This window comes from Elaeis guineensis, chromosome 8 (genome assembly GCF_000442705.2).
Source record: "Elaeis guineensis isolate ETL-2024a chromosome 8, EG11, whole genome shotgun sequence".
In the NCBI taxonomy this organism is placed as follows: Eukaryota; Viridiplantae; Streptophyta; class Magnoliopsida; order Arecales; family Arecaceae; genus Elaeis; species Elaeis guineensis.
This window is the reverse complement of record NC_026000.2, coordinates 2580685-2650129: the sequence shown is the minus strand read 5'-3', so window position 1 is coordinate 2650129 and position 69445 is coordinate 2580685. Positions and strand designations below refer to the sequence as shown.

Here is a 69445-nt window from a genome sequence, read left to right as displayed (position 1 = left end):
TGTTATGGCATATTGTATGGGTATGACATATCTAATTTGATTACAGTGTAAATCGGGATTGAATCGGTGAAATCAACATATAATGATTAAATGAAAAAGAGATATGGTTTGGACTAGTCTTGTCATATAGAATAGTCGTCAGGAGCTTATGCCTAAGACAGCCGGTCAGGAGCTTATGCCTGGGACAGCCAGCCAGGAGCTTATGCCTGGGACAGCCCTATTGGCTTATATGTGGATCAGTCGGTTAGGAGTTTATGTCTGGGACAGCCCGCCAGGAGCTTATGCTTGGGACAGCCTTAAGAGGCTTATGAGTGAAATTTTGATCGGATGAAAATTGAGGCATAGTGTTAGTTAGTCCAAAGCCAGAAAAAAAAAGATTAAAGATTATGTAATAATGAAAGAGAAAAGAAAGACAAGATATGAAACAATCGTTGAACAAAAGTATTTCACCCGTTAATATATGATGATGCATCTCTTTTGACAAGACAGATAATTTATAGATGTTTGCATTATTCGGATATTGAACATGGGATTTTATGTTTTATTGCTCATTCTTATTTTCAGATTATATTATTATACCAGTGTGATATGAAAATTCTTACTGGACTGTAAAGCTCACACCCCTTCATCTTTCTTTTTCTTCTCAAAGATACAGGATGCTCATAATTAGCTATGGTTTAGATTTACGGGTGAGCAAATGAATAGATAGAATGTCATGATATCTGATCAGAGGATTGAAAGAATTTCAATTGTAATTATGCAAGTTTTACAAGTTATTATTGAAATTAGATATTATGAATGTTGAGGTTGTAAGGAATTATTTTTGGCCTTACATATTCTTTAGGGCATGCTCTAAGGAGTGTGCGGCCATCACGTATCCGAACCAGCTGTTGGGTTCGGAATGTGACATCAAGAAATACCCTCTTTCAAAGGTTGGAGTACATTTTTTATCTTGTCTTGTCTGCTTTGTTTCTAAGGTTGAGCACGGGTTGGATTCGGTTGAATTGAGAGAAAAATTTTATCTGATCGAATTCAATTGAATTGAAAAAAAATCAATCCACTGTCGATTATTTATCATATATAGATCTTTTTAAAACCGAAGTGAACGGTTTGTAACGGATTCGGATAGGTTATGTCAGTTTGGATTTCAATATTGACCTAATATTGATTTTAAATCCAATATTGGTTTACTTAAGTTTATTTATTTATTTATTAATTTAATATAAAAAAATTAAATCTTATAAGTTATAAATTTTGGACTTATTTTGAATCTGTACAAATAAAATAGAAAAAAAAATTATTTATTTGAAAATAACTACGTCTGAAAGTATTTATTTTAGAATTGTTTCAAATTGACGTGCTTCCATTAACAATTCAACATTTATATTTTTATGAATTTAAGTAGGTAATACGATATTTTTTAAAAATAAAGTGTTGAAGTCTAAAAGATGTTGCCTCAAAATGAAATGAGTTTATGAAATACTATATTGGTTGGGTTCAATTTCATATATTTAAAAATATAAAAATTAAATTTAATTGTAAATAATTAATTTATTATAAATTTTAATTTAATTTTATTCAATTTATATCTTTCAATCAATTAAAATCGAATCGGATTAGATGCGTTTGTTCGAATTTCGATTATTAGCTCATCATTCTATTGAACGACAACCAGCTCTTTGTGCATGCAGCTTGTTTTTGAGCGAGTCCTTCGACCCGTTTTGTTCCGACACTGCCGAGAATCATAAATCATCTGGCAGCCTAGCGTGTCCGGTGATAGGGTTGCAGGCGTCAATGTAATAATGCTTGTTATTTTTCGCTCAGTCGAAGGAATTGAACCCCATGAGCGTCCTTACACTTGTAATAAAAATTAGCTACCACTGGTTGGCAGTCCAGGAATATAATATTCATGTTCAACCTTTTATTTCCCTCCAATTTTTTTTCTAAAAATTGACCTTAGGTTGCTTGTAGTCGTAGATGGATTGTTACCGGGGATTGGTTATAGCGTACTAGATTTTAGAATGTGTTTGGTAGCGGAATAAGTGAGGGATATCCTCTCGTCTCCTCCACTTATTTTGCTCAGCCGCGATTGATGGAATAGTCTTTTTATTGCCTCCATACCATTTTAGGAGACATCCGTCCTACTCGCGTAATTAGCATATTGCTCATGTTCAATTTGCCGAATTGGATGGAAATTTATTTGGTACAATTACTGTATCGCTTTTCCAATTGCTTTCTTGTTTCTATTCACTTTCTATATACACGCAAAAAAAAAAAAAAAAAAAAAAAAATCCAAAGACAATTTTATCCTCACGATAAAACTCAATTACCGGCATTTATCTCCAATACCACTACCTTTGGCACTTATCTCTCACGTGGCGTTTGTGCATTACCTATAAAATTACAGAGAGAATGTGATTATAAAGAGAATGTGATTAGCTATAAAATTACAGAAAATTTTATATTGTAATATTTGGTATGTGCAATAATGTTATTATAAAATTATAGAGAATCCTATGTTGCAGTGTTTGGTGTATAATTTAGATTACATAGAATATAAACTAATTTTTTTAAAATACCCCATCTTTACTTATTGATTATGGTCTATTTTTTAGAAGGACAACTTAATTTTGAGACTAATCAATTTTTGTGACATCATCCATTATGTTTTCTTTTCTATTTTCATCAATTGAGACTATCCATAATTTATTTTGATTTATTTTGATGGGAGTATTTTGGTCCTGAAGTTATCTTATTGCAAGATTGCAGGATCGTAAGATTACGTGTAATTGCATAGTCATCTCCTTTTAGGTAATCAGATTACCTCTTTTTGAGGTAATGCTGCATTATATGTAATATAGCATTATCTGTGAATGTAACGAAACAAATAGTGTAATCTGATTATTTGTTGCAAAATTACATGTAATCCTGTTACGATTATATGCTACCAAATGCCTCCCCTAATGAATTGCGAAAAAGCTTCTACCCTATAGCATAATCCCGTTCCTTCTAAAGTACCTGAATAACCTTTTTATTATTTTCTCAAATTTATTCCACGATCAAACATAACCTCAAAATCATCTCACTAGATAGGAGCATTAATAACCTGTTGACAATTGGTTAATTGAACGACAAAGAAATTATAAGCGAAATTTTTTGTGCATCGTGCATGGTGCAGAAAATTATGCACTGTGCGTGGTGATTAGATCACGTACAGAGTTAGAGAGATGGTGGAAAAAAAAAAAAAAGGTCGGATCCATGCGTAATCCAATCACTATACGTGGTGCACAAAGAATTGCTCAAATTATAATGGTAATGAGATGGGCCGAGCTAGAACATTCAAAACCTTGATCTATGCCGAACCCGGTCCAACATTAGGTCAATACCTCTTGATCCATACCCATCATTGGTTTTTTTGCATTCCTAATCTAATATATTTTATAAGACTTGAATCTTCAATGGACCTAATGTAACCTGTCAATTCTAGTTCTTATTGGTCAATGTCAATAATGAATTAAATAACTAGCACCAACAAAAGGATTAATCATTTAGGAAATGCTTCTTTATGAACCAATATAACCCAAATTATTTCAACCAAAATAGAACTATACTCTTATGACTTGAATCGAGTCATAGGTCTAATGCAAATCCAATCCATTTTTTGTTTGAGTCAAAAATTTGATCCATATCCTACTCTAACTAAAAATCTGTTGATTCAAACTCAATCAAATAGGATTGGGTCAGGGTAGGTTCCTAGTTGGGTTAGTTTTTGCTACCCCAGGAAAAATGGGGAAGGGCTGGTATTAGTTCATTAAATTTAAATTTTGTACTTTTGTTGCTAAACTCGTTGGGCCTTCCCACCTTTCTTCTTTAAAAAAAGAGAAAGAAAAGGAAAGAAGAACGATTGTGATACTATCAACTGTATAAATTCTGTTGGGGGATACCCACCGACCGACCGATCGACTGACGGACGATCGATCGTCGGTCGGGGCGACCGACTCCGACGGACGACTTCGACTGGCCGACGGCCCGACCGACGACTGATGGCCCGACTGACTTCTGCCCAACCGACCGATTGACGGTCGGGGCGACCGACTGACGCCACTACGGCCATTCAACGGTCCATCGCCGACTGGGGATATGTCGGGCGTATCCATCCCGACCGATTGAACCCAGAGATCTGATGGCCGACTCACATGAAACTCGCTGACCGACGGAGGAACCCGACGCCACTCTGCTGGCCACCGACCTAGGGTCGGCCGACTCCATCGCCGTACAGCCGCCAGACCTTGTCAGCTCTGACACGGACATGCGGCACGTTACCTAGGGGCATTGTCCCGCCGAGGGCCGTCAACCCTGGTGATTAGACGGCTACGGCGACATGACATTTTCACGGCGGCTCTGACAGCCACAGTGAGTTGACAGTTCCTCACTTGTCCGCGCCATTAATGACGGCGCCATACCGTGCTCCACTATATATACCGGGGAAGGCAACAGTGCAAGGGATCGATCCGCCCGTCTCTCCCAAACGCAGGCTCGCTCCTCTCCCTCTCTCTCCCTCTCAGAGCTCTCTGTCTGCATTTCACTGTTGCCCAGTCACCTCTCTGACTTGACCGTCGGAGGGTCCCCGCCGGAGCCGCCTCCGGTCAGTGCGGACTTCCTTTTGCAGGTGCACGCTTCCCGGCGATCGGCGACGAGGCGATTGGCCGCAACAGATTGGCGCGCCAGGTAGGGGACAGCATGACAAAGACAAGAGCTCAACGATCGAGAGTCACTGGGTCGGCAAGGCGCTCTTCCCGCCGGGAAGAGGCCTCCCCGCCACCACCGGCGGCGGAGCCTAGCTCTCCGCGCCCTGCAGTGACCACGGAGGCCCAGATTGCGGCCATCGTACGGCAGATGACCGTACTACCGACGCAGTCAAAAGCCTCCAAGCCAACCGGCGGCCTGTCCTATGCCTTCCAGGAGCAGCCGCCGACGACCGCGCCGATCTCTGTCGCCTCCATGCGAGCGCCCCCAACAGCACTCCCGCGGAGAAGAGGAGGAACGATCATCGCGGACGACCGACCGGTCCGCGGGCCCTCTCCTTCCTTGCTGGAAACGGGCAAGGAAGGAGAAACGGCCGCGCACACCGTCGGCCTCACTCTCAGAATCTTCCGGAGACTCCACTCCTGGGTCTCCCAGCATCGACGAGCGGACGACTACGAGCGACGGTTTGAGAAATCGACCGCCGACTCGCCCAGTTGCAGATGGACGGCCAGAAGTCTTCGAACGACGTCGACTTCCAGACCGCCCAACCTCTCTTCCGACTGGTCCTCGACGAGCGATTCCAGTCGGTTCAAATGCCGAACGTGGAGCCATACGACGGCTCCACCGACCCAGTCGACCACCTCCGAGAGCTATAAAGCTCTCATGACGATCCAAGGGGCAACCGACGCTCTTTTTTTGCATCGGCTTCCCGCCACACTCCGCAAGGCTGCCAGGGCCTGGTACTGCCGGTCTTCGATCGGGGAGTATCCACTCCTTCGGGCAGCTCGAGCACTCGTTCGTGGCCCATTTCAGCACCAGCCGAAAGCCGCCGCGAACGTCGGACAGCCTTTTCTCCCTCAAGCAGGGAGAAAACGAGACGCTCCTACACTTCGTGGCGCGATTCAACGCGCCACGCTCGAGGTCGGGACCTCATGAAGACATGGCTGTCTCAGCATGAGCGGGGCTTGAGGGCGTCCCGATTCACTTATTCTCTGGACAAGACCTCCCCCGGACTTATGCCGAGCTACTGGAACGCGCATACAAGTATATGCACGCGGATGAAGGAGCGTCCGACCGACGCTTGGCCGAGCCCAGAGGCCGAAGAGAAGCGGAGGAAAGGTCGGGAGCCCGCCGACCCAGCAGGCCCCCGACCGATAGTCGGGTCTCCACCCCGACGAATCCAAAAGCCACCCCGCAACAGACTCCGAGGCCGGTACGCCCCAGGTACGACTCCTACACTCCTCTCTCCGCTCCCCGTGCGCAGATCTTGATGGAGATCGAGGGGAGGAATACCTGCGACGGCCTCCACCTCTGAAGGCAAATGGCCTCGACCATCGGAATACTGCCGGTTCCATCGAAGCCACGGCCACGACACCGAGTGGTGCCCAGTTGAAGGATGAGATTGAAGCTCTCATCCGCCGGGGGTACCTCGCAAATTTCGGAAGGGTCCGCCGACCCAACCAGTTGCCGATCGACGCCCCCAGCCGACTGAAGAGGCGGCGACCAACCAACCGACGGCCAGAGTCATCAACATGATCTCCAAGCGCTGGGCCCGGGGACATCTGCAGGAGGGGAGCCGACGAAAAGGCCGCGCCCGGACGACGTGATCACCTTTATGGAAGACGACGTTCGGAGCATCCAAACTCTCCCACGACGATGCTGTTGTTGTGTCGGCGACAATAGCGAATTATGATGTAAAACGAATTTTTGTTGATAATGGAAGTCGACAAATATTTTGTTTTACTCGACCTTCTCCCGAATGCGACTGTCAACTGACCGACTTAAGAGGGTCCCTGTGCCCTGATCGGCTTTGCCGGAGACGCTGTTACGACAGAGGGAGAAATTACCCTGCCCGTGACGGTGGCACCGAACCATGGCAAAGCACGGTCTCCCTCGCTTTCGTGGTTGTCCGAGTTCCTTCGGCCTACAATGCATACTCGGACGACCCGGATTGAACGCCCTCAAGGTGATCGTCTCGACGTACCATCTCCTTGTTCGGTTCCCGACCAGAAACGGAATCGGGGAGATGCGCGGAGATCAACAGCTCGCCCGACGATGCTTCCAAATCTCCGCTCAAAGCGACGAGTCGAGGGGTTCTCTGACGATCGACAAGCTGGACCAACGGGAGGAGGAAGAACGAGGTTCGTCGGCCGAGCAGCTCGAGGCGATCCCGATAGGAGAAAATCCCGACAGGAAAGTTTGGGTCGGGTCTCAATTGCCCGACGCCGACTGACGGAGCTGCTGTCGGCCAATGCCGACATATTTGCTTGGTCGGTAGCAGATATGTCGGGCATCCCTCTAGAAACAATAACTCACCGACTCAACATCGACCCGACGATGAAGCCGGTGAGGCAGAAGAAAAGGTCCTTCGCCCCAGAGAGGCAGAGGGCCATCGACGAAGAAGTGGACAAGCTACTCGAAGCAGGCTTCATTCGAGAATCCACGTATCCCGATTGGCTCGCCAACGTTGTCATGGTCAAAAAAGCCAACGGGAAGTGGAGGATCTGCATCGACTATACCGACCTAAATCGAGCCTGCCCAAAAGATAGCTTCCCACTTCCGAAGATCGACCAGCTGGTGGATGCGACGTCCGGATTTCGACTGCTCAGCTTCATGGACGCCTTCATCAGGTACAACCAGATCCGAATGGTGCCTGAAGACGAGGAGCACACTGCCTTCGTGACCCCAAAGGGCCTCTACTGCTACAGGGTGATGCCCTTCGGATTGAAGAACGCCGGCGCCACTTACCAGCGACTTGTCAATAAGGTCTTCAAAGACCAGATCGGGCGCAACATGGAAGTGTATGTGGATGACATGCTGGTGAAAAGCACGCAGATCCCGGACCACGTTCAGGATCTCGAGGAGACCTTTCGCACCCTTCGACGACACCGAATGAAGCTCAACCCGACCAAATGTGCTTTCGGGGTGACCTCAGGGAAGTTCCTCGGATTCCTCGTTTCTCAGAGAGGGATCGAGGCCAACCCTGAGAAAATAAAGGCGATCCTCGGCATGCGCCATCCGAACACCAAGAAGGAGGTCCAACAGCTGAACGGAAAGATCGTCGCTCTTAGTCGATTCATTTCCCGATCGGCTGAAAGGTGCCTCCCGTTCTTCAAGACTCTGCGCCACGCGAATGATTTTTCTTGGTCGGATGAGTGCCAGCAGGCCTTCGAAGACCTGAAAAAGTACTTGGCTTCCCCGCCGCTGCTCGTAAAGCCGCAGGTCGGGGAAACCCTGTATCTTTACTTGGCCACATCTTCCGAGGCGATCAGTTCGGTGCTCGTTCGGGAAAACGAGTGCCGAACTCATCAGCCCATCTACTACACCAGCAAAGTGCTCCACGGGGCCGAAGCAAGGTACTCGGAGACGGAAAGATGATTTTCGCCCTGACCGTCTCCGCGCAACGACTTCGACCATACTTCCAAGCCCATGCCATAGTGGTGCTCTCCAACCAGCCCCTGAGGGTAATTTTGCACCGACCGGACACGTCCGGACGACTGGCCAAGTGGGCAATGAAGCTCAGCGAGTTCGATATTCGGTACCGACCGAGGCCTGCCCTGAAGGCTCAGGTTTTGGCCGACTTCATCGCCGAATGCCCGACAACCGACCAAGGGTCGGGAGCTGAAGACCCAGGACAAGATGCGGTCTCTGAGCCAGACCCGATCTCCACCTGGGTACTCCACATCGACGGAGCCTCAAACGCTCAGGGAAGCGGGGCCGGGCTCCTGCTCACGAATTCGGATGGGGTGGTCACCGAGTATGCCCTCCGGTTCGACTTCAAGGCCTCCAACAATCAAGCCGAATACGAGGCACTCCTCGCTGGCTTGAGGATGGCGAAGGAGCTGGACATCGACAGCCTCCGGGCATTCTCCGACTCTCAGCTGATCGTGGGGCAGGTCAAGGGCAAATTCGAAACGCGGGATCCGACCATGATCAAGTACCTTCAGAAAGTGAGGGATCTCGTGGCGCGACTCGAGTATTTCAAAATTTCCCACATCCCTAGGTCGGAGAACGCCCGTGCCGATGCACTCTCCAGATTGGCAACATCGGCCTACGACTCTTTGGGTCGGACGTTCGTAGAGAACCTCCAGCAGCCGAGCATCGATCGGGTCGAAGAAGTGCAACAGTTAACGTCCGAACCAAGTTGGATGGACCCGATCGTCCGGTACCTGATCGACGGGATCAGTCCCGAAGATCCCGCGGAGGCCAAGCGACTCCGATGGTCGGCCTCGCAATACGTGATCATGGACGGCCGACTCTACAAGAGGTCGTTCTCCCTTCCCTTGCTTAGGTGTTTGGGACCGACCGACGCCGACTACGCTCTCCGAGAGGTTCACGAAGGAATTTGCGGAAACCACTTGGGGGGCAAGTCCCTAGCCTTCAAGGTCCTGCGACAAGGCTACTACTGGCCAACCATGAAGAAGGATGCGGCAGAGTTGGTCCGGATGTGCGAGCCATGCCAAAAGTATGCCAATATTCAGCACCAACCGGCCAGCCAAATCGCTCCCATTGTCGCTCCATGGCCCTTCGTCCAGTGGGGAGTCGACATTCTCGGTCCGTTCCCACCAGCATCGGGCTAGAGGAAGTTCATCATTGTCGCCATCGACTACTTCACGAAGTGGGTCGAGGCCAAGCCCTTGGCGCAGATCACCGAGCGGAAGATGGAGGACTTCATCCAAAAGTCCATCATCTTCAGGTTCAGATTGCCGCACACCATCATCACCGATAACGGACGGCAATTCGACAACCAAGACTTCAGAGACTTCTGCGCCAGGTTCCACATCAGGCACCGACTGACTTCGGTCGGGCACCCTCAGTCCAACGGTGAGGTCGAAGTGACCAACCGAACCTTGCTCCACGGACTCAAGACCCGACTGAATGAAGCCAAAGGTCTCTGGGTCGACGAGCTGGGCTCCGTTCTGTGGGCTTACCGAACGACCCCCCGCGTCCCGATCGGGGAGTCGCCGTTCAGCCTGGCCTACGGGACAGAGGCGATGATTCCGCTCGAGATTGGCCTACCATCTTCAAGGGTCGAGCGGTACCAAGAGCCGGACAACTCCGAGAGTCGGAGGGCCGACCTAGACCTCCTCCCCGAACTACGAGACGAGGCTTAAATCCGAATGGTTTCATACCGACAGAGGGTCGCCCGGTATTACAACGCCAAGGTCAGACCAAAGCTCTTCAGGCCTGGTGACTTGGTCTTGAGGAAGGCGGAGGTCTCGAAGCCCTTGGATCAGGGGAAGCTGGCTCCCAATTGGGAAGGACCCTACAAGGTTGTAGACACCTACGGGCCGAGAGCCTATCGGCTGGAGACCCTTGAGGGGAAGCCCGTTCCCCGGACCTGGAACGCCGACAACTTGAAGCTGTATTACCAGTGAATTTTGTAATTCAGTAGTCGGAATACAAAGTCGGTTTGAATTCTCGGAGTCTCAACTCTTCGACTAACGATCGGCGCTCGCCAAAGCCCCAACGTATTGACGTGGACCTAGCATCCACCTAAAACCGATGCATCTACAATGACGGGAGCTGGCGCTCCTTTTACGGTCGAACTCTCGGGCCAGACCATCGGCTAACATGCTGATCGGGCCCCGACCAAAGATAGGCGAAAAGCCTGCGCGACTTGCGTCGCGACTTCCGACCAGGCTACGGCCGGTCGAGGGATATTCGGCTTGCCACCGTCTATCGCACAACGCGACCTTAGTCGCATCCACGACTTGCCGACCGACCTACGGCCGGCTGAACGACATTCGGCTTGCTACCGTATGTCGGAAGACACAGAACCCGACGCAAGAGCATGGGGACCCGACTTACTATCGTTCCCCCGACACTGCGCCGGATGACATTTGACTGAACGCGTCTATGGAAGCCCGACTACCGAACCTTTATCAGGTTCGGTCGGCTCCCGACTCAACAAGACGCGCCCGACTAATGAGCTCGACTACAAGAAGCCGACCCAAAGTCGGGACGCACTCTACTTTCGGGGCTGCACAAGTTGTTGAAGTCCTACCGACTTACGTGAGTTAGCGACTTACTTAAGTTAGCGACTCACGTTCGACATCGCAGAAATGTTCGGCATTACAAACAAAAGGAGAAAGGAAGAAGTTTCATTCATTACTGAAAGGAAATTACAAAGTCGGGTCGAAGCCCGATTACATATATTTTTTCAGAAAATAAAAAAGTAAAGATAATCGGCAGGGCCCGATCATCTGTCCTAGTCGATCTCCTCGACCGACGGAGGATCGGGGATGACCGGCGTGTCGGCCATAAGCGGTGTTGGGTCGGCGGCTGAAGGAGGGGCTTCGGTCGGCGAGGGGATATCGGTCGGCGCCTGCTCCGGGACGGCTTCCTCCGCCACGACGACGCCTCCCGACGGCTGGTCGGCCATCTCCTCGGTTCCTTCCCCTTCGGCTCCTTCCTCCTCGGCTAACGGCGGGACGACGCGGCTGACGTCCAGCTCCGGGTACAAGGCATGGACGGCGTCCCGACCGTCCTCGAACCCGACCCGGTATGAGGCGAAGCCCGACTCGAGCATCTCCTCCCGGTATTGGTCGGAAGCCCGGAAGTCTTCCACCGCCCGATCGGCCGACTCTTTCGCCGACCTTGCCTCGTCCTCCGCACGGGCGAGCGACTCCCTCGCCGACTCCGCCTCAACCTTCGCCATTTCGGCGTCGATCTGGGCGATGGATAGCTCCTCTTCGGCTTCGGCGAGCTTCTCCAGGCTGACCCGAAGTTGCTCGCGTTCCCCTTGGAGTTCGGCGGTGGCGCCGTCCCGTTCGCGTCGAAGACGACGCACGGCACGACCCTTATGTCTGGCCTCCTTCTTGGCCGACCGAAGTTCGGACCCAAGCCGGGAGACCTCGTCAACTAGCTTGGCCTCCCGGTCGGCCGATTGTTGAAGCTGGTCGGCCAGCATCGCCCTCTCAGCTTCGGCCGCTGCCGACCTCTCCTTGTAAGCTGCCCGAACGTTGCCGAACCTTCGGTACCCGACCTCCAGTTCAGACATCGTGAAGATCAGCTGCCGATCGAAAAGACTTCGTCAGAATCGCATAACAAGGAAAATTTCTAAGGGAAAGAAGAAGTGATGCGAAGCTTACCTCGACCATGGTCGGGTAGAACCGCGACAGCATCTTGGTCACCTGTCGAGATCGCAGCGACTCTACGTCGGTTGGGAGGAGGACCCCTGACACAACCTCCTCGCAAGGTTGTGGTCGGCCAACGCCGATGCACCCTCGGGGTAATGTGCGCTGGGAGGCACTGAGCGGCTCCCCGATCTATCCTCCTCCGCGGGCTCCATCGGGGCTTTCCCCCGATTGGCTGCCCCGATCGACGGGACCGGCAGCGAGGGGACGCTTGAGTTCGACCCAGCGCCCCCCGTTGCGCCAACGGACGCCGCCGGACGATGTTCGGTTTCCCGAACGTCATCCGGCTCCACCCGCACCGGCGAAGCCGCCGATGTTCCCTCGGCCGCCTCCTCAGCCGGTCTCTCCTCCGCGTGAACCGTCGGAGCCGCGAGGGCTATTACGGGCTCCGACTGGTCGGTCGCCGACGCCTCGACGGTCGGCGGAGCTGGAGCAGGTTTCTTCGGAGGGCGCGAAGGGCCGGCCCCCGATGCTGGCCTCTTCCTTGTGGCGAACCGTCGAATCTCGGCATCTGTCGGCCGCATCCTTGGAGGTGTCCCTGCAATACCGACAAAAATGTTAAAGACCGGACCAAGAGCCGAATGAAAAGAAAGACCGGGGGATCGGGCGATACCTATTCGGGGGACCAGACTCAAGCCGGCATTATAGAGAGCTTGTTCGGTAACAAGCTCCCTCTGCTTCGGGACCGACATGTCTTTCAGTCGGTGGAAGTCCTCCCGGTCGTCCGCCTCCACCCGACTGTTGTCGTTGGCCTCGGTTCGGGGCGCACCCCAGCGGGAAGGAAAGCCCCAAGGAGATGAGGAGGAAACAAAAAAGAATTGATTCTTCCACCCATGAATGGATGATGGAAGACTGGTGATGAAAGCAAGACCCTTCCGGGGGTTGAAGAGCCACCACCCTCGGGCTTTAGGGTGGGGTCGGAGCACAAAGAATGTCCGAAAGAGTGAGACGCGAGGGTTGGTCGGCAAGAGCTGACACAACAACGCGAAGGAGATGATCAGACGGACAGAGTTCGGCGCCAGTTGCGCCGGACAGAGTCCGTAATAATCTAGTAAATTTCGGACGAACTCCGGAATTGGAAGCCGAAGACCCGCGCGAAGGTTTTCGACATACAGCGCCAGATCGCCGGGCGGAGGGTTGTTAACCCGACCACCGGCCCCTGGAGCGGAGAGCCGAAACTGCTCCGGGATGCGATATTGCTCCCGAAGCCGATCGACAATCGGCCCCGAAAGCGAGGAGGCCTCATCTTCCGGAGCCGATCGGGAGTCGTCGGTCGGGTTCCCCGACCGAGCTCCCTGAGTCGGATTCCTGGTCATTGCATCGGAACCGAATGAAGAAGAAAGAGAAGAAGAGGAAGAAGAAGAAGATGGGACCACGAACCAGATGGATCCCTCCGGAAGCAAGAGAGCTCTGCCCGCGACGACTGAGAAATCGTCCGGACAGAGTTTCCCCAGCAAAATGGCAAGTGTGGGTCATGGGTCCGGGAGGTCCTATATATATAGGGCCGACCGACGGTCGAGATGCTTCCGCGCCGACCGAAGACCTGCAGATGCACGACGCGTGGCGCCCGTCGGTTGGCGGAAGATTCGGCGCGACGCCCACATTAAATGCAGGGGGCGCCGGCCAACTACCCTCGACACGTGGGGCGCAGCTTCGCATTTATGCGCCCGCGCCGATTCGCGTTCCCGATGGGACGCCTGACAGCGGCCCACTCTCCCGCGATCGGTGCCGAATATCCGGTCGTCTGACGCCGTATCATCCGGCACCCGATCTTCTGACACCGACGTAACGTCTGACACCTGACGCCGATGTGACTTCTGACACCGACTAGACGTCCGGATCGCTTGGCATTTATGAGGCGTATGACATCAGATCAGCCGGCGGTACGGTCGGATCTACGCATGCGACAAATCCACTCCCAGTCGTCCGGGATTGCTGCCCGAATGAAAGCATCGGCCAGCTCGTCACCCGACTTAGGAGTGGAGGGGGGCAACTGTTGGGGGATACCCACCGACCGACCGACCGACTGACGGACCGACCGATCGTCGGTCGGGGCGACCGACTCCGACGGACGACTCCGACTGGCCGACGGCCCGACCGACCGACTGGCGGCCCGACTGACTTCTGCCCCAACCGACCGATTGACGGTCGGGGCGACCGACTGACGCCACTACCGGCCATTCAACGGTCCATCGCCGACTGGGGATATGTCGGGCGTATCCATCCCGACCGATTGAACCCAGAGATCTGATGGCCGACTCACATGAAACTCGCTGACCGACGGAGGAACCCGACGCCACTCTACTGGCCACCGACCTAGGGTCGGCCAACTCCTCCGATCGCCGTACAGCCGCCAGACCTTGTCAGCTCTGACAGCGACATGCGGTACGGCTACCTAGGGGCATTGTCCCGCTGAGGGCATTGTCAACCCTGGTGATTTGACAGCCGCACGGTGACGTGACATTTTCACGGCGACCCTGACAGTCCACAGTGAGTTGACAGTTCCTCACTTGTCCGCGCCATTAATGACGGCGCCATACCGTGCTCCACTATATAAACCGGGGAAGGCAACAGTGCAAGGGATCGATCCGCTCCCTCTCGACTCTCAAAAACGCAGGCTCGCTCCTCTCCCTCTCTCCCCCTCTCGATCGAGCTTTCTGTCTACATTTCACTGTTGTCCAGTCACCTCTCTGACTTGACCGTCGGAGGGTCTCCGCCGGAGCCACCTCCGGTCAGTGTGGACTTTTCGTTTTTGCAGGTGCACGTCCCCCGGCGATCGGACGACGAGGCGATTGGCCGCAACAAATTCCAATCCCTTAAATGCAAAGATATTGTTAAGTATAACAAAAAACCTCTTGAGAAATATAGGATCCAGGTTATCTTAAAACTCTGGATATTACAACATATGTCATCATCCATGGCGGTTATCAAGAGACCGAAGGAGTTTGGTAACTGGGTACAGAAAAAATTAATAAACACATGAAAGAGATGGCATGTGATTTTGGGGGAAAAAAAAGAAAAGGATAACAACAACAATAAAAAACAAAAAAGAAGAAGAAGAAGAAGAAAAAAAAGGGAAGAAAGAGCAGGCCCAGTAGCTTTCACGATGGGGTGGCCGGTGTCCTCCTCCAAAGCTACCATTCTGCGGCACGCTGGCCCCTGCATATTCCATCAAGGACAAAAAGTATGGCATCTTCTTCCGTCTTTTATATATTTATTAAAAATTTAAGATAATTTTGTAAGTAGTATGATGCATGACAGCCAACAATTGTTAGGTTGGAACCTTTCTCTCGTAAGGCCTCGCCGTTGGAGTACTCTCAGAAAAATGATAACCAAGATAACCATTATTTCGCAGATTAGAGTATATAAGCCGCAAATGTGATCCATGAACAATGATTCCATGTGACATCTCCACATCTCAAAATACACTTGACCTTTCATAAAATATTGAAAACAATATGATAAGCACTATTAAGGGGTCCCCATTTGCATCTAGCAAGTTGCTAAAATGTATAGCAAAGATTAAATAATACATAAATCTACAAACAAATTCCGAATAGTTTCATCAGCATTTTATAAACTTTATGAATTATTAAATAGCTGTGATATAGGAATTATGATCTCCTTTCCCCTTCCAAGGTTCCAGAAATACTCCCATTTTAGTAACAGCAGAAACCAAGCACCCTAACTTGCTTATTTTATTTTTTTCTTTTCCAAAAACTAAGATCTTGTTTAGAATTGTTGTTAGCAGTAGAGTTTGTGAAAATAGAACTTTTAAGAAATAAAATATTTAAAAATAAATTTTTTACAAAAAATTATTTACTGTTTGATTACCATATTTATAAAGTGCTTAGAATTTTAACATATGTTTGATAACTAAAATAAAAAAAAATTTTAGTATGATAAAATGATAATAAAAAATATTATATAGTATTATATAGTAAAAAATAATATAATATAATATTAGATATTAAAATATTATTATACTATATAATATTTTTATCATATAATATAACATAATATTATAATATATATTATTATAATATAATTTATAATGAATATAATATATTAGTTATAATCTAATGTAATAATAGATTATAATATAATATAATATATTATTATTAAAATATTATTATGTTATTTTATATTATTATAATATAATAATATTATAATAGATTATATTATATATCTATAATATAAATATTATTATATTTTAAAATATTATTTTATTATATAATATTATTATCATATAATATAATATAATATATACTATAATATAATATTATTATAATTATGATGTAATATATAATGTAATATAATATAACGTATTATAATATAACCTAACAATAAATTATAATATAACATATTATATTATATCATTATGATATAAAATATTATATTATTAATAAATATTATTATATCAAATTATATTTTAATAATATAATAATACTATAATAGATTATATTATATATTTATAATATATTATAATATTAATTTATTATTATATTATATTTATAATATAATAATATAATATGGTATAATTATGAGATTTGTTAGTAGATATTTCTGTCATTAAAAAAATTATTTAAGTCAAAATAGCTTTTCGATATTAGTTAGAAAGTATTTTTGGGAAAAGCTTCAAAAAATAATTTTTTTCAAATTAATTTTTTTAATTTTTTAATAAAATTAAAATAATTTTTTAATTTTTTATCAAATATTAATATAATATTTAAAATATTTTTTGAGAGTCAGAAAATATTTTTTAATATTTTAAAATTTTAATCATATAGGATCTAAGTTTTTATGCAGAACTTTGCTTTGGTACCGTTGATACGAAATCAAGTTGAAGCACGATTTTGGGAGAGCCCTCGTGCTCTAAATTATGCCAAGCACGTGCAGTGAAACCTAACAGTCAGTTGCAAGACATTAATTATAGGGCTAATGTCGGTAGCGGCCATACTTGGCTCAAATGACGGAATGCAATCTTATTACATTTGAACCTTTATTTATTTTTTAACCATCCGTTTGGATCTGATCCACGTCCTTACCGTGTGATTCAGATACAGTTCGATACCGTGTGATTCAGGTACAGTTCGATTCCAAGACGGACAGCGTTGATTCGACTTTGGAGATTTATAGCGTGCTCATTTCATCCGAACCAATTTTTTTTTCTTTTTTCGTACAATATGCCGTCATAAATAAAAAGCGGACATTGGTCTTAGATAAGCACGCCAACAGCGAGCGAGCCGACCCGCACGCATAAGCCACTCAAAGTCTACGGCCAGTCTGCAGCTCCGATTTTTTTAGTATTACCCGTTCCTCCTCTGAAGAAGAGCGAACACACACGTAATTGTTCTCTCTTCCTCCTCTACCCGCACACATAAAACCACTCAAAGTCTGCGACCAGTCCGCAGCTCCGATTTTTTTAGGATTCCCCGTTCCTCCTCTGAAGGAGAGCGAACACACACGTAATTGTTCTCTCTTCCTCCTCTACTCTTCCTTCCGTTATTTTTCGTTTCGTTTCCTTTCATTTCTTTGCTACTTGTTCGTGCTCAGACGATCGATCCTTTTCGGGTTTGCGATCCGGTTAGGCAGTAAAATTTTGGAATCTGGTGTTCGATTTCTCGATCGCCGATATGATTTTGGTTCTGGGGTGGTTCTGATCGGGAGCTTCGGTTCAGATCTGCGAGAATTAGGGTTTTAAGGATCTCTTAATGCAGAGGCCTGCTCGGCATCTGGAGCGGTCGGGGACCATGACGAGGGAGAAGCGTAGGCTGGATCCGGGCGAGGGGGCCGAACCGCATCCTGAGTCTAAGCGGCCAAAGGTTCCGGCACTCGCGAGGTAAGAGAAATCGTGGTCTTTTCTGAGGGGAATTCGGGGATCGGCATACAGGTGGTGTATGATCTCTCTTGTGATTTGATTGCGTTTTGCTTCTTGAATTATTTCATACTGTTAGAGTTAATTTCTAGTTTATTTTCTTGAATTCTTTGTTCTTTTTTTGCTTATTACTTTGAAAGAGTTAGTGATTTTTGCAAAGGAAGCTAGATGATAGGAGAACTAGAATGTAATTAGATAAATAATCAGTGGTTTTGTTGCCTCAAATCAATGGATCATTCTTGGAGATTTTGGGGGTGGAGATTTTTATTTACCTATTTATCTATCTATTCAGTTATTGCAGCATGTTTATATGGCTATCTTTGATATTTTTCGTATATTGTGTTCACGTGGTGCTAACATTCCTTTGCTGGATTGCCAATAGCCATTATATGCTAAAGTGGAATCTTGTTGTTTGATGCTTTGCCTCTGTCATCCATAATCCTTGACAAAATAAATTCAAATCTATGTTTCATTCAGCAAGTGATTAGTTATTGAAATCAGGTCAGCATCGATAAGAAAAGACTACCAAGGGAATTCCATATGAAAATTTTAATTGAAATAGTTAAAAATAAAGTAAACCTAAAATATTTTTCATTTCTATTCCACTTGCATTTTGCACAAACCTGAAATGGTTTTAGACTAAATACTATACTGATAACAAAACAATAATGAGCCTAAACACTACATAGCCTTAGACCTTAATTTGTAAATATTCATACTATTGTTTTAGTATTTTGCCGTAGCCAATTGGTCTTAGTTTTGTTGATCAGCATCGATCTCCAAAGAGCTCTTTTATAGAGCTCCAGAACTCAGACCAGCCACCCCACCATATTTCTCAGAAAATCTTGTTATATATTTAGAGTCAGCTGGTGTGGTTTACCTGCGATATCGTTTCCCTGCTCAAGTCTAAGGCTATGTAGTGTTTAGGCTCATTATTGTTTTGTTATCAGTATAGTATTTAGTCTAAAACCATTTCAGGTTTGTGCAAAATGCAAGTGGAGCTCCTTGGTTTGGTCGAGGTGCCTTATATTTTAGGGTACAAGTTATGCCAGAGAACAAGGTTACATTTCCACTCCGGTGGCCACCAGAATTTAGAAGCGAATCATTGCAAATTAGATAGGTATCGAGAATTTGCCATTGTTGTTGATGTTATGGGTTGGAAGTTGGGATTGGGAGAATGAAGCTGGTGCTATGGAAAATGATGAGGACATTGGGGTGTGAGCAAAAAGCCAAAGATTGCCATGGTGGCTTAAAGACATGGCTTTGTGAGAAATCAAAGAGATGTTTGCAAGCTGAGTGGTGGTGCCAACAAGGACAGGGCCTGGAGTTTTTTCAAAGGGGGGAAGGCAAAGAGGCTGTTTTGCTTGCCAGTCCTATCCTCTTCCTTCTCAACATTGTCTTCGCTATCCCATCCCTTGGCTTTCAAACCGTCACATTCGAGAATGATGCTGCAGGTCTTGATATTTGGCTTGTTTGAAGTGGTTCACTGAAGCATTTTTTGATAGCCAATGGAGCAGAAATGTAACTGTGTCCTTGGCTAGACTTGTGTCCCAAATATAACAAGCATAGGGCAACTTGGCCCATCTGGGGTCTTCACTTGTACTTTTCTTAAACCCAAAATGGTTTTGGAATAAATATATCGGATAAAAAAATCAAAATGGAAATGTGCCTTAGCCCAAAATGCTTTTAGACTTGGGATGGGAACCAGTAGCATAGTTAAACCCCCAAGCTGATGCAAACATATACTTTTTTTATGCACTGGGAATGCTGGTTTGAACCCTAAAGCTCTTTAAAACAGCTTCATAGAATGGAGATCGATGCTAACGTCCTGAGCTAAGATTAATTGGCAATGACAAAATATATGAAAAGAGAAATATAAAAAAATTTATGTTCCTGTCATACACAGAAATAGGCAAAAGAGAAGAACACAATTCTCTCACTTAGTCTTCTACTTCTACTCACTCTATATCTTGCCACAAAATTAAGCAAAAGGAATTGAAATTAAAAAATTAATTCAATTTTCTATCTATTTATGGTGAGCTAGGAAGTTGAGAGTGAAGGTTGTTGGAATATGCTATACCCTTTAAGATGTTTTTTTGAAGATAATTTTGATGTTAATTAACAATATGCTATACTGTCTTGTTTATTTGAAATGTTGCTTGTGCAGTGTGATTGTTGAAGCACTCAAGGTGGATAGTCTGCAAAAACTATGTTCATCATTGGAGCCAATTCTTCGTAGAGTTGTAAGCTAAATCATATATCCTGAGTGGCAGTGTTTGCTTTATAATTCACACATTTTATGAACCAACTTCAGTTATTGGTCGTATCTGAAACATATCAATTCAATTATGGTCACAGAACAATATGAACCATGAATGAAGTTATTAGTTTGATAAGGTTTACTTTTCTTCTCCAAATTATCTCTCTCTCTATATATTTTGATATGTACATTTTGACTTTAGATACTGCATACCATGGTTGAATGCACACCAAGAATTGTTCTAGGGTTTTATTTCTGGTCCTAGCATAAATCAGAGTAACAGTTGTTTGGTCATTATTTGAATCGAGGTTCACTATCTCGGTACCAGACCCCATATCAATATCTTCCTATTGCAGTGTTGATATGTGGTTCGGTATGGTGCGCCTTGTATGGGGTGGTACGGCAAACATTGAATTTTGAAGTTTTGAACCATGCGGTCCTTTTGGTCTAAACAATAAACAAGATATGATGTGTGATTTCACCTACGTGATTCTGGAAGTGTAACTTCAATACTATAGGTCTTAACTAATAAGACTAATACATTGCAAGAAAATATTATGTTTCACATTCAATTAGAAATCTGGACTATGTACATGATACTGGTAATTGGGAAATTGTCTCTGAGCTGAACTTTGCATCAAGTTCTAAAGAAGTGGTCATAATCTTACGACATGCAGACATGTTAAACTAATGAATATTACAATGCTAGATGGCTATTATAATGGTCTAAGAGGACCCTTATTATGTTATATGCGTTCTGTGAACATCTAAATATGGCTGTTAATTAGTTGTTATTCTGTGACAACATCCATTTCACATTGGGAATGATGAGTGTCCTATGACATTTTTGCTGTCCACCTATCCATGGTTAATAAAATCATATCTCTATATTTGGTAAAAGTTAACCATTTAATCTTGAGCAATGACTCAATCAAAAAAACTCCATTGTTATGTTATTGAAAAAGATACATTTCAAAGCTGGATTGCACATAATGGCTATAAGTTTTCTTATAATGGTCAACAACAAGCAATTGTTACTACTACGTTGATTGTTCCAAACTCTGAAGTATCAAATTTGAGTTTTGGTCTGCTTCCACATGTGCTTGCGACATGGGCATTGTGATTATTTTGGAATATGCTTTTTTTGGTGGTTATAATTATGCACTAACATAAATGCATTCATGTCTTATATACATATTGCAACAAAAATGATATATAATATATCATTCAGTGCCCTTGGCTATTAATGATACATGACAATAATCAAAGGAAGATGGCAAGTTAATTATATATTTTACTATTTTCATTGGGATGCATTAAAATGAAGATGTAATTAGAGATGAAAAACAAGAGATTTTGTGATTGCAGATCCGGAAATTCCATTATTTAAAAATGAAAATGTTGAGATTTGTCAAACTTTAGAATAAATGCATGGTTGAAATTATACCATAATAATACATATAAAAAATTTCAAGAAATTTGGAGTCTACTTAGTTATCTCTTTGATCTGCATCGCCGTGCTCTAAAATTATGGGTGACAAAACTGACCTGAACCTACCTTGTTTGGACTTGGATTGGATCAAGGTTTCTTTACTTTATTTTATGTATGCCCTTGGTTAAAGGATCATGCAGGTATAGTTTTATTTGAGTCAAGCCAAGTTGTTTTGGGCTGGATGATGACCTTGGATAAAGTATTTTAAGAGAGGTAGGTTTCTTTTTAACTTGTTTAGTTCAACCTATAATTGAGTTACAGATGGTAAAATGGGTTGGGCTAGTTGGTTCAGGACATTTTGGTTAGTCTGTGGCTAGGTATGGGCGAAGGGTCTTGAAATGATGTTTGGTTGGATCAATATTTGCAAATGTGTTGAGTCGACCTATGACTTCACTTGGTTAGGCTTGTCCTTGTTTGAATATTTGGATCTAGGTGTTGGCATTGCATTTGGAATATGACATTCAGAAAATTGAGTGGGGTTTCAGTCATATATTTTCCTATTTGAGCTGTGCTGACCCAGTCTATGCACTAACTGCATCTAAAATAGGTCAAATATTACCTGATCCCAGTTTAAAACCACACTTGAAAGAAAAGCTAGAGGGTTGAATTTTGGCCCAGGTTTGGATCAAATGACTTGATGAGTAAAATATTTCCGATTCGCCCTACTTAGTTTGCTAATGTGTTGGATCTGAGTCTAAAACCATGACTTGGGAGACTCAGTCGAGGCCAAGTTATGCTAGACTCAGCTTGGACTGGGCTCGTTTGTAGGCAGAGTCGTGTCAGGTATGCTTCAAGGTTTCCTATGTCCTAACTTGAGTCCACCTGAACTTGACTTAAGCCAATGCTAGTTCTATGTCAGGCTTCTAGGCCCTTCTCCTCCAAATCTTCTATAGCTAATGGAAACCTTGGGAGGAGGGGTCAAATGAGATTATGATTGCTAATGATGAGAGGCTGTCGAGGTGAGGGATGGAGTTGGAGAGATGACATGAAAAAAGAAAGCACAATTGCTGGGACTCAATTGTAAGAAAAAATGAATGATCATCTTTACATTCTTGATAAGTGAATAGTGGAAAAGGTAAGAACATGAGAAGCGAGGAAGCTAATTCATATACAATCAAATAAAATATTAGAATTACAAGAATGCCAATGTACATTGATACATTTTCTTCACCACTATATTATGCTTGAAGCAAGGTTTCCTGTACCGGTACCGATGGTCGGATCGGCCGGCCGGTGGTACGATACGGCATGCCTCCGTTCCGTTCCGAACCGAGGCGAACCGACGAAGGAAACCGGAAAAGAAAAAGAGAGAAAGAGAGAGAAATAGAGAGAGAGAGGGAGGAAGGAAGAAAAAGAAGGAAGGGGATCCGTCGGAGGGGCCGCCAGAGGCCCTCCGACGGACAGCCGTGGCCGTCGGGCGGCAGAACGGCCTCCCGCGGCTCCGCGCGGGGAACAGGGGCGATCCGCCCCTGTTTCTCAATTTTTTTTTAAAAAAGTTTTTTCAAAACGAAGTCGGCAAGTGGTTTGCCGACTTAATTAAGTGAAGTCGGCAAACCACTTGCCGACTTCATTTTGAAAAAGCTTTTTTAAAAAAAAAATCCGAGAAACAGGGGCGATCCGCCCCTGTTCCCCGCGTGGAGCCGCGGGAGGCCGTTCCGCCGCCCGACGGCCACGGCTGCCCGCCGGAGGGCCTCCGGCGGCCCCTCCGACGGATCCCCTTCTTTCTTTTTCTTCCTTCCTCCCTCTCTCTCTCTATTTCTCTCTCTTCCTCTTTTTTCTTCCCGGCAACGGCATGTACCGTTTTGCATGCTGGAACCGTCTCGGTTTCCCGCCGGGATGGTTCGGCACGCCCCGTACCGGGCGGTTCGGCCTGGTATGGCAAACCCTGGCTTGAAGTTTCACACCAATTTTAAGTTCCTATATACTTTATCCAAAATTTTGAAAGGATATAATCCAAAGGTGAATGTTTTTATTTTTGAGACTGAAACTAAGAATTCTTCTCCAATGAGTTCTGAGAGACTTTTTTGTGTGAAAGAATAAAGTCGGGTTAGAGTGGTAGAGGAGTTTGAATGGAGGGAGAGTGATACAAGTTTAAAATCATAGTTCAAAGCAGGGGAATCCAATGATATCAAGAGTGCACATGTGGTTATTGATGTGGTTTCTAAAGAGAGAGAAACAGGATACAAGTAAAACCAGACACCCAAAAGAGTAATGGTTTTGACATGATCATGGTGGGACAAAGTTAATGGATAGAGGGAGGCGAAGGACAGCTATTCAGGATCCATTTCGTGGTTCATGTGTAGGAGTTCTACTAAACTTAACATAAAAACACAAATATATGGTGCAGGTCTGTATCATCTGTGTTGGAAGCCGTTTATTGTTCATAAGCATTAGTGAGGTATTCTAAATTTTGGCCATTTTGACTAAGGTTTACATCATGCTTTTATGATTAGATGTAGATATATCATTTATGGAAAGCCTTACCAAGTTTTAGAAGAATCCTTTTTAACCTTTTAATGCAGAATCATTATTAGTATTGTTAATTGTTGAGATCTGTATTTTGTATTCTTAGTCTTGTTACATTCTTTATTGAGTTAATAAATCATAGTAGAAGATTCCTTTTCTTAAATTTTTTTTATATTGGAAGAAATGTTAAGTGTGTATTCTGTTATCCTATGCGATACTCCTTGTTGTATATTGGACTGGAAAGCCCATGTTTGATAAAAGCAGATTACTTCTTTTGATTCCTGCTTGATGTACATTCCATGCTGATCATAAGCTGATACTGTAGTTCAGTAGGCTAAATTAGAGACCTGCATTTGGAGTCAATGAATTTTTTCCACTTTTTGGATAATCTATTATTTTAACGAGTGCATTGTTAATTTTTGGCCTTTCAATTGATTTATGTATTGATTGTTTGGGCTGCTTGCCTGATTGATTCTTTTAACCACTATGTGCTTTAATTAGGTTAGTGAAGAAGTGGAACGTGCATTAGCAAAGCTGGGTCCTGCTAGGCTTGGGGGAAGGTGCAAGATCATGACATTCACCATTCAAATGACTAACATTTTGGCCAATTACTTGCTTCAGTCTCTCTGATATGTGGTTAACATGAACTTGCTTTTTTACATGTTATTTTCTAGACCATACTAATTTGAAATTCATGTTGTTATGGCTCTTGGCTGATTTTGACTGTTCTTAGTTGGTTTTGTTGCTTTATCACAATTTAAAAATGCCCAAGGACGATGTATGTATTCATGGTTTTGCTTATACAATTATGTTAGTGATCGCATGTTTGGGTGGCTCTCAAGAGTCTTAATTTGATGTAAAATCTGGCTATGTATTACTGATTTTTATTGATCTGCTAACAATCTACTGCAAGCAACATAATTGATGACCCTACATTAAGGAAGCATATAGACCTGGGTATCAGCTGAGCCTGGTCACAAGTTAGCATCAGGAAGCTATAGGCTGGCCTAGGCTTGACTTGGGAACTTGAGATGGATTTAATCAGCTCCAGCTTGACCCAATTGTTAAATTTAAGGCTGGAGACAAACCTGGCTCAGCCCAATCCAAGCAGAATCCCAAAGACACTTGATCCTGTTCCACCTTTTTTTTTATTGGTGGGGTTATTGATGTTTGTGGGTTTTTTTTTTTTTTTGTTTTGCTTTTTGGGGGGGGGGGGGGGGGTGTTATTGTGGGGTTGGTTGGCTAGATTCTTGGGTAAATAATTTGGGTACATGTTGTTAGAGATGATGACATGGGCTGGATTCGGATTCTTTGCATCTACTAGACCATAGACTTGCGGATTGGACATTGAAGCACCATAGGCCCCATTGGGTGAGGTTGAAGGCTAATGCCAACCCAGCCACCCCCCACCTCCTAAAAAGGAAAAAAAAATCTGAAGCTAAATTTAGGTTGGTTCAAGTTAGTGTGGATGAGCTGTGTTGGCTTGGATTAATTGGATTAAGTTTCATTATATAGGTATTTTAAGATTGACAGGAGGTTTCAGAAATTTTTGCTAGGTTAATTTTGGGTTGGTGGGGATCTCACTTGATTCTACTTATGCAATTTTATATCTCAATAGGGCTATACATAGATGTATGAAACATAAGCCATATTCTATGCGAAACATTAATATATACTTGTTTATTCATTGAGTTAGTTCAGATTGGGCTGTCTTATGGTTGGGTTGGGGTAGGGTTCAGGTTGGCGTTGATGTCAACCTAGCTTAACCCAACTTGGGTTGAGTTGGGATTTTGGAGCCCAATGCCAATCCAACACAACAAGCATGTCGGGTTGTTCAGGTTCAGGTTGAACCAACCCAAGTTGCACCCTGTCTGAGCTCAGCCTGAAACTCAATCATGACTGATGATCTGGGGCTGGCCAACTGGTGAGCCTGAAATTCATACCCTGCCTTGCCTAATTTTTAGGATGGTTTGTGTGGGTTGGACTGGCAGGTAAGTCTGTAGATGTCCAGGTTTAGAAGTCTGTACATGCTTATATTTTTAACAAGTAATTTCCCAAAACTTGGAGCCTGGTGCCTTTAGTGAATCAACCTTGAAACGTGATTCTTATCTGCTCTTAGAACATGGTTGCTTTTAGTAGATTGCTAGAGTGAAACATGTTCTAGTTAAAAGTTTTGCCCTTTAGACCTCGGTATTGCTATAAAACAGTGCCTATATTCTTGGGTGCAGCTCCCAATCGTTATTTCTACTAATTTTTCTTACTTTACACTTCTTCACACATCATTCTATGTTATTGTTTCATTATAACAACCATCCTTTACTAGCAATTTGATTATAATCCATTATATGTCATTTTGTTACCTTTGTTTATTTATCTATCACTTAAGATATGATGCTTAAAAATGTTTATGCTAATTTCTAGTACCAAAGGAACCATAGAAGCCCCACAAATCAATAAAGCTAGGACCTTTAAAGATTCTGAAACCTATATTTTTCATAAACTTTATGCCTTTTTCTTGCTAAAGACCACCTTGTTTCAGTTACCATCATTATTAGAGTTTTGTAATAAAAGTTAATGTTGATTCCTGCACTGAACAGCTCATGCTGCAATTATAATTTTAGTTTGTATTCACTTGTATTTTCCACGTGCAAAATTACTGTTGAAGTAGTCATATGCAATCCTTCTAAATGTCTGCTGACAAAGTGCCAAAGATCTGCATCTCGCTTATATTTGCAAATGTGTTCTACTTTAAGCTTAGTAACTGTCAGATGGAGTGGAAATTAGAGTTGGGCTTAAAAACATATGAAGACTGTGCTTATTGCCATTGGGAAGAACTGGTGAAAAGGAATTTCATGATACCATTAGTATGATTAAAAATGATAAGAGGAACGACAGACAGAGGATACTTGTATTCTAGGGGATAAGTGAAATTTCACTGCATGATATCTTTGTTCAATATTTGGGTTGGATGGTACCTACAATCACCATTCTTTACTCTAAGCCTCTATGTATGTGCAATTGCATGTGGATTTGTGTATTGGTCTGTGACATACATATATTAAGAAGGTAAGTACAAGAGATATTACATCATGATCATGGCCTTTTATGAACATGTGTCTGTTTGTGTGCACATCCATGAAAAGGTTAATTGTAGAAGATATTATGCCATGAACATTGCTTTCTTGTCAAGTATGCATTGTATCTAGTTGATAACCTTGTGGAACATGGTTCTTCGGTTGTGTGTATAACATAACCTTTTGGTTTAGCTTTCATTTCCTGCCACTGTAGTTTCCATTTCTCCTACATCATAAAAGGAGAAAGGGGAGAATTTGCCTCATGTTACAAAAATGAAATTTTTGGATACATTTTTGTATCCGTTATTTTCATGGTGACTGCATATGTGGATTGGTTTTTCTACTTTGATAATTATGAGAATAGGAGTTTTATTTATACTCTATTCCTTAGCGCAGCATCATTCAGTCAGACAGTCCACCAATACAGGATCATAGCCTGCTACTTGAGGCCGGTAGCAGTTCCACTAATGTGATACATTTACAGTACACCAAAGTGAAGTATTTTCTTCATCATTATTTTTTTCATTTAATAATCTTGGGTCAACTTAATTCCTGTAATTTATTACACTATTCTCACCTCATGCTATAATCACTGGTTATTAACTATCCTATTTTGGTTTTCTAATTTCATCACATATATATGTAAAAAATATTTACCTTATAGAAATTTTATCTGTGAGGATTATTCTAATTCTTTATGAAATGCAGATCTTCACCCAAGCGTATAGAAGGGCCTGATGGAAGAAACCTGCAGCTACATTTTAGATCAAGTTTGTCTCTACCACTTTTTACGGGAGCAAGAGTTGAAGGAGAGCAGGGAGCCGCAATTCATGTGGTGTTGATTGACACAAATACTGGCCTTGTTGTAACATCAGGGCCTGAGTCATCAGCAAAACTGGATGTGGTTGTGCTTGAAGGTGATTTTAACAATGAAGATGATGATAACTGGACTGAAGAAGAATTTGAAAATTACGTAGTCAAAGAGCGTGAAGGAAAGAGACCACTTTTGACTGGTGACCTCCAGGTTACTTTGAAAGAAGGTGTGGGGACTCTTGGGGAGCTTATCTTTACAGATAATTCTAGCTGGATACGAAGTAGAAAATTCAGGCTTGGTCTGAAGATTGCATCAGGCTTCTGTGAAGGTATTCGTATTCGTGAGGCAAAAACAGAAGCTTTTACTGTTAAGGATCATCGAGGGGAATGTAGGTTTACCACAAACCATTGCAATTTAGTATCTTTTCTCTGTACATATATTGGAATTCCAGTTTAAAATGTCATTACTTTCCATTCTTTACAGTATACAAGAAACACTACCCACCTGCCCTAAAAGATGAGGTTTGGAGATTGGAAAAGATTGGAAAAGATGGGGCATTCCACAAAAAATTAAATAAGAATGGAATCTTGACAGTCGAAGATTTTCTCCGGCTTGTTGTAAGGGATCCACAAAGATTGCGGAATGTAAGATTTCGTACATGGGCTGTTGAAATAGAATCTTACTTTGTTATTGTTTGTTGTTTTAATGATTTTTTTTTCTACAACTGTAGATACTTGGAAGTGGCATGTCAAATAAGATGTGGGATAGCCTCGTGGAGCATGCTAAGACTTGTCTCTTGAGTGGAAAGTATTATATATACTATGATGATGAAACAAGGAATGTCGGTGCAATCTTCAATAACATTTATGAATTTAGTGGCCTGATAGCTGGAGGGCAGTTCTATTCAGCTGAATGTCTGGCTGACAGTCAGAAGGTTGGTTTTATTTGCATACTTATTGTTTTTTCCAGATCCTGATGGTAATTTTTATGGATTATCTATAATACATTTTCATGAGCTAAGGCTTTTTAACATGGAAATGTAATCTATATGACCTCTCAGCTGGGCTGATGTATAGGCTATGATGTACCACTGAAACACTAAAAACACGTGTGCAATGAATGAAGCATATGATAATGTCACACCCATGTGCCAAAAAACAAAGGGTAACTATTTGCTTACATTATATCAGTTGTGTCCTGTGCTTGTAAAATTGTAATATTTCACTTTTCAAAGTAAGTCCTCTATTTGCTTAAGATTTAGTAAAATTGTTATTGCTAGCAAGATTTAAAATCTAGTGGGATGGGGCTGTCCTTGTTTTCTTATGAAACAGGATGTGCTGCCATCCTGCCGGTCCCAAAACTTGGGACAGAAGATGTCACAAGATGTGCTGATCGGGATGTTGGGATGATGGCAGGACGGTTTTGTTTCTGACATGTTGGATGGTACCCCATCCCGGTGTCTCACGGGACGTCCTGTTGGGATTTGAATCTTATTAGCCCTAGCATATTGCTACTTAGCAGAGTTACAAGATTCTTCATAGATTTTATTAGTAAGGCAGTGGAGCTAGAAGCATCAACATTATATTAGAGTTACAGGCATTAACATGGTTGAGTGGCTATTGGATAACTATGTCCTCAAACATGAATATACTTTATAGTGTCGGCTGCTGTGTGCTCAGTAAAATTCTTTATCCAGCCCATTTATGAGAAAAAGCCTATCCAGTTAAGCTGTTTTTTTGGGTTAAGTGTAGTAGATCCTGCTATCCAAATGATAGATACAAAAAAAATAATGCTGAGAACAGTGGTAAATGCTCTATACTACCTTGCAGGTCTTTGCAGATGCATTGGTTAAAAAGGCGTATGATAATTGGATGCACGTTATAGAATATGATGGCGAGGCCCTTTTGAACTTCAGGCAGAGCAAGAAAACTGCTACGCGAAATGAACATCCATCAGCTTCAAAAAACTGTCCTGCTTCATATGATCAGCAAGCTTGTCAGCAGCATATGTCAACTACAGTTCCAGGAGAGCATCCTGCAGTGGATAGAGGAGTGGTTGCTGGAGGTAATGATCTTTTTTTTTTTTTTTACTTATAAATCCAACAATTAGGTGAATTGCTTAGCTCATCTTTTTACGTAGGCTGGGAGTGACTTCCTAATTCCTCAGAATAGCCCCTTGTCTGTGCAGTAACCATGAAATGATTATTGTTTGAATTGTAATTTCAGCTGATAAAATGTTTTGATTGAAAAATGAAACTTAATGCATACTTCTGCGTGTGCTTCACTAATAAATGTAATGGAGAACATTTTTCTTTGGATGTTCCAAAACGTAAATTAAACTGACCCACTCTGCAGAATTAGAACGCTGCATGTTACTCCAAAGTTCAGTTTGCTGACTATCATATATGTTGTCCAGGAAATGCAGCATCTGCTGGGTACAATGAGAACCAAGTGAACAGATACTCTGCTCATCCCCAACATGTGGATTCAAGTACCCATATGCAGTATGAAAGCAATTCATTTGCCCCACAAAGTCAGTTCAATGGATCTTCTCAGCAAATGCAAATTACAAGAAATGATAGCACTGGGCTAGCACTGGGCCCACCTCAACAGGCAACCCTTGGATTTCAGCCATTGGGCCAGTCAATACTGTCAGCAAACCTGAATACTTATGATGACTGGTCTCGTCAACGGGATGTCCAGGCTGTCGAAGATTTTAATCTCTCGGAGGAAGAGATCCGCATGAGAAGCCATGAAATACTAGAGAATGAAGAAATGCAACAATTGCTTCGTGTTTTCAGCATGGGTGGGGCATCCACCAGTGTACCAGAAGATGGATATGGTTTTCCATCCTACATTCCTTCTCCTTGTCCGAACTTTAACTTCGATGAGGATCGTAATCGTTCATCTGGTAGAGCTGTTGTTGGGTGGCTTAAGATCAAAGCAGCTATGAGATGGGGCATCTTTATCAGGAAGAGAGCAGCTCAAAGGAGAGCTCAGCTTGTTGAGCTGGAAGATTAGCAAATGGAGTCATGACATAGTAGTCTTGGTGTCGTGTCATACCTCTCAGAATTAGTTATCAGCATTAAATGCCTCAACTGTATACCAGGGAGTGATGATGCAGACCTGGAGCTCTGGTTATGTGACTCATCACGGTTAGACTGCTTGTACACGATTCTTGACTGTACAGTAGAGTAAGGTTGTTGTTTAGCTCTTCTGCTATCATGATGTCCACCCATATGCTCTGAAAGATCTTTAGAAACAGTGCACTAGTTTACTCAAGACTGTTAACTCTCTCTGTGTAATGCCACTAATATATATTCACCATAAGATTGTTTTAATTTAAAACCATGGGAATGTAACTCTATATTGTGTTGAATAACTACAGCACAATTTTCAGGGAGTGTACATGTGCTGCTTAGCCTGATGGTATAAAATCCAGGTGCTTGCATAATTTCAAGGATACCAAGTAAAGCCTTCAGTAATTTCCTGGCCGGTCTGAGAATTACTTTGCTTTGTCCGGCCTGTCCTGCAGCTTTGGCAAAATTTGTTGGAGAAGCTCAGTCAAGTGTTTGCGGGACCCATCAAAGCTTTGCAATGCACATTATATTAAATAGCGATCTTTGTTCTTCACTGACGTTTACATATTTGAGTTTAATTATTGTTCGCTTGGCAAGTGACATGAAGCATCCTTTGTCAAGAACCACTTTAAGTGCCTTCCAGTATGACACATCTTGCTTGTTTCAGGTGTCACGGCCCATTAAATGCTTAAACTGGAGAGACAAAATTTTGCTAGATTTCTTTTATTTAATTTTTGACATTCGTTATGATGCAAATGATGCATTATATGTGACACTTAAATAATTATTATATTACAATGTAAATGAAATTTTGATTCTTTAAATATCAACAGCATATGGGTCAAGGCATGGAAAAGAGTCCGTGGTTCTTCATCGAAATAACATAGTATATAACTTGAGTGAATGAATTGTGTAGTGGATAAAGGGCATCATTTCTGCTTGCAAGTCCCTATGATCTTGTTGAGGGAGCTTAGTCTGTTAGTGTGGGTTTTCCCTCCTTCCTGTTTTTAACACATGGTAATTCTGCTAACAGGAAAAGAAAAGATGCCAAACTATGTACATCAATGTGGTCAATGTAATAAGTGAGGTTGCTTACCGTGAACGAAGTGAGTAAAAAGCTTATCAGACAAGAATTGGACATTGACCTGGCCAAAACTTAACCATTAGTCCAACCATCAGATCAACTGGTCGGATCCCAAACGTTTAAAAAATAAAATAAATGAAAATAGTTTTATATATGATAAAATAAAATATATTTTATCATGGTAATCGTACAGGTCAGATTCCACTAATGGTTAAGAAATTTAAACCTGGCAGGTCCCGGGTCAAATGCAGTCCGATCTTATTAGATGTCAAAATTGGATCTGAACTTGGTTCTCTAGTTTTCCTCTCCAACTGATATAAGCCATGGGTGATTCTTTTTTCCTGAATTAAATGGTGACAAGCCATATCATGAAATTAATAAATTAAGAAATGAAGATCATAAGAGAAAAACAAAAATAGATAAAAAAAAAAAAGGAAAAGCATGAGTGGATATTTTTATTTCGTTGAGTAAAGTGCCGTATTATGATTTTTTTTTTTGATAAACCATATTATGACAATGGTAAATGAGACGAGACATGAACATATCATAGAAAAAAAATATATATTTTTTTTTAAGAAAAGGGAGAGGAAAGAAAGGAGCTGGTACAAAATCATGTTCAATCCAAACATCAAGCCATCAGTGACATTGCAGTGCAAATTTGAAGAGCCAAGGAGACCCACAGATGCCAACGATGTGCTGTGACTCTGTACTTGACCTGGACCAGCCAATCCCGCTTCGAACATGACCCCAACGCGTCAATCTATGGGTTGGGTATGACTACTAGGTCAGACACATTTGAAAACTTTGGGTTGGGTCTGGGCCCAAGGTTTAGACCCGACCCAACATGGCCCGGTCCCTACTAATCACCCAGTTCACCTGTGCCTATATATAAATAGAGGTGACGGTTGTCTGGATCCAGATATAAATAAAAATCTAATGATTCGGTTACTATTCATATCGGTGTCCGTATCTGTCAAGGAAAAATAGTTATGATATTGATAAACAACAATCCAAGTATATCTAAATATCTGAACCTATTTATAATTTTATATAATATTTATTATTTTTTAAAATATAATCATATAAATTTATTATTAAATTAATTTATAATTTATTTAATAATATTTTTATTTATATAATTATAAAACTTAATTATTTAATTTATATCCACACTTATGATATCTATCCTATCCGGTTTCAGATATCCAAATTTTTAATGGGTCAAATCAAATTTATGTGATATATTTCCTTAAAAAGGAAGTAGAGGCACGCGTATGGAAGGAAGCACGCCCGGTGGGACTCGAACCCACAATCGCCTGATTAGAAGTCAGACGCCTTATCCATTAGGCCACGGGCGCAGTTAGAACACTTAGGAATGTTAATTATAATAATTCTTTGTTCTCGAAATTCCTCCCTATCGTTCTTCCCCCGCGAGAACGCTGGAGATCTTCCCGTCTCCACCCTCTCGCCTCTTATTTCAGCGTGCAGAGGCATTTTCAGGATTCACTATTTCTACACTCAGCCCTTATGCCCTTCCACAGATTTTATTCATTTGCATTACTTAAATAGCATTACCTTCTTTCTATTTCTGCGGAGTTAGCTGGTAATCATATATCCTGCACTTCAAATTTCATTGGATGATCCCATTGAGAAGTATATGCCTTATCCTGAGTAGTTAAGGCATTGTTAGAGGGAGGAAATAGCTCTTTTGTTAATGGGTAAGAATCATATTTTAAAGACAAATCCAACCAGCTTATGATGAATCTGGAATGCAAGCTACCATAATTAAGATTACAATTGGAAATTGTTAATTTTTCGTGCTGTCATAATTTTATGACATAAAAATGTACCTATATTTCAAATTCAAAAGCTATCTAATTATTAAAATGAAAAATCGGTTTTGGCTAGTTTTGTTATAAATTGTTCTTCAACATTTTAACAGTTGGATGCGCCTCTTTTGACAATGATGAGGGATCCTCCACCTTGTGTAACAACCTTGGCATCCATTGGTCGGGTCATCGATCTACTCCTGTAGAAGATATATAAAATGGCAGTAGTTGTAAGAAATAGCAGTCCATATGAAACCAGTTACAGCTCAAGTTCAAGGACTGGAGGAGTTTTCACATTGAAAGAGCTGGCAATGATTGCATCAGATATTCAGAAACCTTTTAGATGTAGAATATTTACCAAGCAACCAAAAAAAAAAAAAAAAGCCCTTGAATGTAGTTCCAAGTATATTGATCAATGATTTGAGTTCTTTCAAATGCGTTCAATAGTTTCTTGCGTTTTCCTGTCATGGCATGTATAAAGATGTGAGATGAATAGCACATAATTTTCAGAGAATTATAGGAGAATGTATGCAGAGTTTTCACGATGATCATAGTGACTGTGTGACAGATATCATCCTTATCATGCAAGCTAAACGAATTTTAGAAATTCTTGGTGTAACAGGGCTTTCGCAAACTTTATTGGTGGCAAGATTGCGTATGGCTGGCATAAACTTGAACTCCAACACTGATATCATCCAGGAGGTTCCCCCACTGTTAAGGACAATATATGGTAGTCAGGGATGATGGGGTATTGTGGAGGAGAAATATATTTGGATGGCTTGTGAAGGAAATTAAGGGCTTTTCTGGGAAATTTAGCAAGATTGGACTAGATTTCCTACAAAAATTTAATCAGTTGGCCGATCCAGCCTATATTCTTCTAACAGCCTGTTTTAATTTTATCCTGAATACCATATGTGGACCTGTTGGCCTTCAGAAAGCGGCAAAAAAAGAAAAAAAAAAGAAATCTTCATAAGTCTTTTTTTTTTTTTTCCTCCTACAGAATTTTTGGGCTAGAGAGATACCCGACTGATATTGGTATATCCAAATAGACTACCTATTCAATGAATACAACTGAAAATCAATTTATCTGTGTCCACTGATGTGGATGTCACGACGAAATTGAGCAGATCCATTAGGAGGCCTCGTTCTAAATTAAGCTAAATTTTAACCCGAATTTACTTTTGGCCTAAGGTTTTGATTCAAATCTGACCCATCATTTCACTGATCTGGGTCGAGTCCCAATTCTTTGTTCTTGGGTTTAAGGTGGTGAGGCAATAATCAGGATTTTGATCTAATTTCCGCAAAGTCAAATCTAGTTCATTCAAGTTTGTTCAGTAACCCAATTGCTAGTTAGTTTCTGATCTGGGATCTAATTTAGAATCCATGCCCAGGCCGTAAGTTTTAAGCATGTGTTGAATCCAAGTCAGATAGGGCCAGACCCTGCTCTACCATGACCACTTGCACATCACGTAGGATAATGGTAAGTTAATGCAGTAAAAATGTGGTCGATCCGACTGTGTGATTTGTGGTTTGATGGCTTTTGAAGTCTCGAACAAGGTTAGGGGTGACTCTGGTCCACAGCTGGAAGTGGGCTCATGCCTTGGCCAGAAAAGATACGGTCTGAAGTCCAAGGTTTGAATGAGTTTTGGGATCGTACGGCTCCACTGCATCCGTCCTCTTGCTGCGTCCGCCCACCGCCTCTCAGAGGACTCGTGTCCTTCACGGCATGGCCGGAGATGAGCCACTGGAGAGGACCGTGCGGCTTCATTGGATCCACCCTCTCGCCACGGCCGTCAGTGCCCGGTCCGCCGCCTTCCGAACGGCTAGGCCACTGCATCTACTACATCGATTGGCCATCGGAGAGGATCGCATGGCTCAGGCCACTACGTCCACCCCCTTGCCAGGGCTGCCAGCGCTCGAAGACACCCCATAGAGCGTGACAGAGAGGAAAAGGGCTGGTCTTGGCTCCCATGAAGTGTTTCAGACCGCTGGAGTACGGTGCTTATTATATAGTGGGGTTGGCTATTTAAGACGGTTATTGGAGACGGCTCGAGCTGTCACTATGGTTTCTATTAGAGACGGCTAAGCCGCCTTTAAAAGATATTAATTAATTTTTAATTTAGTCATCGGCGAACTATAGGTGTAGAGGAGAAACGGCGACAGAAAAAATCATCACAGAAAAATATTAAATAATTTTTTAATTAGCTGTTACCGTACTGTCTTTAAAAATTTATTTATTTTTTAAATCTTCGATAGCTATGCATCTCTGGAAACCCAACCATCTCTAATCCATCTTTATACTATCTCTAGTATTTAATTAAAATAAAAAAATTTAATTATCATCTCAAGGCCGTATCAGTTGACCATCATAGAAGACCGCTGTCTCTAAGCCATCTCAGTATCATCGGCAAAAATAAATTTCTAAGGCTGCTTTTTACCCGTCTCAAATAAACCATTTCTAAAGCTATATTTTTCTTGTAGTGTGCGGATACTGCTGTCCACTCTTGCAATTCCACCGGACCCATAAAGTGGACCTATTATCTCTTTTGGAGTTTAGATTCTCTACAGTTCGGGATTGAACCAGGAAAATCCATGCTTACCTTTTTTTTTTTTTTTTTTTTTTTTTTTTTTGGTGTGTGTCCCGGAAGTTTCGAGTTTGGCATCGCATTTTTGTCGGTGGATTGAGACCTGGGCATCAACAATCCTGTCCATTTCCAAGGTGGGTGACATGTGGTCCATTCAAATGTGCATACACCAATCTTTGTGGTGTGAAACATATACTGTGAAATATGACGATTGACGATTATTGTGTACTATATATATATATATATATATAGAAAAGATTCGATCCGTCGTGTAAGATATTGTCCGCTCTGATTCATACATCTCATAATTTTGTCCTTTAAAAGATACCTCACGTAGGAAGAATTTTTTCCTCCTTATAAATGTGAATCTCTTTTGACTCACAATCGATGTGGGACTATTGGTGCCCTCCATATTATTAGAACCACAACAGAACCCTCCGATCAAGAAAGACTCCGATGTATATAGTCTGAGGAGCTCCACAGTCAGTCAAAGCGGACCTCAGCTCTAGAGAATCGAAGCGGACCTCGACTCCTATCTGACGCGCCATTATTGCGGACAAAGATTTGGCCCGTCACGTGAGATATTGTCCGTTTTGGTCTATGGGCTTCATGATTTTGTCCTTTAAAAGATGCCTCACGTCGGAAGAATTTTTTCTTCTTTATAAGCACAAGTCTCTCTTAACTCACAATCGATGTGGAGTTATTGGTGTCCTCCATATTATTAGAACCATATATATATATATATATATATATATATATATATATATATATATATATATATATATATATATATATATAAGGTAAAACTTCAGTGCAAAACAATGATTCCATCCATCACTGACTATAATACGACTAAAAGGGATCCCAGCACATAGCAGCCCTCCCAGAGAAATTATTGTCTACTCTACGTACACTTCGTGGTGATGCATATAGCCAATTATAGCCATAATTTCTATAGGTTCTTTTTTTTTTTTTTTTTTTTTTGAGAAATAGAATAGCAACAACCATCTAATTATATTGAAAGAACAGAGTTTTATATGAGCTATTTACAAATAAAAAGGAAAAGTTTTAACCATGCTCCTTGAGGTGAACCAATTAAACAATAGGGATCCAAGGTATCTGCACAAATGCAAAAGATATAGAAGAAGAAGAAGAGGAGGCATCTTAGATTTCTGCTTGATGAAGAAAAAAATTATCCCAATCTATTTATGGGATAGTGGTAGATCAGTATTTTCTGTAGCTGATCGTGACTATCTAGTATCCTCGATAGGTACAAATGCTTCAAAAAAATAAAAGAAATGTAAGATTTTTTGAAGAATAGAGTAAGCAAAACTTATTTTTCTAATTTTTTTTTTTTTTAAATCTGCTGATTCCATTCATCAAGCATGCATTTGGGGTCATCCTTACGGAGACCAGCGGTTGTAATTAGCTGTATACATAGTCACGCTGGTGTATGCAGTATAGACAATAACTCCTCCCTTTTATGACATGTTTGCACCAGGGACTTGCATCGTGATAGGAGCGGAGGTGTCCTAAGCATTGTGCTTCTAAAGTATAAGGCCATGATGGAACGAGGTCATTGGCATCAAAAACATCTCCTTGCTTTAGGGTCATGTCGAGGGGCGGGCCCCTTTTATTTTTGTAATGGAAAATCTTGATTGAGGTTCTCTCTCATCCTGGTGGGCAATGGAAGATTAAGACCTCCAACTGCGTATCTCTAATCTTGTTTGGCCTTTTAGTAGCTTGCTTACAGGACTCGACCCCTCTAGCCGACACGACTTTCTCTAGTAACGAGGGCATTGGTTCCATCAAGTCCCTTTCAGAAAGATCAGATCATATTTATGCCGTTTCTGACTTGTCCATCCTACCTATCCTCGAATGAACTGTTGGCCTCAAGAATCCTTTCATGGCAGCTCCACTCGAGCTAGGTCTCCACTCCAACCTTGCGCCCGGAACCTATTAATGCCTCAAATCTTGACGGGATGCAACCATAGGATCCATGACCACACGCATTTACAAGATTCGGCATCTAAAAGCGTGATTAGATGAGAAGTTTGACACTTAGATTATCAGAGATCCGGCAATGTCGGAATGGATTCTCTTTGGTGTTGGATCGATGTTTCCTAGATGAAGTTGAAGTGGAAATAAGACTAGCACTTGGTAAGTTCTTAGATTTTGAGCCGGACAAAAATTTAGATATATAGTCGCTTTGAAGGAGAAATCAAATTCGAAGACTATACGTCATAAAAATCTCGACAACTGCTCAAACTTTCTAGCTCTAATTGCTTTTGTCGATCTGAATTTGATTTCCTTTGTCGGCAAAACACGTAAGGTTTGTGGAAAGATGCAACGTGTGTCGACTTGTTGGAGATGCATAGGATTCATCAGCATCTATTCAAGCAACACACCTACTCGTGAAAGATGCTCCCGTGTTGAAATCTAGGCCAACAACTTTCACCTGTACAAGCTCTAAGCTATGGCACTGAGTTTTTGTTTTACATTAAAAAGAGCAAACTGTAAATGATGTCTAGAAGATGATGGGATCAGAATATTTCATTATATTAGCAAACATTAAAAGTCCAAAGGCACTCAGAGATTCTTTTGCATTGAAAGGATGCCGACTAGACGGTAGTCATATTTATGTTTGTTAGGTGGTAAAGTGTGGGAATTTATTGGCAAGTCCTAATCTTAATTTTTATTTAGCTGGTTATTAATTCTAATAACTTTAGGTTTTAAGTCCACGTTAAGTCATATCTTAGCTTTAATATATTTGAGTATGTTTTTTAGTTAAAAAGGGATGGTGATATTTTTGTCATTTAGTGGCAAATGGTGATACTTTTCTTTTTTTAGTAGGAGAAAGAGAATGGTGTTACTAAGAGGGGGAGAGTGATGTGAAGAGAGTTGAAGAAAAATTTTTGGTGTGATGAGGTGTTTTTAAAAGTGAGACCGAACTCATTATTTTTTATCTTTATTTTTTTTGAATAATTTTTTCTATCAATTTTTTCATCCACAACTGTTGCTTGATTTAATTAGTGATTATTTTGAATCCTGAGTTGGCACGTTTAATCTACATAGAGTAACATGCCATTTTACATGGTACCATAGAGTGGTTGGAATGTGGTCAAGCACTGTGCATCTTCGATTTGATTTTTTGGAGCATAATTTCTGAGCAACAATTTGATTGTTAGTGATTTTGAAGGTAGTTATTCAACTTGGTTATTGTAAGTTTGTGCAAATGTATGAACTCTCTTATAGTTCAATTTTCAGATCATAATGGTTGAGTTCATCAATATCAATATTTTTTGATTTCACCAACATCAACAAGGTTGTTTTTGTTACTACCACTTGTCTTCATAAATATTATCCAATTTGGAAGTTCAATTTGATAGGATAAAATTTGTGGGATATTTCAGATGAGTTAGAGATGATGTCAATAGGTACTCTAAATAATGAGCTTGTGAGAAGAAATTGGAATCTAAAATTTAGAAAAGTGATGTGGATTCTCCAAGGCTTCAATGGATAGAATAAATTATGCCCACATCCAAGATATAAAGGATCCAAAGAAAGTATGCATATTCTTATAGCCGCCTATTTAAGTTCCAGTAAGATGAGACATCTCAAATAAAAATTATCTGAATTATGAAATTTGATTCCAATCTTCCCCAAAATCCAAATTAAAAGAAGAGTAGAAATAGTTTAAAGCAAGAGAAGCTTGACCAGTTCCAGGTTGAATCGAGTTTAGAAGAAATTCTAAAATATAGCAAGATTGATCGGCTCAAGAATTAATTAGTTTAGGAAGAAAATCTAAAGCAAGAGGAGCTTGATTAAATAGATGTTGCATCAAATATGCAGGGATTGTTTTTGAAAAATCTATTGATTTTGAAATTTCTTAGAAAGGGTCAATGGATGTTGTAGTTGATCTAATTATAGGGATATATATTGAAGGGTCAAATCATGTAGAAGAGACTTTTGTTAAAACTATCAACTATGTGGATGTTTATTGAAGTGATCTAGTCAGCCATGAGAATGAACGACCAACTAATTTTAAAGTAGTTTTGGAGATTAAGCAATAAAAAGATATACCTTGTGTTGATGAATCATGTTGCATCTTAGTATTCAATAAATTTTTAGTGCACCAGTTAATTTTGAAACTACTTCATAGCTCAAATAGTGAAAATATACTAGGATTTGATTTTATGTATAGAAACTAGGTGTATACGAATATATGTGCTGCTTAATTGGAGGCATGTGAATGTAATAAAAAATATTTATTGATTTTATTTATTTCTAGATAATGGTGAATGCTTTAGTGAGTAGTAAATACAATTGAAAATTTGATATTTGATGAGATAAGCTGGATGCTTGATGGAGTCTCAGCATAGTGACGATGAAGTCAATACTGAAAGGAAGTATTGGAAGATATCATCAATTTTGATACATGTATCAAAGGGGATGAGCTAATGAATGAATTATTCTTCAAGCTAATAAAAGAAACTACTGTTGCCTAGAGATAGTGAGCTAGGAGGAGGTTGAATTGGATTCTTTAAAAGTTTAAATTAAATATATGTTCTTAGATCAAGTTTCAAGTATGGTTATGAAGTGCTTAAAGAAGGATATAAGTCAGAGTGGAAAGTAAATACAAAATAATCATATAAATATAAATACACAAAGATTTATAGTGGTTCAATGCCAAACTCAGTATCTACATCCGCTCCTCAAGTCTCTGTATTTAAGAATCTCAATTATAATCATTTCTCAATTACAGTTCGATTATTTTTTTGGGCTTAAAATCACATCCTGTTAGTTTTGCTCGGGTTCACCAACCACAATCTTTCTAACTAAGTCTCTAAGACTTAGTTAAATGCAAACATCTAATTATGGACTTGAATCGGCCTTAATCTCCAAATTTCTAACCCCAATAAACTCATTACAATATAAAGAGTATAAAGAATGAACAATTTAAAGCATAAATATAAAAACTCTTTGAAGCTTAGGGAAGTCGGTGATGAAGCATCTTAAATGCTTTTGACTTTCTCTTTGATTGCTTGAGAGAATGCTTTGAATGATTACTTAATTAGCCGGTAGCTCTCACAATGCATCCAATAAGGTTCTCTTCTCAATTGAATTAAATACTAGAAGATGGCAATTGATTGCTATCTTGAGTTCTCCTTTTTTTTTTTAATATTTTGTACTTAGATGTATTCTCTAATTAAATTTTTTACTGTTTTATGTTTTCACCTTGAGACTATTCTGGGATCAACTCATATCCTGCTAGAATTGACTAGAGCTCTATTGGGGTTGACTCGAGATGTATTGGAGTCGACTCTTGGAATATCCTAAATTTATCACTCTTTATCTAGCATCCTGAGACTGTTTTAGTCGACTCGAGTTTTATTGGGATCGACTCGTGAACTATGTTAATCTTCTTTAGGCATACCAGAGTTGGCTCTTAATATCTTGAAGCCGACTCTTCTCCTTCATCCTTTGTCAAAAGCTTAACTTAGAAGACTTTTTTTTTGAATATTTTAGAGAGGGCCTCTTGATTTCATGTACAACCTTTGAGCATTAGACAAATCGCTATAGTTATTCTCTCAAGCATGCGTTAGTATTAATTATACTCAAGCATTTTATCAATCCTTAGATTAACAACTGCATTATTTAGTTGTTGGTTCAACAGATTATTGCATATTGTTGTTACTGTGGTAATAACAGTAACAGCTACTATGGTGTTCCATGATATCGTTAAATTCAATATTATTGATATAGACTTCACAATAGCGTGTGTTGAGATTTATCATCAAGTCCTAATCTCATTAGAATTTTTGAGAGAGTGATCTGAAGAGAGCCGATGAGAAATTTTTTTGATAAGATGAAGGATGTTTGAGACTAGGAGCCAAAAAAACTCATTGTTTTTGGTCTTTATTTTTCTTTTGAATAAATTTATTTTTTCCCTCAAACTTTTTTCTTCTACTACTATTATCTGATTTAATTAGTAATTACTCTGGATCCAGAACCAACACATTTGATCTATACAAAGTAGCATGCCATTCTGCATAAAGATCACATAAGAAAGACATTGACTTAGAGATGCATCCTTTTGAAACAGATGACATAGAGATCTATCAAGATAGATGGACAGAAGTGGTAGAAAGGTAGAATTATGTAGTACGAGTTGCTGAAGGATGCCCAAGATCTTAAACTCTCTCGCATAAACTCTCCTTTCTTTCTTGTCTTTTACCCTTCTTCTTGCTCCTAGATATATAATATAAATTGCTATATACTTCTAATAACTGTATCCATCTCTCAGAGATCCATCTTTCAAGATCGCTATATCATATAAATTTTTCTTGCTCTATTTTTCAAGATCAGCATTTAATTTTCCAAGCCCTAAAATCTCAAAATTTGTATTCAAATCCTTCCTGTTAAAAAAAAATCAAATATCGTTTCATTGGAAGAAATTGTAAATACCTAAAATCTTATCCGTTTCAATTTCCGAAATATTATATATATAGAGATTTGATTCACTCCAAAGAACTACTATTTTTTATTATGGGGTCTGGTTTCCATGATTGTATAAAGCTGACCAACGGCCGCTCCACTTAAGCACCTTTGGGAAAAAAATCATATACAATCAAAACGCCCCTCACCTTCTCTTTTGCCAGCCAGAGATCACCACCACCCGTGAGAGTCCAATCATTGCTTGTTAGCATTGGGATATACCCACCAGGCATCCCCTTTCCAACCTCCGGCCCATTTGATGTAAAAAATTTCGTAGACTCGCAGCGTCGATCTAAGTTGTTGGAGATCAAATAAGATGGAACTCCATATCGAAACAGCAGAAGAAGCAAAGATACAGATTACATGCAACAGGAGTCTGCATTCTGTCCTCAGACATCAGCACGCACCTCCACTGGGAAAAAAGGGAGAACTTTCTTCTGTTTCCACAGTAGTAGGACATCTTTTTTGAGAATCACAGTAGTGGAATATCGATAACAGAACAGACTACATATTAAGCTAATCCACACCCTTGTTACACTCGAACTTGTGCAATCCAACATTGTCATGTTAAAAAAAAAGTCTTCTGATCACCATCATAGCGTCTCTACTTCCCTTCCATTTGACCTCCAGGGCCATTCTATATAGTCTACACATGCAAATAACTAGTCAAAAGGAAAAATGGAAAACAAAGTGTTTGATTGACTTGAAGCAAAGTACCTCCAGAAGCTTCGTTATAATACGGTGCACTCCAAATTAAGAGAGAAAAATTAAAGGAAGACAGGAGTAATGAGAAGCAAAAAGAGATCGAGCACATGTCATAGCCTTAGGGACAAGTCGATTCCATCAGCCAGCTCTCTTTTATCATCTGATTCCTTGCGACTCCCCAGCCTTATCGACGCCCTTGACGCCTCCCGGCCTCGTGTGGCCAACCCCACTCCATTATAGCAGCACTCCTCCCTTTGTCTCTCCACCAAGACAACGGTCGAAGTATGCTGGCCGATGGTGGAGCCTGCGTGCGGGCGGAGGGCCGTGGCCAGTTCCCAGCTCCTCTTGGCAAGGCTCCTCTCGAGCTTGTGCGCATTCTGATGGCCCCCAAGAGCTTGCGAGCTGTAGAACTTTTTCTGGCAGTAGTTACAAGAGAAGACTCGGGCCGGCTCGGGCGGGGACGATGGCTGGAGGGCTAGATCAAGGTTAAGCTCCGGGTTCTCCGGTTCCATGTCCGTGGACGGACTTGGGGGAAGACAGAAGAGGGGAAGTGGATGGGCTTGCGAGTATGGGTATTCTATCAAGAGAGGTGAGGATGTGGTTGGTTAATTAGCTTGATGAAATATAAGCTAGGATATGGAAGTAACGGTCTGCTGCTCCCCTGGAACACAATAGGGGGAAACCGGGGCAAGGACCAGGGTCTGGAGAAAGATCAGCAAGTGGAGCGGGATCGAAGGGTTGTCGCCACCATTTATGGCAGCATTTGGTGGGGTGCGGTGTGTAGTAACAGATGCGCTGATCCTGCTTCTCAACTTGCTAGCTGTTTCTTTCTTCTCTACCGTGCGCTCTGTGTGTGTGTGTGTGTGCTGTTCAAAAAGATGCCATGGGATGGAGCAAGAGTTTTAGAAGGTAGATCACACGTATCTGTGAATAGTCACTTGAGGATGTAATGCAGGGGGGGGACCGAGGTGTGGTGCAACAACGGTAGCATGAAGGATGGTTCTACCAAAATGAATATGTGACACTTAAACCTGAGCACGTTCGGTCGGTCACATCCATCATTTCCTCTAGAGATCACCTTCCTTACATTAGAATGCATGGTTTAGAAATGTAGGTAAATTTTGTTTTTAAAAAAATGTGAATGGAATGAATTAATAGTTTAGGCTTGCAGATGTTATTTACATGCAAAAATTAATATATCTTGATCGACTATATATGGTTAACAGTATATATTGATTTGGGTTTTGATGCAGCAAAGTTGGAGAGATTATTGTTAGCCACTTGTCGTTATGAAAGAACCCCATTTGGATTTGGAAGGCTAATTGGTAGAATTAACGACTAGTGAAAAGTTGTCGACTAGTGAGTTATTTCTGCAAGGAACCGCTTGTAATCGCTAAGGAGGGAGTTATCCAGATTTGAGACTATTCGAAAAAGAATAATTAATTTCCTAAAAAAAAGAACAATTATTACCGGAAATAACTACCTTTCTCCCTGATAATTAAAGAAATAAGAAGCCCTCATTTGCGCATGATCTCACTCTCGGCTATGGTAGCCATGTATTTCAAAATTGGCATCGGGATCAGGATCAAGCCCCTATGCGAAAGATCTACCCAATCTGGACCTTTTTTCTTTGTCATTCCCAAATATATTTTATTGCTCCATTTTATGTGATGGATTAATTGTATCACACTATTATTTTTATAGTGATGATTGCTATGCTGATTTGGATGATCGTTATAGTGTGAATGATGACGGTTAGCTGGCTGGATATTATTAACCTAAAGTATTACATAATTTGTGGAAGACCGTAGGAATTCCCTAAATACGCTGCCAAAATTATACATCAACCCCTATATCACATTGCACATTATAAATCTCATTGACAAGGCATGAAAAAGAGGCCATAACTCTCATTGACGATGGAAGAGAAAAAATTGAAACAAATTAATATTTGGATGCAGATCACGAGCATAGGATATGTGTTAGATGCACATCAGGTGGCAAGAGTTCAAATCTTTGTGGAGGAAAATGGTGAAGAGGGGCGCCACCAGGCAGGACGAGTTAAGGCATCAAAGCCATTTACATCTATGCACCAAAGTACGCTGGAGCCAAGCATGCAAAGGCGTGTACATAAAAAATTCTGAGCTATGTGCCTTGCTATCAGGTTAATCGGCAAGAGTCAAGAAGAGTATAAACGAGAGTGAGCAGAGGCCCATACAGAGACCATTATGAGATATATTATTATTAAAAGATTCTTGGCTTGAAAAACTGACTTTAATCATGCAAGCAATGTTTTAGTGGGATAGGCTTTTGATGATGAGATATTTTACTTTACATGGCACCTGCTTACAGATCAATGAATAGGGTGAGATACGTGATACTCCAAGACAGTAGTGTGATTTAAGTGTGACCACAAAAAGTAGCATCATGCTACTAAACTCTTGTAAATCAAACGCAATTAAGGTTACGTTTGGTAAGGAGATAAGTTTGGAGGGATATCTCTTGACGGTGGAAGGGCTAGAATTTTTATGGGATAAGTCTTCTTTCGATGTTTGGTTGGAGGGAAAATTACAGAAAAAAAAAATATGAATGCATTGATTTTTGCAATTATATTTGAATTTGTCATAATGATAAAATTGTTGTCTTGCTTTTTGGTATTTTTAAAGAGTGAATAAAGATAAAATTTTAATCAGAGGGAATAAGTTTCCTCTATTTGGCGGGACTAATCTATTCCGACAAAATGGTGGAATAGAATTATCCCTTCCCTCTTCTAACTTTTGCACTTCTTGAGTAAACCTATTCCGGGATGCTTTTGAGGATATTTCCTCTAACTATCCTCGTATCAATAAAAAAAAAGAAAAAAAAAAAAACCTCGTATCAACTAAGATGATCGATGTGAACCTCTGAACTTTCTGAATGAAACTAGTAGCTAATTGGTCGTAGATTAAAAGGACATGTCAACCATCTCAGCCAACACAAGGACGAGTAGATGAGATTCGAGAGGATAAAAAGTGAAAGTCAAATGATTAATTTGAGTTGATAGTGTTGGTTCCAGGAATCTAAGGTTGTTCTTAGTCTTCACATCTTTTTTCAGCTATGATGGTCCATGGAGTTTATTCTATTCTTGCTGGAGAAGGAAGAAGTTTGTTTCCTGGTTGTACGTACTAGACAAACCTAATCCCCACATGTATTGTACGTGTATATCACCCACAGAATGGAGAAGATTATACAACTAAGCTAGGCCTTGAAGATTCAATACCAACCGGTTCTTGGATGAGGGATCGAGGAGCACACATTATGCCGACCAAAAAGGTCTGTATATAGTTAGTGTCTATTTGTTTGTTTGTTTATTTGTTTGTTACTGAACAAGAGAAAAAAGTTGCACTAGTTTGACAATTACGTCTGATAAGACGCATCATCAGCAGAAATCAATCTCAAGTACCATCCCTCATCTCTCTAGTTCCTTGAGTGGGGAGAACAGAGTTGATCATAGTGCGTGTCGCGGTTGCAACCAATGAATGCAGTTGCACTGAACTCATCCGACACGGGTTGGAGCATGCAGCTAATGTCTCGAGAGCTTTGTGAAGGTGAGAAGAAAAGAAACAGCGACCTTGTACCATCATTAAAGTAGAAGCGGTCCGAGTGGGGCTAAGGGTGCCATAGCTGGCGCTCGTTGTGGCAGTCCCATAGTACAGTACTCGTGTCTGGGAAATGAAACCGACGGATGCGAGCCTGTGGTGGTTGGAGCAAGAACGGATCTTGTGCAGTGCGCATGACATTGTAGGATACCATGCAATTATGGATGATTATCATTGAGAGATGGAGGACCTTTAAATAAAACAGTTTTACGAGCATATACCGTAACATTAGTGGTATATGTTATTTGATGGCCGTCCATTTTTTGAATTGCAACCATCTAAGGATGCATTCCTGATTCGAATGGAACACATTTGCATATAACTAAGGATAATTAAAACAACAACAACAACATAGAAACTCTTTAGATGGTTCCATAGACCCCACACTCGGTGTATTAGTTCCGATTGTATTTTTCATGGCATTATAATGATTCATCCTTCTCTGATGATGTGCACCGTTGGATGCCCAATAACCACTATGAGATCTACCGAGACAAATGAAAGAGAGTGTTTGGAGCGCTTTGAGATCTATACAAGATATAATCCAACGGTTGATGTCGCGAGTTCGTACCAAGACGCAACACAAACCCATTAGTTCTGATGGTACTCGACGCGTGTATCTCCTCCATGGGCTCCCTGCATATATAGCTGCTTTATGGATGGCTAGAACGGGAAATAGGAGCAATCTGACCCTCTTTGATGTATATTTGTTTTAATCGTTTTGACAAGCACGCTTGGTGTACTACTACCTACCATCTCAGCAAGGAAAATGAAAAGAAAAATAAAAAAAAATTACGCACCTTTCAAGGTACATGTACGGGACCTCCTCTTAACAGAGAGACAGTGAAACTATTAAGCCACAACCCTTTTTGGTACGCCGCCGTCCGTCATGGATCTACTTTTGTTTTAGGAGAGTTTTGTTAAGCAAAAATCAGAGCGTGAGAATTTCCTCCATTCTAGATATATTGCTTTTTTTTAATATAGGAGATCACAGTAAGGCCTCACCGTAGCTCATGCTGACAAGAAAATATGACATCTTTAGATTGCGTTGGACGTATATACAGCGGTCAAGAACTCGCATCCCTTCTCCAATCACACTAGTGGAGTGGCGCAGTACACGGAGGCCATCGGATTTCAACAAGAGCCTCTCATTAACCGTACAGCAACATGCTGTGGTCACAATGTACTGCAACGTCCTACACCTTCTCTTTTATATGCCTTTTTCCCACTTTATTTGCCTCCTTTCCCTTTCATATGCTTTGGTGCACTAAAGGAATCTCATTCCTCTAGTTGTATCCGATGACAGCTAGAATTAAAGTAAGGCCCATCAAATAAACACCTTCCATGGACCTAGATTAGAGGCATATCCTCAATGCCTTGGTTGTCGAGGACTCGAACTTTCTGATGGGTATGTTCGATCCTTTATCAGCAGATGTGTGAGGGTCATTCTGATTTGCACTAGCCATATTTACTTCAGGGTTGCAGATGATTCAAACAATATTATTTCGGCATTCGTTATAGTTACATTTTTCCTCTATTAGCAGTGGTGCAGGACTGCACTGATGTCTTTTGCATCGATCTGCATGCAGACCATGTACATATAATGCCCAAATATCTTATCCAGGTCCTTTTAACCAACTCTTTGACATTCATTCTGCATATACCGCAAGGTTGCTGAGAGGTCAAGGTTTCGCATGCCATAAGTAAAGGCAATCAAGCAGCCAATCTTTTTTTTAATGAAAAAGAAGGAAGCAAGTTTCTTCCCCCTATTATTAATTAAGTAAAAGAAATTATGTAGAGGAGTAAAAGAAACTAATCAACTTGAGAGTTTCGGCTTGCTCATGACTGAATTTAACTTCGCCTTCTGGGTTGGGTGATAAGTACATGTCAGCTGATGCTTGTGGGATTGGGTTTGTGAGGATGTAACAGGGATGCTTCCCCTTGCTTGGCTTCAGTTGAGCAAGGCATTACTCGTCGAGTTCGGCTTGCAAGTCACCAAACCAGTCTGACTCTCAAGCTGCGTCCAAACCTACATTTATGCTTAGGAAATTTTGCAAGAACAATCACTATATTTTGCATTATATATATAGATCATGAGGATATAGCTCTTATGTTTTTGCAAGAGTGTTTTTAAAATTTCCAAACACCTTTTGCCACAAGTTTCATGGATACAATCCAGTAACTAATTATCGGAAAACCTAGGCATTTGGCACCTAGTCAATACATGCATTTACATATTAAAAATATGTGCATTTTATTAAAAAAACAGATATGTGCTGTATTATTTCAGCCCACGTATAAAGTTAGAGTGCATCTGTTAAGATCAAAAATACAAGTATTCAAAAATTTCACAATCAAGTATATATGCAAACTAAATAAAGAAACATGACCAGAATTAAAAAAAAAAAAGCAGCTTGTTTACTCAAAACTTCTTTAGTTTTATAGGAGAAAGAGAAAATCATGAATTTGAGAAATTCTGTTAAAAATTATTCTTTATTTTTCATAATTTAATAAATTTTATAAAGTTCTACAGCACAATAGTTTTCCACAACAGATTCACATCTTCCTTTATCATTGTCACAGAGCTAGGTTATTTTTCTTCTTTTATAAAAAAAAGACAGAGCTAAGGTGCTATCACCACTCAACACTGAGACAATACGAGCACAAGATAGTCCCCAAACCAAAAAAGCAGGGGAAAAAAAAAGAAGGAAAAAACATCTTATATAATCGTCATCTTATCTTGAGATTTGAGATAATGGATGCTGAAAACTTTTTCTAACTTATTTGGCCCAAAAAGCCGTAAACGGGCATCAGCATCTCTTGATGAATAGAGATGGTTTCCCTTCCGGCAATGGCCGATAGAGGCCGACGAAACCCCACGATTGGGGTAGAAATAAGATCGAAGAAGAGGAAGGAATCACAGGAAAGGTAAGAGTTTTAACAAAATAAGAAAGCAAGGAAGGAGAGGAGAAAAAAAATATTTTTATTCGGTAGTGTGGGGCCAGCGGTTCGCGCGAGTGCGTAAAGATTTTGCCGCTCTCAATTTTGGCGCTCAAGACCCCAGGTGCGGGGTCCACGGCGGTGGACGGAGGGGCCTCCGATTCCACCAGGGAAACGGCCAAATGGCGATTGTTTCGCTTTGCACCGGCGCGGCTGGTAGACGGGGGACCACCAATTCCGCGCGGGATCGAAATGGCCAAATGGGTTTGGTTTCCTTTTTACCCTCTGCGAGCCCCATATCCGTCCGCACGTACTGACCCTTGTTCACTTTTGGTACACACACCTACGAACCCTTTCCTTTCAACGCGTGGGACGCACTTTGGCCCAGATATTCATTCAAGGTGACTCCTTGCGGTGCTCGCAGCATTGAGGCGTACATATCTTATCTCTGGCGTCTGACATGCATCCATCGTTTCTAAGAGAATGGGTGTGACAAGTATCCGGATCAAAAAATAATGAATAAATATAAAAATAATCTGAACAGCTAAAGAGTATTGGAACACTATTAACGCTGGGCACCTGAGATGGTGAAAAGTGGAGTGGCTATTCAAGAATAAATAGAAAATATAATTGGTACTAGAGCATGGACTCAATCCTTCGAGCATGTGTTATAATAGCAGAAATTTCGTATTCTAAGCATCGCTGGGTTTCTTTCTGGGATTATGGGAAGCACGCTTATCTTTTGCGGTGCTGGATTCTTTATCCTCAGCAGGTTCTTTGGATTCTATGGTATTCTGATATGTTATGGTGCTGGAATTCTTACAGATTGTTAATCTGCTGATGTTTCTCCTAGTCGGAATCTCGGTATAGCATATTCTGTTATGTTTTGGTTTTCCGCCAGTCTTCTGCAGCGCTACTACTGAGAGAGGTGTGTGGCTATATGTATCATCATGCATCTGTGGTAATTTTCGCACCTGTAAAACTGTTTTATTTGCAATATAGCTTCCAGCTCCTCTTTCTACCCAAAGAAGAAGAAGAAGAAAGAAAAAGCAAAAAAAAGGAAAGCAGAAAAAATAGTATTTTCACCTCAATGTATTATTATTTGTATTTTTTTTCAGAAAATTTACTAATTTTGAAATTTTAGAACACTTTTGCTCCTAGCCCTGTCAGATGCAGTCCAACCCACTTATGCACACCCAATACTAAAAAAATGTGTATCCAATTGTGTAATTGTGACGTCTTCTGAACAGACGAGACTTCAGATTAACACGCGTACGTAGAATTGCAAAGCTGGACTGTCAAGTGGGCGGCAAGGAGCATCTCATTTGATCTCCACACACAACCAGTTGCTTGGACTGAAGCTGATGATGTGTTGGTCACATATATGCATTCCTTCAAAGCCCACTTGGATGTTTTCCACCAAACCAAGAAATCTATTGCCCTTGAAGAACAGGCAAGGAATTGCATTGATACCATTGAGGTAGGGTGCATGCACCAAATATTACACGTGCATGCATTTAGCTTTCATGCCAGGTTATGAACCTATTTTGATTGGCTATGATAGTAAATGTTGCTTAGAAAGAGTAATATGCGGTTGGAATCCCAATACTCTCGGCTGCATATGAAATATCGAGTTTTTTTTTTTTTTGATGAAGCGAGAGGTTTAACCATTCGGTTTTCTATTCAAAAGAAGTTCAAAGACAAGTTACAAGAAGTTGTGTAATTGCTATAGTGCTATGAGAGGGAGCCTCCGCAGTGCTACGAGAGTGCCACTCATTTTAAATATCGAGTTTCTGCACGAAGTAGAATTCCATTATGTTGTGAGCATACACTTTGCGGCATCTTGAATGGCCAAATTATTAAATCTTCTTGTTCTCTCTCCACACAAACGACGGCAACAAAGATGACATGAAAATCTTCCAAAATAACGAAAATAGATCGTTATGTCCTCATACATTGTTATTGATCATTTCCTCGGTGAATAATAAAAGGACTTTCCACTTTGTACATGAAAATTTCTTCTGCCATATGGGGAGTGGTAGAACTTTGTTTAGTCGATACTCAAGCATTGGTTGCATACCGAGCTGCTAAGCCAGCAACAAAAAAAAAAAAACTTCATTGCAACGGTGATATCACGTCAAACTTATTATTACCCAATGAGAACGATGGTTGTATTCCATGGATTGCCATATATTTCATCAATTTTCATGATGATACTCCATTATTGGGTTGTTGCAAGTTTGACATGGTATCATAGTTGCAACGAAAATCTTTTCGGCAATAGGTGTGTACAAAGAGTTTTTGAAGAGCGCCAGTAAGTACTATTAATCTCCACTGTAGGAAAAGGGATGCATAGCATTTGCTCCCCATGCATGCTCCCTTATTTTCCGACTAAAGAAATTTACCTAAAATCAGATCCCATCACGACGGGAAAAAAAATCAAAGGAGGACTTGCCTTGTTTTTCTATCGGAGTAACTCAGATACTGGTTGAAAACCGAATACCATCCCATCCCATCCCTCAAAAAGAAAAAAAAAAAGAAAAAGAAAAAAGGAAATCGATCATTGACTATAAGAGGGACATCCGATAGCATGTTCTCATCGGACTTTAATCCAAGTTAAAAACTTCATACAAAAGATCATGCCATTATTAGATAACCAATTTTAGCAAAATCACTCACATTTTATTGAGTTGTGCTAACAAAAAAAAAACACTAAAAATAATAAGAAGATACTGCTATCATTTAATCAAACTATTGTTCATCAAATATTTTTTTAGTTAGCATGTAGATTTGATTTAAAAATATCATTTATTCAGAAATGTCAAATAATGATTATTTATCTTTATTTTCAACAGATTTTGTAGACACAAATGTTCAATTATCAAAATTTTAGCTAACAATATATATTTATTGCATATAATAACTTGGGAATTTCTTTTAGACAGAGTTTCTATTTGTGAGAAATTTTAAAACAAGTAATAGTTTTTTGTTGGAGATATTTTTACAAAAGCTTTTATTCGGAGTTTTTGTGGGTTTCAAAATATAGAGATTTTTGCTCTTCAGCTAATAGTTTCTTCTATGCATGTGTTAATAGTGGTTTGACTTTCATTAAAAAAAAAAGAGGACAATTCACAAGGGACTACTGTAGTTAAATATAAAAGTTATATTTTATATTTAACTATTATATTTAACTATAGTAGTTCAATATAAAATGCAACTTTTATATTTAACTATAGTAGTCCCGCATGAATTGTCCTTTTTTTTTTAATATAAAAGTTACTTTTCTATTGGAGAAAATTTTTTTTTCTTCCCAATAGTCTCCGATGGATCCTTTTATTCGGCAGCCAACAGTCAGACCCCTCTCTCTCTCCCTTCTTTCTTCTCTTTCTCTCTCTCCCTCCCTTCTCTCTCTCTCTATTTCTTCCCCTCCTCTCCTTCTCTCTCTTCTTTGGATGTTCTAGTCGAATGGCAAGGCCATCTCGGGCCGAAAGCTGGCTTCTCCTCTCTCTCTCTCGCCCTTGCTTCCTCTTTCTCTCTCTTTGTTGTTGGAACCTCCCTCTCCTCTCTCCCCATGGATGAGCCCCTCACCCTCTTGAGGCCTTCGAAGGAGGCCGGATGTTCTCATGGGTTGACGCCAGCTGGTTGCTGGGCCCCTCCCCCCTCTCTCTCTCTCATTCTCTCCCTCCTTGTCCCGCCTTTTCTATCTCCCTAGCTCTTCCTCTTTTCCCATCTTTTTTCAATGTTGGTTGGCCGTTCTTCTCCTTCGACAGTCGATCTAGCTGGCTGGTTGAGTTATCACCCCCGCCCCCCGATCGAGCTTCACTCACTATAAGAAAATAAGGATTTAGCAACTAAAAAATTGGTTGCTAAATAGCAAAAATCGATTGTAAATTTAAAGTTGGTTGTAAAAATTGTGATCGTAAATATTTTGCGACTGATTTTGTCGGTTGCAACATTAATTTGCGACTGATTTAGTGATCGAAATATAAAAAAATTAATAAAATTTTATGATCAATTTAGCGATCGATAAAAAATATTTAAAATTTTGCGATATATTTTGTAATTTTATTAAAATATTTTTTATAAACAAAATTGATCATAAAATCGGTCGCTAATTATTTTTAAATTTTTTAAATTAAAATATCGATTGTAAAATCAATTGCTATTTTTATTAAAATATTTTTTATTAACAAAATTATTTGTAAAATTGATTTCTAATTACTTTTAAATTTTTAAATTAAAATATCAAACATAAAATTGATCTCTAATTTTATTAAAATATTATTTATTAACAAATCAATCATAAAATCGAATGTTAATTATTTTTAAATTTTTTAAATTAAAACATCGATCGTAAAATCGATCGTTAATTTCATTAAAATATTTTTTATTAAAAAATTAATCATAAAATCGATCGCTAATTACTTATAAATTTTTTAATCAAAATGTCGATCACTAATTTTATTAAAATATTTTTATTAATAAAATTGATCATAAAATTGATCATTAATTACTTATAGATTTTTTTAATCAAAATATCGATTACAAAGTCAGTCGCTAATTTTATTAAAATATTTTTTATTAATAAAATTGATTACTAATTATTTTTAAATTTTTTAAATCAAAATATAGATCGTAAAATCGATTGCTAATTTTATTAAAATATTTTTTATTAACAAAATTGATCGTAAAATTGATCGTTAAATAATTTAAATTTTTTTATAAAAATATCGATCACAAAATCGATCTCTAATTTTAAGTCAATAAAAAAAATAAATTCAAAGTCATTATTTTTTTTCTTATTACAATATCTATAAATTTATTTTTTTGATAAAAATTATAATTTTATTCGTTGAACCAAAAATAAAGTAGAATATGAACAGCAGTCTCAATTAAGAAGTACAAGAACATAACTTATGAGAAAAAAATAGATAAGCAGAATTATATAACAGTAAGCAAAGTAAGACAAGATCATAGAGAAGAAAGATGGCGTCAGAGTGAAATATATAGAGCCCAGAGTCAGTCAAAATATGATATCCATAAAAAGAAAGAATATATGAGTAAGGAGACTGTCATTGGTATTGTAAGAAAAGCTTCTGTACAGCGGCAAAGGATCAAGAAGATCCATAAATATAGCAAAAAATTTCGTGACAAAATCAAGCCAAACAATCTGTAGCAGCTGAATCTGTTGTTGGGATAGATGTATATCATGATAAGGCAATACAGTAAGCCCGGGTAGATAAGGAAGGCAGAAATTGTAGCCATAGTAAAATTTATTCCTCAATACAATCACACTTTGTATAGACTGGTAGTAGTAAAATTCATAAATAAATTGCATATGGAAACACCTGTGAATGGTCTCAAAAGTAACATATCTAGGGCCTTATGTCTCAGCTTCAAAATTAAAATTCATCATCAACCATAGATAAACAAGAAAACAAATAATCCACAGCCATAGATGCACGAGTGTGCACACTATATATATGCCATATCCCCAAGAAAAAATAGATAGCTATATGTAAACAAGAGGTTTCAGTAGAAGGGACAAGCAGCCAACTGTCTTGTAAAAATAGCAAGCCATCCAAAACATACCAGGGCCCAAGAGGTAGTGAGATTGAAAAAAGAGGATGCGTGCCACAAGGAGTGTCAGAGAATCATCAATGCTAGCTAACATACTTTTTCTACTCTGCTGAGCACATCTGCAAATTTATTGAAAGATAACAGAACCAAACAACGTCGTCATCCATCCAACATACAAATCCAAGCAACATAACCTAAATAATAGAGTCCAATATGCTAAAGTACGGATCATCATCGTAAAAAATAAGAAGGCAACCATAAGAATATAGCAATTAAAATCCATCTAGTTTGGATCATCATCAGAAAAAATAAGAAAGCAACTATAAGAATATAGTAATCAAAATCCATTGATACCCATCAGCTTTTAGACATCATATGGGAACAAGAAAAAGAGCCCATAAATATCTATGGAACCATTTTCTTCAATATTCGTTAATTAAGTTTGGATCATCATTAAAAAAAATAAAAAGGCAACCATTAGAATATAACAAGTAAAATCCATCGACATCCATCAGCTTTAAGACATCATATGGAAATAAAAAAAAAATCCATAGTATACCTCAAACCAAATATATCACAAGTATTATCTGCAGTAACGTACGGGAGTGATATGAACATAATATATAGAGTCAGTGAGGCAATAAGAAAGTACTATTTTTACTTTTGATTATAAAAAACTCTACTATTGTAAGCTAAAAGTAAAATTCAACAACACCCATCAGCTTTAACACATCATATGAAAATAAAAAAAAAAAAAGACCGTAGCAATCTATGAAGCCACTTCTTTCAAAATCAGTGGAGCCAGTCTCATCAATATCTATTTATTTAGATTATCATCAGAAAAAATAAGAAGACAACCATAAAAATATAGCAATCAAAATCCATCAGCACCCATCAGATTTTAGATATCATATGGGAACAAAAAAAAAGCCGATAGCAATTTGTGAAGCCATTTTCTTCAATATTCATTAATTAAATTTAGATTATTATCAAAAAAAATAAAAAGATAATTATAAAATATAGCAAATAAAATCCATCGACACCCATCAACTTTAAGACATCATATGGGAACAAAAAAAAGAACCCATAGCATACCTCATGCCAAATTTCTCATATATATTACCTGCAGCAATAGGGGTGATATGAACATAATATATAGAGCCAGTAAAGTAATAAGAGAGTGCTATTTTTGCTTTCGATTATAAAGAACTCCATTGCTCTAAGTTAAAGCAAAATCTAACGGCACCCATCAGCTTTAACATATTATATGAGAATAAAAAAAAGAAGCCATTGCAATCTATAGAGCCACTTCTATCAAAATCAGTAGAGTCAGTTCCTTCAATATCTATTTAGTTTAGATTATCGTCAGAAAAAATAAGAAGACAACTGTAAAAAAATAGCAATCAAAAAAATTCATTGACACCCATCAGATTTTAGACATACATCATATGGAAACAAAAAAAAAGTTCATAGCAATCTGTGAAGCCATTCCTTTCAATATCCATTAATTAAGTTTAGATCATCATCAGAAAAAATAAGAAGGCAACCATAAGAATATAGCAAGCAAAATTCATCAACACCCATCAGCTTTAAGACATCATATGGATGAAGAAAAAGAGGCTATCACGTAACAAATCATCCACCCATAATATTATTGAGTACAAGTCTCTAAAGAATTTACTTAACTCAGTTATGGACTTCCACATTTAATCTGGTAATGCACTAAAGGCAATTGGTAGCAAATACTCTATAAACACATGACAATCATAACTTTTCAGTCTGAATAAATTTATTTCTTTTAAATTTACACATCTGCATAAATTGGAGGCATATCCATCAGGTATTTTTAACTCCTTGACCTATTTATATATAGCTTTTTTCTGTTCCATGGTTAAAATGAATTTTGCTTTCAGTTTCATCACTTTTCTATTAGCTAATTCTTGCAATTCTAGATCTCTTTGCTTATAATACTTCTTCAAATCCATTCTTACTTTTACATTATCTTTGATTTTATCTTTAGTATCCATGATTGTGTTAAACACATTATCAAACATATTTTTTTCTATATGCATCACATCTAGATTGTGTCTGATCAAATTAGTTTGTCAATATGGTAAGTCCCAAAATATACTTTGCTTTATCCAATTATATGTAACCCTATATCCATCATATCTACAGAAACCCTCCTCAGTTATCTTTGGAAGAGAAGAAATAATTTTTCACAGTTCATCCCCAGTCAACCTATGGAGAGGGCAATTTTTTTCAACCTGATTTTTATAGAATGCATCTCTATTTCTTCTGAATACATGATCCATAGGCAAAAATTGACAATGACAATGAAATCAAAAATTTTTACCATCATGTTTCAAAGTGAATACCTTTGATCGCTCCATACAATATGGACATGCCAATTTTCTGCTATACTTCACCCTAACAACATACCGTGTGCAGGCAAGTTATTGATCGTCCACATTAATGCTGCCCTCATCATAAAATTTTACTTTCTTGAAATATCATATGTTAGGATGCCTTCTTTTTACAATAATTTCAACTCATCTATCAAAGATCGTAAATGCACATCTATCCGACTCTTTAGATTTTGTGGACCGCGGATAATCAAAGTCAAGAACATATATGGAGTAGTCATGCATAGTTCTAGAGAAAGATTGTAAAGAGTAATAATTACTGACTAACAAGAATATGGTGCAGCTGATTGACTATATGGGATAAAATCATCAGCATATAAGCCTAGCTTGATATTTCGTGGTTCAGTTGCAAAATCAGAATATGTTTGATCAAGTATTTTCAAGCTTCTCCATCTAATGAGTGACATAATATCCCTGACTCCCGTCTATTCTCATAATGCCATCTCATGTATGGAGCAGAATTCATAGAAACATACAATCTCTTTAACCTAGGAATGAGGGGTAAATAATGTATCTTTTTCATGGAGATCTCTTTATATTGTCTGTTAACAATCTTCTTTATTTTATAACAAGCTGTACTATAAAATTTACATACCTTATCTTCTTTATTTTCAACATAATATAACATACAACCATTAATGTAACAGTCTATTTTTTGAGCAGCAAGGCCAAGTTTGGATACTAATTTCTTTATTTTATAAAAATCTTGAGGGATTACATTATCAGGATGATTTATCTCTTTCATAAGTCTCACTATTTGATCAAAAGATCTTTGAAAAATATTTTTCTTCGATTTAATACTTAATAATCTAACAGCAACAGACAACTCAGAGTGATCATTATATCCCGACCATAACAGTTGCTGAACTGCATATAACATATCACAAAATTTTTGAGCATCCATATTTGGAGGCCTCTTCACATTTTGTTCATGATGAAACCCAAACTCTTGGCCAATAGCATCAAAAATCATATCTCGATATCTATTCAATTGTTCATCATTACCCAATTGTGAACTATTAGAAGCACCTGAATGCATATAAAACAACCTACCCACACGAGGATCACTTTCTTCATGTGATGTCCCATACCAATAATTAAGTATAAATCTTTTTTTTATAAAGATCAACCTTCACTCCATCAGGACTTAAGTACTTTTGGTTTTTGCATTTGGAACAAGGACATCTAATTTTTTCATGGCTCTTAAACTGTGGTTGTTGGCATGCAAAAGAAATAAATTCTTCCACCCCTCTTAAAAGTATATTAGTATATCCCTTTCGACCAGATAAAAGCCTATTATACATCCAACTATGATGATGACGAATATCCATATTCTACAATATAATAAAATTTAATCATACGATTATAATATTCACAAAATGCATAATATTCAAAATTAAGCTTCTTGCCAAACTCTATTGGTACCAGACCCCCAAATGCATGAAAAAAAAATAAATGACAACCACATTAATATTTAGAAAGCATAAAATTAGTTTTTAGCCCTAGAATTTAGATTATAATCCAAAAATTTTTAATCAATTAGGGAAAATAGAAAACAACAGCAAGAGAATAAGAGAGATAAGAACATACCTCAAAGGTCGGTGGTCACTTTTTGATGATAGATAGGAGGGGATTGAGAAGAATAAGGCCGGTGGTCATTTTTCGATGGTCACATATGTGAAACAAGGATAAATTAGAACCAATTATATAACTAAATGTCTAAGCCACTAACTTTAACAGATCCGAGAAATGCAACATTGAGGAAATTTGAAGCATTCAGGCAATTTGTCATGTGGGAAATCAGTATGTAAGATACATTATTTGGTACCAATACTTGGTATAGAGGGTGTACTCAAAATCAATTTTCTACTAGCATTGTGTAAAGTACATCCCATATTGGCCATCATGGTCTGGTATGTAGAACCTTGATTTTGATTGTATTTTCTATAATGATGGAGGTAATAAATAGCTTGAGAGGAAAATCATAAAGCATCATGCATACCTTCAAACATTCATTTTAAATACAGGTATTGATAAAGGGGATCGATAGTTAAATACCAATAAAAAGGGTTATCCCCAGATACTCCACTCTTTCAATGACATATTTATTATTTATACTTGCAAGTTGTCAGATATGCTTACATATCCATAAAATTTTCAATGGTTTCAGCATTATTAAAAAAAAAAAAAAAGCCTAAAAAGATGAGGCAATCAAAGAGAGTGGAAGATAAGTCTTTATCATTTCATTGCCTAAAAAGATTGAGCAACTAAAGAATATTATGGCGTAGATACCTTTGTGCCCTCACATTTGAGTTGCCCCTTACCTTTCTCTCCTTTAACATAAAGCTAAAGCAAGTGTGGTGATGCAATTTGTCTGATGGAATCAAGGTTTTCAACTCTAGGAAACAAGTGTGGGAAATGATGCATAGATTGCATGTTTTGGCTCTCTCTCTCTCTCTCTCTCTGTGGCACTTGATGCAAGTGAATAGAATAGCCATAGGTATAATATTCAGCAGATTAATAAAATAATATAAAAAATTAAATGAAAACCTATGAAAAATCAAATGAACAGCCATAGGTATAATGTTCGATAGAAAGATTACCCAGTGAGCTCGCTGGTGTCGCTGGAGAGGGGAGGGAAGGCCATCGGTCAAGCCGGTAGGTGCGGTGGCTAGGGCTCGAGAGAATGGGGAGCGACGACTAGGGTTCGGGCTGGAGAATGGGAGCAGCAGTCAAACCTACCTCGGGAGAAAGAGAAAGCTTGCTGGTGTCGTCGGAAAGGGGAGGGAAGATCGTCGATCGGGCCGATCGATGTGGCAATTAGAGCTCACCAGAAAGGCAAGCGATGGTCAGGGTTTGGGAGAATGGGAGCGGTGGTTAGGGTGAAGGAACAGATCTAGAATTTCAGGGTTAAATCTTGAAACTTTTTCAAGATCAGGCAGCGGAAGACTAAAATAAATCAAAAATTTATCTTATAAAATCTAAAAATTTTTAGATCTAAGATCCTATTACATGATTATCACATGGCATTAAATCAAAAATTTAAATATAAAAAGTAAGAACTACATGTTGATCATATCAACATGTTTCTATACTACATCTAATGTATGTAAAATATAATAGATCAGATCTATTACCTTGCAAGTTAGACGTTCTAACTTTGTTGATTCAGACTTGAGGATGATGTTGTGAGCCGCACATGCGTCCGACCTCTAGGAGTCATCCACACGAGCCCACGAATCACGATCAAAAGTTCTGATCCAGAAAATCAGCACAGTATGCTTGTACTGCGTTGATCCTTTTTCGATGGTCGATCAGATGCCTCCTTCTTCTTGATTTGGACTCTTTCAAAGATGAGAAGTAGGAGAAAGAGTTTTAGATGTGAGACACTCTCAGAAAACTCACAGATGGAGGAAGCGAAGAGATGAACCCAGCAACTCTAGAAGAAGACCCTCTTCTTCTTCTCTTTGCTCTAATCCAGACACCTAGTTTTGTGTCTATTAGATCTCCACGCCCCAAGACTCTTTCTTTCTGATTTTTGGATGCCCCAAATTTCTCTTAATGCTTTATAATCCATGAAAATTTTATGAAGAAATTTATTTTAAATAGAGAGATATGAAGAGTCCTTGTCTAGGTCAAATATCTAGTCAAGGATTATCCAAACAAGGCAAGAAAAGAGGCGCCCAACTCTTGGGCGTCCCCTCCTTCTTTTTCTACCGTGGACTACCAGCAAAGGGCACATATTATGTGCCATAAAAGCCACAAAAATTTTAAAAAAAATCTGAATAAAATCAATACCATAAGAAAAGAGTTTTGGTTTCCTAAAATTCTATCTCATAGAATTTGAAATCCAAATTAATTTCTATTTTGACTTGATCTACAACCATATTCCATGTAAGAGAAAAAGAGAAAAAAGTTTTGGGCGTACGTGAAGACCTGAGAGAGAGGATTTTGTCACACAAAATAAGAGAGACTGGGCATGGGATAAGAGAGAGTGGACATGGGGGGCTAAGGTGGTGCAAGATGGAATCCTAGTCTTATTAGGATTCAATCTATGACTTGTTCAAATTTGATTTCTCAAACCAAATCAAACCAAAATCAAATCAACCTAATTAAAATAGATCTTAATCCAATTAAAAATCTAATTTAATCATATTAAATTATATTTAAATCTGATTTAATTTTTTAATCGAATTAAAAATTAGGTTGATCCAAGTCCTAATTGAACTAGGACTAATTTTTTCTTGCACTTGGCTTATCCAATAAACCAATTGAACTTGATCCAATCAAGCTCAAACCAAATATAATTAAATTATATTTAATTAGACTTAATCTCAGCCCTTTGGCTTAATCAAATTAAGTCAATTAGTAATCAAATTGTTAATCGATCCTCTTGCAACACTTACACTAGATTAAATATCAATCGTATTGATCGTTTAATCCTAGAACGATTCTTAATCGTTAATCAACCATCCGATTGGATCGTAAACTCTAATGTGTGTGACCTCATAGGTCCGAACCTAAGCTGATAGCACAGGAATAAATTTTTGTACCAATCGAAGTGACCATCTAGCAATAGTACCCGATGATCGGATAGGTCGAATGTGTAGAACAACATCCTTAGAACTCATGCGGATATGTTTCCATATAATTCATCCCCTTGACCAAAATGCTCATAGGACACCTCAGAGTTCAACTTTGATCAGGTTGTCCATATTGTATTTCAAAATATCAAATCCAACTGATGAATTATCCTTGTCAAGGTTTTGCTAAATTAAAATACAACGACTTATTCTTCTCCAACTCTTGAAGTGGTCAATCCCATCTTGATCACACTCCGACTTCGCAAATACTTGACTGTGCCCAGAAACCTTCCGTCACTGAATTAGAAATTCAGTTAGTCCAGTACCAAAGCACAGTGAGTTGCTTGCAAGTCACTGAGGTGATCTCAGGTCTAAGGGACACTTATATCTATATCCCATTAGAGACATTCTCGATAGCAGAATGCTCTGGAGTTGGTCACGTTCAATGATGATGTATCCTTATATCTCACCTGTATGCCATACCAGTGTCTCCACACTTCATGGTTAAGAGGACAACCAACCTATATGGCCTACAGTGACCTATGCTCGATAGAAGCTGTCATCCTTATTAATAGTCTATCATTTGATCGTGGACAGTTTTAAGGACTAATCGATAAATTTTCTCTTTATCGAACCTAAATAGTCCTAAGGACTTCATCACAACAACGGAGTTCATTAGAAGATGAAAACTTATGATGAAGATACCAAAAATATATTTTATTTATTAACAAATCAATTACAATACAAGGTTGCTCAACCGTCAACAGGTTGACGATTGACTTTTGGGACATATTTTTCAACAACTCCAACTTATCCTAAAGTCACTCGACACAGTATCTAATATCCATCTTCGACTTGTGGTTGCCGAACTTCTTTATCGCCAGGGCTTTAGTGAAGGGGTCGGTCAGGTTCTCCTTTCCATCGATCTTTTGAAGGTCGACGTCACTTCGATCCACAATCTCTCGGACCAGGTGGAAGTGGCACAAAATGTACTTCGTCCGTTGGTGTGCTTTGGGTTCCTTCGCCTGAGCTATGGTACCAGTGCTATCGCATCAGAGCAGGATCGGACCATCGAGAGAGGGTGCTACTCCGAGCTCGATGATGAATTTTTTCAGCCACACAGCTTTCGTGGCATCCGATGCTGCGATGTACTCTGCTTCACAAGCAGAGTCTACCACAGTATGCTGCTTGAAACTCTTCCAGCAGATGGCTCCACCATTCAGAATAAAGATATAACCCGACACGCTTCTGTTGTCATCATGATCAGATTGAAAGCTGAAGTCTGTGGACCCAATAAGTTTCAGATCTGACTCGTCATAAACCAACCATTGGTCCTTAGTATTTCTCAAATACTTAAGGATGGCTTTAAGTACTTTTTAGTGATTTTCTTCATGATTGATTGGTATCTACTCACTACTCCTAGTGAGTATACCACATCTGGCCTTGTACATGTCATGACGTATATGATAGATCCCACAGTCGAAGCATATGGGACTCTACTCATACGCTCTCTCTCTTCAGGAGTTATCGGACAATCCTTTTAAGAGAGAGAAATTTCATGGTCTATCGGTAGATAGTCCTTCTTGAAATTCTCCATACTGAACCTCTTCAGCACAGTGTCTATGTACATGGATTGGGATAACTCAAGCATCATTTTAGTTCTATCCCTATAGATCTTCATCCCTAGGATGTAGGATGCTTCACCCAAGTCCTTCATTGAGAACTGCGATGACAACCAAATTTTTATTCCCTGTAGTACGGGGATGTCATTCTCGATTAAGAAAATACCATCTACGTACAAGACAAGGAATACCATAACTGGACCATTTGCCCATTTATAGATGCAGGGCTCTTCTCCGTTCTTAATGAAGCTATATATTTTGATCACCTTATCAAAATGCATGTTCCAACTCCGAGAAGCTTGCTTCAATCCATAAATGGATCTCTGAAGCTTGCACACCTTGGACTCATCTGTGGATATAAACCCCTCAAGTTGTATCATATACACCTCTTCGATCAGCTCTCCATTTAGAAAAGTTGTCTTTACATCCATTTGCCAGATCTCATAATCCAGATGGACAGCTATTGCAAGCATTATCCAAATAGATTTGAGCATTATCACAGGGGAGAATGTCTCATCATAGTCAATACCATAATGTTGAGAATACTCCTTGGCAACCAGAGAACTTTATATGTCTCCACCTTTCCGTCTGCGTCCCTCTTTCTTTTGAAGATCCATTTACACCTAATGGGTTTAACTCCTTTAGGTGGGTCAACCAATGTCCATACATCGTTGACCTTTATGGACTTCATTTCGGATTTCATGGCTTCAAGCCATTTCTTAGAATCAGATCTCTGCATTGCATCCATATAGGTGATCGGATCCTCATCGTTCTCATCGAGTTTGATGGGATCACCATCTCGGATCAAGAAATCGTAGTATCTATCCGCTGATACGGTATTCTACCAGATCGTCTTAATAGTACAGGTACATTGGGCTCCGGATCTGATCTAATCAAATCCGACTCAGGTTCAGCTATTGGTGTCAGTCCTTCTACCTGTTGAACTTCATTAAATTCAACCTTAGAGGCAACGGTTCCTTCATCAAGGAACTCTTTTTCTAAAAAGGTTGTCTTAAGGCTGACGAACACCTTTTGTTCATCAGTATGGTAAAAAAAATATCTTTTAGTCTCTTTGGGGTATCCTATGAATGTGCATTTGTCAGACCTAGGTCCAATTTTATCTGTAACTAATCGTTTAACATAGGTCAGGCACCCCCAGACCCTAAGGTGTGAAAGTGCTGGTTTACGCTCTGTCTATATCTCATATGGAGTCTTAATTACAGACTTACTTGGAATCCTATTTAACAGATAACAGACCGATTCGAGTGCATATTCCCAGAAGGATATCGACAAGCTGGCAAAATCTATCACGGATCGGACCATGTCTAACAGAGTTCGATTTTTTCTTTCAGACACACCATTATGCTGTAGTATTCCTGGAGGAGTCCATTAGGAGAGAATCCCATTCTCTCCTAGATATATATGAAAAACTCACCAGAAAGGTATTCTCCTCCTCGATCAGACCGAAGAGTTTTAATATTCTTCTCAGTTTGTTTTTCTACTTCACTTCAGAATCGTTTGAACATTTCAAATGAATCCGACTTATGTTTCATCAGATAGACATATCCATATCTGGATAGATCATTCGTGAAAGTGATGAAGTAGAAATATCCACTTCTAGCACTTGTGCTCATGGGCCCGCATACATCAGTATGTACTAGGCCCAAGAGCTCAGTAGCTCTCTCATCTTTTTCAATAAAAAGTGACTTGATCATTTTACCAAGAAGACAGGACTCACAGGTTGGAAGTGATTCATAATCATTGACTTCGAAGATTTCCTATTGAGTCAACCTATTTATCCTGTTCTTATTTATATGACCTAGCCTACGGTGCCATAAGTAGATATCTGATACACTATCTAATCTAGGGTGCTTGCCTGTAGAATAAACTATGTTAACAGGTTGTGATAACATATATACACCATTGTTTAAATGTCCACAAAAAATAGTAACACCATTCATAATGATATTACAAACTTATTTCTTTATTAAAATTTCATAATCATTTTTGGCCAGAAGACCTACAGAAATAATATTTAAAAAAAATTAGGATAGAAATGACAATCATTAAGAACAACGGTATGGGATTCAAATACAAGTTTCAAAATTTCTATTGTTATAACTGAAACTGATCTTCCATCTCCAACATTCAGGAACCTCTCTCCTTGCTCGAATCTCCTACTGACCTGCAACCCCTGCAACGAATTGCAAATATGGTAAGGGATACCGGTATCCAATACACAGTCAGTTATATCACAAATAGAAAAATTACAAGAGTTATCATATAAATACCTTGCCCAGCAACAGCTTGCTTCTTTCTCTGCCTGTTCGGGTCTAGGGAGGAAATGTGTTGAGGACAGTTCCTCTTTCAGTACCCCCATTTCTTGCAAAAGAAACATTCAGCTTGACTCTTATCGGGCTTGATCTTTCTGGTCTGGCCCTGCACTGATGTCCCAACCTGAACTTGCACCTTCTTCACTTTCTTCTTCTTGTTTTTCTTCCCTTTCTTGAAGGGTCGAGAACCAGAAGATGAACCTCCCATTAAGTTCACCGACTTCTTGTGGAGTTGGTGATCATTCTCAAAGTTCTGAAGCAACCCCAGTAACCCGTGGTAGTTTACTTCAGGCTTTGTCATTCTATAATGAGTGAGGAATGGAAGATAAGACTTGGACAGCGAGTTCAGTATTGCATCTTTCCCAAGCTGCTCATGCAAGGAAAAACCGAGCTTGCTCAAATACTCCATCAGCTCGATCATGTACAATACATGATCAGTGACAGAGACACCATCCCGCATTTTGACGTTGAAGATGGCACAACTAGTCTTGTGCCTCTTCACGTCATCGGGTGTGCCAAAGGCATCCTCCAACACTTGAAGCATATTCTTTGGCTGAGTCATCTCAAATCTGTGACTGAACTCGTCGCTCATAGCAGCCAGCATGATGCACCGCACCGTGGTCCGATCACTGAGCCACTTCTGGTAAGTGTCTCTGACTGTTCCACGTGCATTGGCAGCTGGCTCCTCAAGTGCAGGATCCGTTATCACATATAGGATCCGTTTATGCTCCAGGACTATCTTCAACTTTCGGTACCAGCTATCGAAGTTGGGTTCCACCAACATATCATTGTCTAACAATGATTGGAGCGATAGAGAAGTGACCATATCTGCACAAAAAAAAATCATAACCTAATTAGTAATTGATTCATTAAATCTAAAAATTTAGACTTTAATCAAAAAAAATTTTCCACTATTTTATTCGAATTGGTAGCCTCTTCCTCCAATTCGAGGAATTACCCTAATTTCTTAGTGGGTACTAGAATCCACTTAGACTGCACACAAGCCCAACTTTGGTTGGCCAATCCATGTACATCTAAGGGTAGGTTGATAACCAATTATTTCTCTAAATAACTTTTAGTAATTTTAATTTTACCCCAGTCCCTAATCAGTAAGTTTTGACCTCCACTGAAAAGGTCTGGTTAGATCCAACCATTAACATGACCATATTTGGCCCATCTAGCCAACGAATGATCAGACCCAATTTTGGTTGGCTAATCTAACCACCATTTGAAAGATGCAGTCAAGAAATCATATTATGAATGACAATTCTATCAGCCGATAAGTACCAAGCCTTTGGGCCTCCAATGATTATCCAACTGATGGATCTATTATCATCCACTTAATGGGAGGCTATGATCTAGTTATCACTATAACTATTTTATTTTAAGGATCTAATAATTTTAGAGGATTTAATTGATTTAGAGGAGGAGATCAGATGAACCAGCTTATCATGATCCTCTCACTGGCTTCACCAAGTCAGCTTAAGGGAGACCATTAAAAAGGACTGATCTAGGAGCACCTAAATCAGTCACACTGATTTACCCAGCTGACATGGGTCAGCTCGAATAGTCAAATGATTCGATCAAAACATAATTTCATCAAGAGGCTAGGTAAGTTTGATTGGTGGGAGGGTCTGCCAAAGTTTGCCTTAGACACCATCAAAAATGGTCAGATAAGCGGGCTGCCAATTAAAAATCATCAGTTTGATTTACCTTAGACACCAATTGGTTTAATTAGTTTCGATTAGATCAACCTAACAGTTCGTGTTAGACCGCTTAGCCAAGAATCAAGTCCATTTGGTTCTCGTTAAAGATATGGACTTGACCAACTACAACTATTGTAATTGATCTAGAGAATCCTTGACCTAATCTAAGACAACAATTGATTAGATTTAGTCAATTCTCTAATTAAGTCCATCTTTAATCTAACATTAGGTCTAACCCAATTAATGGACCTAATTCCCACTAACCCATTAACACAATGTGTTATAATTTGTGTCTTAGGTTCTTCAATTCACAATCTTAGAACCTAATCAAATAACTTCTTAATTCTCAATTAAGTTTTGGGCTGAGGGTTGGGGTTCGACTTTTCAAAAATAATTTTCATGTTTGTAAAATATTTTTACAATATGATTTTTACCAACCAAGTTGCATATTTGATTCATAATCAAAATGCAAGTGGAATAAGCATGAAACTACTTTAGATCTAATCTAAACAGGTTCATGTAATTGAAACAATTTCAACTTTAAACTGCGTAAATTTTCAGACAAATATATGATGGTTCTTTGCGCAGAAATTATTAACAAAAAAAAAATTATTTTAGATTTAAATATTTTTTAAATTTAATAAATTATAAATTTAATGTAGATCACATCTAACAAATTTATGATTAAAGATAGATCTACACGAACTCGGACAATCTTTGCACTGTAAGGGGTAAATCTTACAGCAGGATAATCTTGCAGTTCGTGATTGATCTAAAAATTTTAATTTCAGATTTAACAATCAAATTATAAATTAGATCTAATCTAAGAAATAATCTAAGTATATATAAATAATCATGTAATAAACAACCTAGACTCTAATACCAATTGAAGGAACCAGATCTAGGGTTTCAAGGTTAGATCTTGAAACTTTTTCAAGATCAGACAGCAGAAGACTAAAATAAATCAA

At 39.8% G+C, this 69445-nt stretch overlaps 2 protein-coding genes and 1 non-coding gene across 5 annotated transcripts; 1 reads left to right on the top strand and 2 right to left on the bottom strand.

The window, feature by feature from the left end:
• The first annotated feature begins 17167 nt into the window (after positions 1 to 17167).
• LOC105050786 (calmodulin-binding protein 60 B) lies at positions 17168 to 31216 on the top strand. 3 transcript variants are annotated; one of them, XM_029266285.2, is made up of 10 exons: positions 17168 to 17353; positions 17606 to 17727; positions 19931 to 20006; positions 24483 to 24541; positions 27452 to 27553; positions 27764 to 28257; positions 28353 to 28513; positions 28600 to 28803; positions 29699 to 29933; positions 30285 to 31216. In XM_029266285.2, the coding sequence occupies exons 2-10, from the start codon at positions 17639 to 17641 to the stop codon at positions 30887 to 30889; spliced, it is 2025 nt and encodes a 674-aa protein (XP_029122118.1). In that variant the 5' UTR covers positions 17168 to 17353; positions 17606 to 17638; the 3' UTR covers positions 30890 to 31216. The 3 variants fall into 3 exon arrangements, with proteins under 3 accessions (XP_029122118.1, XP_029122116.1, XP_010929240.1); XM_029266283.2 differs by having other exon boundaries at positions 17442 to 17727; XM_010930938.4 differs by lacking the exon at positions 27452 to 27553 and having other exon boundaries at positions 17170 to 17353; positions 17442 to 17727.
• Positions 31217 to 33317: 2101 nt separating this feature from the next.
• TRNAR-UCU (transfer RNA arginine (anticodon UCU)) lies at positions 33318 to 33390 on the bottom strand. Its single transcript has one exon. It is a non-coding gene; the product is annotated as a tRNA-Arg (tRNA).
• A 10369-nt stretch (positions 33391 to 43759) lies between these two features.
• LOC105050787 (uncharacterized) lies at positions 43760 to 44161 on the bottom strand. The gene has a single exon (XM_073261953.1). It carries the CDS (start codon positions 44159 to 44161, stop codon positions 43760 to 43762), a length of 402 nt encoding a protein of 133 aa, XP_073118054.1.
• Positions 44162 to 69445: the final 25284 nt, after the last annotated feature.

Bases quoted from the DNA above. Each gene is read 5' to 3' on its own strand.
- LOC105050786 (XM_029266283.2), top strand. From the start codon at position 17,600: ATGCAGAGGCCTGCTCGGCATCTGGAGCGGTCGGGGACCATGACGAGG. The intron at 17,728-19,930 runs GTAAGAGAAATC...TTGCTTGTGCAG, and splicing joins AAGGTTCCGGCACTCGCGAG to TGTGATTGTTGAAGCACTCA. The intron at 24,542-27,451 runs GTGCAAGATCAT...TCCTTAGCGCAG, and splicing joins CCTGCTAGGCTTGGGGGAAG to CATCATTCAGTCAGACAGTC.
- LOC105050787 (XM_073261953.1), bottom strand. From the start codon at position 44,161: ATGGAACCGGAGAACCCGGAGCTTAACCTTGATCTAGCCCTCCAGCCA.